This window comes from Esox lucius, chromosome 17 (assembly GCF_011004845.1).
Source record: "Esox lucius isolate fEsoLuc1 chromosome 17, fEsoLuc1.pri, whole genome shotgun sequence".
Lineage (NCBI taxonomy): Eukaryota > Metazoa > Chordata > Actinopteri > Esociformes > Esocidae > Esox > Esox lucius.
Window position 1 is genome coordinate 5744906 of NC_047585.1, and position 72089 is coordinate 5816994.

The window sequence follows — 72089 nt, forward strand, 5'->3', positions numbered from 1 at the left end:
CGTATTTTCATCACGGCTTTTGCTCTGAGATGCAACTAAGAAAATGTCAGGAAAGTTTATTTGTGATTAATAAGAGTCACTTAAAATGATGGCAGGTGTGTAATGACTTCTATTTAAAATGAGTTTCAATGTGATTGGTTAATTGTGAACACAGCCACATCCGCAGTTATAAGAGGGTGTGCACACTTATGCAACCAGGTTATTGTAAGGTTTTTATTTTTCATTTTTCCACCTTGAAGATTTCTGTTTGTTTTTCAAATGAATTGTTCACATTATAGGTCACATTAAAAGTGGAAAAAGTTCTCACGTGATTTATCTTTGTCTTGTTCTTTTACATCACAAAAACCTGGGATTTTAACAGGGGTGTGTAAACTTTTTATATCCACTGTATATATTTACAAATCGGTTGGTATTAGTTCTGAATGCTGATTGGCTGTAATTTCTGGTATATGAGACATCACATCACCTTTAATATTCCACAGCTGAGCAATGTGTCTAGACACTGTGTGAAACATAGTGCCTAAAAACAGCTCTTAGCTGTGGTATATTTGCCATATACCACAGCTATATTTAATAAATACATAAATATATGAAATTCTGTAATTGGGATATACCAAAACAGTCAAATTGGTGATATAAACATACAAGTACTAATCAAAAGTTTGGATACACCTACTCATTCAAGGGTATTCTTTATTTTTACAAATTTCCACATTGCAGAATAATATATGGAGAACCAAAGGAGTCAAAATTGAATAATTAAATATAGAAATAACTAAATAATAAATTAAATATATTATTTTAAGTGGCACATTATTATAACATATTTTTATAATGTCCCTTTTAAAATAATGATATAATATGTCATTATAATACATTGTATTTCCAAATGTTTTTCATCAAAAGTATTTCATAAAATCATAGCCTTTTTCATAATATCATGACCTATTTCATAATTACAAGGATATTTCATAATTAAATGCCATATTTCGTTGCATATTTCATGATCACGGAGGATATTTCAATCAATGCAAGCGGGTGTTGGTTAGCCAGTAACACTAGCTTCACGAACAGTTGCTCGTTTGAGGGCATTTAAACTGTTCAAGCGAAAGCGTGCACAACCTATATAATCAGAAAGTGTAACTATGTTCAGATTTAACCTAAATTAAAATCATTTGCAATGGTAAACTACCATCACATCATTTGAAGTGATTTAGATTTTCTCTGAATAATATAAACTGCATGGAGATAGACATGTTTCACAAGGAGCACACCAAAGACCTATGAGATCCTATTGTTGAAAGGTACAGATCATAAATAGCACTACACGTATCATGGAACACTATGAACAACTTCTTATGAAGTGGCGGCAAGATCGTCCAATCAAGACATTGCATAGATCAGGATATCCCTGCGAAATTGATCAAAGAGCTACTAGAACACTCATCAGGGTGGCTAGAAGCCGATGCCAACCTTAAAGATGCTGCAGCGATTTTTGGAAAAACCTGGCACTCTCAACATCTTAGAACCATTGTGCGTATTCACCACAAATTTCAGCAATGTGGTCTAGGATGGAAAGACATTTCTCACACAAAAATATGATCCCAGCCAGCAACAATTTTCAAATCTCCCAAAACCATGTGGGAAAATGTGCTATGGTTTGATGAAACCAAGGAAGAACATCACCTTGCACACAGCCGCTGATTTCAGAATCGCTCTACGCAACTTCCTGGAACAGCATGGGGCCTCAGGAAAGGAAGGTTATAGTCATAATCTGAGATTCCCTTTTGGTGAGTCACTTTTGGTGAGGTTCCCTTTTTGATGCCACTATGGGGGCTTTCACAGTGCCGCTAAGCCATGGACAAATCATCAAACTTTATCAAATTGTATTTATAAAGCACATTTCTCACAAAATGCATTTCAAGTTTTTTTGTACCAAACTACTTTTGTGGACTATGTAGGGAATAGGGCTTTATTTGAAACACGGCCTGAGGCATTTTGCTCTCCTCTTATTACCATCTATGGGCTCTTAGTGGTGGTTCTGCTTGAACTAGGTTTCCTTTTCTTTCCAATGTTCATTAATACTTAACACTTTACATTAAACTGAAATGAGAGGGTAAGCTACAGCATCTATACTAGTAACAATTGTTGCTAAGTGGTTTTCTTCTCTTTTAGGAGAGTTTTTTATTCATCTGAATGCGTGTGGAATACTGACACTCTAGGCTGAAGCCAGGGCCAAAAATAATGGTTTCTATAAGATTAAACTATCAGACATTATACAACCGTGAAAGGCTTCTACGGGGCCACTCACAGTGTGTTGAGCTCCACCAGAAATCCTACAACAATTCACACATGGCATGCCGAGAGGGTTGCAATAGTGGGAAAAGAACATCCCTGCCCCAGAACACTTGTAGGAAAGCCAACACATCTGTAACCGAGCTATAGAGTGCAGGAACCTGCCCCAGCACCAAGTGTCAAAGGCCTGCAACTCATACTCTTAGTGAGACCTCAATCTTGTAACCAAGGTAGCTGACTGCTGTGTAGAAACTAATAGGGGAATTCTGGGCACCAGGATTACAAACAAGGGCCAGGCATCAATTGAGAGTAATGGCAACTCAGGTGTGGGCCACAGCATCTCAGTCCCAGGCCCAGAGATGCAGACAATTGGACGTTAGACTGGTAACGAGGCCTTGCTCAAGAAGCCAGAACCACAGGTGTAAATATTTGGGCCCAGAAGGCACACTCTGGCAACTGCAGCTTCATGGGCCAGTTGGGAACAACAAGAAGGATGGACAGATCTCCAAGTGAAGGAGAGTCTGCAGCAACTGGTGTGCGAATGCGTCCACACTGAGGATTGTTCACATCTTCCATAAAGAAACAACAGTAATGAACATTTCCCTGCAAGGCAAAGAAGTTGACGCGAGCCCTGATGAACCACTCCCATATCTGCACAATTACATTGTATTCCAAAAAGGAAGGGGTAACACTCAAGATGAGATCTGCACTTAGGTTGAGAAACCCAGTGAGGTAAAGGTCACGCAGGGACATGTCGGTGGTGATGGCTCCAAACACACAACAAAGGTGCAGCCCTTCCACCATTATGACACGAGACTCCACAATGAAGCACCTGGATGGCCCAAGCAGTTTGGAGCATGTTGAAATATCCTGTGCATGCTGATTCCAGTCCACCAGGAACGGCCACCTTCATCAGCCAAAAAGATGCTCTGGGGTGCATGTAATCACCAACACTGGACAACTGTGTCGTTGAAAAACCTTGCCTGGTCCAACTAATCCCTGTTCAGTCTACTTAAGTGTTCTAAACAGCCCCAGCCCAATAGAGTATTTATAGGATAAGATGAAATGTGCTGTTCACAACACGAAAGTACCGCTCTCCGATCTACAACTGCTGATGACATTGCATCAGCATAGACCATTAGTCCCGTAGAACTTTTGAGACAATCCTTGCCTGAATTCTGGCTGTTCTGGAGGCAAATAGGTCCTACCAGATACAAGATGGGGGAATCTAATAAATTGTCCACTGAGTGTATGTACGTGCGTCTTCAATCATGAGGGTAAAAAAGCTGAGCTCGACCATGCTCTAAAACCCCCGAGTTAAGCAATTAGAAGAAGACATTCAAAATCTACAACAACCGTCGATTTCAAAATGTATCAATTACGTTTTTTATGGTTACCTTGGTTGGTCCAGTGTGAGCCGCTGCCTCCTGTGCCTTGTAAGGCTGCAGCGTAGGTTCGAATCCAGCTGGCGGCTCTTTACGACACTTTCATGTCCAATGAAGCATAACAAATGGAGCAAAAAATATCCCTTTAAATAATTGCTTTTTTTGCAGTGGAACACCATCTCCTTAATGGCCGATTCCAACCCCTCCCCAGTTCCTAATACTCCCTTAACACCCGCCATTTGCCCCTATTCCTAAAATCCAAAATCCAAACCCCAAAACAAAAATAGAAAATAAAACTGAAACAGCTTTTTGGAAAGGCTGTTAAGTACTTAACAAAATCTCTAATTATAGCTGTTGGATTGCCGTTTGAAGAGAACTGCAAATGGGAACCCGGCAGAGATTTCAGATGAATAAAAAACTCTCATAAAAGTGAAGAAAACCACTTAGCAACACTTGTTACTAGTATAGATGCTGTAGCTTACCCTCTCATTTCACTTTAATGTAAAGTGTTAAGTATTAATGAACATTGGAAAGAAAAAGAAACCTATAAGCTCAAGCAGAAACACCACTAAGAGCCCATAGATGGTAATAAGAGGAGAGCAAAATGCCTCAGGCCGTGTTTCAAATAAAGCCCTATTCCCTACATAGTCCACTAAAGTCGTTTTGAACACCAAGGCCCGTGCAACGCTTAAGGACATGCCAATTGGGACACAGGCAAAAAGTGTCAGGAGTTTGTTGCCACGTATGATGGATATATGCTGTGTTTGTAAGTATTAATTCAATGAAATATGCATGAGAATTCCTCTCACATTTTTTCAAGCCTATACTTAGACTCCAGTTTATTTTCATTTGTGGCAAGGTAATGTTATTTATGACGCAGTTCATATTACTTGTGGGCAACGACTGGACTGAGAATTTGTATCATTTAATTGATGCTTCAAACTGTAATTCCCGAGATGTACATAGTACCTTTTTAAGCAAATTCATACTTGCGTGTGCTTTTGGTGATTGTGTGTTCATACAGAGTACACTGTCCCACCGGTCCCTATGCTCTGCTTCTGGTTGGTATAATAAAATAACGAGTGAAGGTCAGTCGGTGAGCAGACTGCTAAACTTAGTGGTGTGTTCATGTGAGGGCTAGACTCTCCAGAAGACAAGCCATCCCCTGACCATGCCTTGTAATTGAGGAGAAAATAAGGACTTAAATTATATGTTTATTTTTGACAACAATTTTATTCTTCTGTCCTCTCTTTTTGAGAAAAGAGACACCCCACAAGGATGCTTGAAATCAAGACTAGCTTATAGAAGACTATTGAAGCCATGGCAACTGTTTATTTATTCAACCAATGTATAGACTAATCAATTCATCTTAGGAGGCATTCTGGAAATACTATATAATAAAATTTTAAATAACAAGAGAGTTGATTCTCTGAAGTTGCAGTAGGTCTGTACAGCTTTGTGAGAATAGTGACAGGAGGTATTTACTTTTCACTTACATGTCCTTAAGCCTAATATCTACTATGTTGAATCACAATTCAAGTGTGGCATGGTGTTTTGCCCATCACAAAAAAAGATTTAACCTCTATGTAGGCTACTTATCTTGATAATGTAATATCAAGATACTGAAAAGGTAAAACACTTTTTTGAATATGGATTCAATATTTTTTTCTGGAACATCAGAAGTCAGTGTTCCCATTTGATCAAAACAGTCAGTAAGTGAATATCCCAGCCAATCACAATACTGGCATAATACTAAGAAACACCATCATTCCACTATATTGCACACAAACGTTGCACAATTACAATGCTATAAAAAAAAAGATTGTACAAGAGAGGGTGTGGTAAGCTACCTTTTCATTATGGCTGTGCTGCAGTCATAGGAAGTCATTTTTAACAAAAGATTTAGCGTAGAATTGCTTTTTTACAACAGGTTTAAAACAACATTGATAAATGTATTTATACGATTTCATCATCCCCATAGGAAATAGTTCCTACACAAAATGTATGTTGTTACTCAAACCAACTTGTTGTTTGTTCTAGTTGCACTGTTATTGTTCAGGCTGGTCATTTATTCGAGTTGCTAAGGGCATTGGGCAGTCAGCCAGGCTGTTGTCAGCGATAGCACTGTCTGTAGTCATACATATAGAACATCATCTGGCTCAACAAGCAAGCAGATTCACACAATAAGCTGTAACCTATGTGCCAGAACCTTCTACACCAAAGGAGAACGATTTTAATCATAACACTGATACTTTACTAGACAATGCTAAACAAGCTCTTTCACCTTGCCTTTCTAATGTTACCCAGATATGCAGCTAAAGCCTGTCACTTTGAAGTTTAAACTGAAACAAGATAGGTGGTACAGTAGACCTGCTTCATTTAATTTAACCAGTTATGCATACTTTATATGTCCATAAACATGATGCTGTTGCATCCACCAATGTAAAACCGCTGCCTCATCCTGAAACCATTATGAGCTGGTCCAACGGAGATCACGGTTTCAACATCACAGAGGCACACAGCTACATCTTCACAAACATCCGTTGTTACCATGCATCTGCAATAAACCACACATTGGAAAATAATGTCCTGGCTAAATGTATTCCTTCCGAAAATAATTTTAATACATTTTTAATTAATCAAATCTTGTCATAGATTTATACATTTTTCTTTTCTATTTACAGCATCCTAGAAAGTGTTTTAACCAATCACAATGCTTATTTGATCAACAAGTTTTACAGTACCTTAATGGCAGGAACAAGTAGAGTATACTATTAGGCTATCCATGGAACATCTAGCGTGCTCTTTAAATCCTGCTAAATTGGGTAAAGCAGCCAAAAGATCAGGTTAATTGCAGTAAGTCAGTCAATTAAAATAATAAAATGCTACAGAATAACTGCATCTGCATTAAACAGATCTTGAAACACCAAAAGAGTGTTTTTGGTGTTCAGACTTTTGCAGCAATGCTACCAGCTACTCAGGTGTTATGGGATGTTTCAAAACATCACATAACGCTTTGTTTCCGTACTTCAGGGAACAAAGGGATACCTCTGATTTGTTCCCAACTTGTGAAAGTGAGTTGAAGTACAGCAACAGTGCATTCAGTGAACTATGGCATGTTTTACATTCACTTTTCAATGACAATGTACAAAAGCTATTTGGATGCATAAAAAAGTTATTTGCATGACAAAATGATTCCCTACAGTATGCAGGTTCTCACTTGAACAGGAATTGATTGAACTGTTTTATCATTCACTTGCCACCATCTGCCATTTCTCATTTGAGGAGAGATACTTGCTTGTCTTTGTGACGCTTTTTTAATTTGAAAAAGGAGCAGGTGTATGGACCAACATAAATTCTGTATTCAAGAATGAGCTGTTTGTATGTACCCAAAATACTGTATTTCTGTATAATAAAAATATAAATGTTGTGAAACATTGTCAGATCTTTATTAATGCAGATACACAATGTATGTTTTCTTATTTTAACATTATATTAACATATTCTACATAATTTCCCATTAAGGTTTAAAAACCTTCAAGTTGGTGGTAGCTCACATGCCACTAGTTTAAGTGATTTCAGAAAATATGTGTTTCAAAATATGAAACTTTGGCATTTAGCAGACCCTGGAGGGGGGGGGGGGGCGATGATAACATAATGGAAACATCTAAAAATATATTGAGATGAAGGATCTAATATGGAGTTGGACCCCCCTTTGCCTTTAGAAAAAAACTCCAGTGCTTATTAGAATGCTGTCATAATACAAATCCTGAACTGTGTGTCATGGGATATTGCACCATTCTTCAAGAAGAAAAGCCTGCAGTTCTGGGATAAAAGAGGTGGAAATCTACACTGCGCTAGGCACTCCAGAACTTCCCAGAATGGTTTAAATAGGTTCAGAAATGGTCATTGTGGAGGCCATGGAAGGTGTTATCCTGGTGTTTATTAAACCACTCTTGAATTTGTTTAGTGTGTTTGAAGGCCTTATCATCCTGGAATATTGGAAAATCATGACGAAACAGTGTATGCACTGCAGTCTTGTAAATGACTCCCATGAGATGGCTGCCCATACCATTACGGATACCCCACTGTTTTTAACAGTTGGCAGAACACATTGTGGGCTGAAAGCATTCTTTGGCTTTCTCCAAACGTAAACCCCACTGGACGTAGGAAATAGGCTGAAAGATGAGTCATCAGATCATAGAACTTTTTTGATCGCTTAGGAGTCCAGGTTCTAGTGCTCCTTACAACAAGTTCTGTGTCTTTGTGTGTCGGCCTTGGACTCACATAAGTTTTCCAACATAACATAAGTTCCAGATGTGTGAGCTCATAATGTAAAGTTTTTGTTGAGACTGGGTTACAGAGGTGCTGAATTAATTCTGAGGTAATTTTTTTGAGGCTGTGCATTAAGCACTGATTCATTCCTGTTAAGTGATTCCTTTTAAGTGTTCATCTATCCCTGTCCAAAAGCTTTGACTTGCGAATATTGTTCCTCATTGCCTCTGCAATTTTTCTATGTTCTGCGTATGCTGGCATGATTTTTGAGACTGTTCCCCTTACTTGACACAACAATTAAGCAGTTTTTGTGACCAATGCACCTGCAATTTGAGCAACTACTTAGTCTCTTTAGAACTCTGTTGGTTGCCTGATGTTGCTTTGAAATCTTAAACATCAAAGTGCCAATTTTCAGAATTGTAGAATGCATAGCAGCATAATAAAATAATTTATATCGGACTATAAGTTATAGGTACATATACAATTATACAATTATAAGTTATAGGCACGTATACTGAGAGAACAGGCTAGGCTATTTAACCTGAATTCAGTAATGCAGTCACATTGATGCCAGCAGTGTGTAAATTACCTGACGATTAATATCAATTCATTATTAACAGCCTTTAAGCCAATCTCTGAAATTGGGGAGGTGGGATGTCTTCTCTTCTCCACCAATGGCCTCCATCCCCTTTCCTTCGCTCTCTGTTTTACTGACTCTCAGCGAATCTTCAAAGCACGCAGACCCTGTAATTAAGGGGCGGGCTCTCTGTCTCTCCAAAGACGTCTGTGCGCGCCTGCCGTAGTTCTTCCAAACTGTCCCGTGAACACGAGCAGAGAAGAGAACCGTCGATCCGACTTCCCTCTCGACTCTTGGGATTTTGTTTCTCAGGGATGGCCGCATCTATTCTGGAGGTATGGAACATACTTGTATGTGTTTTTATTTAGTCTACTACTTAATGTAATGTTACAGTTACTCCTCGACAATACTGCTGTGTTTTTGGTGCACTGAATGTGGAGGTACATTTTATAAGCATTACGCACCTTGATGGAGCACTCTTTTCCGACGACAATTTGGTTCAGTTAATATAGGAGAAAAGTTCCCCATTAGACAATATACACTTTCATAGGATAGGACAAAAGATTGTGATGGAAGAAAAACGCATAAATATGACTGTCATTGGCATTGTCATAGTTTAATCGAATATTCTGCCTAAAAAACCTTTGCCATAGCCTATGCTGCCAAAATTAGGCCAATCCCAATTTAGTTTGAGTGCCACCAACAGCACAAAAGTTTGTTATTAACTGACATTCATGTCATGAATGTAAGAATAGTCAATCACATGCCACTGCTATTTAGTTTTTTTAGGCCTATCCAAACAGATTGCTACCTTTACGCACGTTGTTTCAAATAGCAGACAGAAAGACACGGCAAACATTCAATTCTGAATGAGAGAAGAATGGTTAGCATCAAATATAATTATTTCTGAAAAGTTTGGTTAGGCCTACTGATTGGCATACAGACTGAAGGAAACGGTATATGCCTGACAAATCAGTCAACAGAAAATCAACACGCAAAGCAATGTATCTCAATTCAGCCTTCCAAATAATAAGCAGACGTAAACGGGACTGTACGAACTTGATTCCATAACAATTACAGTATTTCTAAGCTAAAGCAGCAGGGACATGACGTTCCAACTTAGACGGGGAGGTGATTGAACATTTTGAAAATACGCATTACTACCGCAGTAAATTTGGCTCCGTGATTGGCTGCAATTAACCTGGAAACAGGAGCTAAAGGCAACAGGATACGTAAAATCGACCGCAGGCGCATCGAAGGGAGACGGGGGAAATCCACCCTCAACCCCCGCGTGATTAGGGAGTTTGTTGCTTCTGTTAAGAGACGAGAGGCCTTAAGTGGAATAACTGGCCTTAAGTGGAATAACTTGTGTCGGTTGAGATAAACGCTTAACAAGAAGTTAACAGCATAGGGTAAACTGTCCCATTGGCAAACATGCACCAGCAACAGAAAATATCTATCCAAATCTAAACTAGTTGGCTATAGGCCTTGGCCTGCACACCATATAATGAAATGTAAGCCTAAACATTTTGGATGTTTCTTGAGCATCTGGCATAATCTGGAGTCTCTGGCACTTCTGTTGAGATGAGGCGAGAAATTCGATATTTAAAATCTGCTGAAATCTGTCAATTTGACCTATACTTTTCTTCAGGCAGAATGTATCTACTGTCTTTTAAAAGTCGTTAGGACATTCGTTGGAATAATGTAATTTTTTTTCTTATTGACATATCCCAATAAACAATGTTTTGACAAAAAAAATAGAGAGAATGTGGGTGAAAAAATAACTTTTGATTGGAGCCTATTGTTGCTGGGCATAATCCTAACCATGTTTCCAAAGCGACCATTGGAGAACATGCAGGGCAAGATTTCTGTAATAGACAGTAAAACCGTAACTGCAGCAATTACTGGGTCTAAAAGCAACATTGATAAACATTATTCAGTCACTATTATATAATGTTCAATAACTATTTTCTATTTTCTTTCATTTGTTAGTCTCTTCGCAAAACCCAAAAGATATATGCATATAACCAAACGATAATTCAATTTATATTCAGCTGAAATCAAATAAGATTTGCTCAACTCTGTTATACTTTTAGATGGTAAAGCAGAGGAAATGGCCTGCCTAACTGTTTTGATTAGAGCTGACACCCACAGAAGCTGCAGTACTACTAGCCATTTCCTGTATGTAATCCCTCCTGTCTCCTCTCCTCTTCAGGAGGAAGCTCGTTACGGGTCCAGTCCTCTTGCTATGCTAACCGCTACCTGCAACAAGTTTGGTAACACTAGCCCCGTAAGGGATTCAGCCACGCCAGGCAAGGCCGGTCCAGGCAGCACCGTTCCTGGCAAGAAGCAGTACGCCATGACCTCGGAACTCCAGGGACAGAAGAATGGCAGAGGAGGTGGGGAGAACATGGAGAACACCTACACCGGGTCTTTCGGCTCCGGAGGTGGGCTGCTCACGCCCACTGGGAGCCCACCGCCATCTTCCGGCGGGTACACTTCTGAGTACAACCCCTTCTCCCACTCCTTCCAGACCTCCGTGTCCCAAGGCCAGGACCAGTCCCTGCTGGTGTCCAAAGCCCATGCCACGGCCGACTGCCTGACCAGCGTCTACACATCCCTGGACATGACCCATCCCTATGGCTCCTGGTACAAGGCTGGCATCCACCCTGGCATCACCACTGCTCCCTCCAATGCCACGTCGTCCTGGTGGGATGTCCACCCAAACTCCAACTGGCTGAGTGCTGCCCAGCCTCAGTCGGATGGTCTCCAGGGCTCCCTCCAGCCCGTCCCACCCCAGGCCTCTCTCAGCCCTCAGCTGCCCAGCTATACCTCCGACTTCACCTCCTTGAACCCAGCTCAGTATCCATCCGTGGGCCTGGGCTCTTCAACGCACCTACTCCAGTCCTCCCAGCACATGCTGCCTCAGGACATGTACAAGCCGAAGCCGGTGTCCGGCGCGGGGCTCATGGAGAGTCCAATGGGCCTGAAGCCCACCGGTGGGTCTCGAGGGTACGGAGGAAGCACTCCTGGAAGGTCATCCTGTGACTGTCCCAACTGCCAGGAGTTGGAGCGGCTGGGGGCTTCGGCTGCTTCCCTGAGGAAGAAGCCGGTCCACAGCTGTCATATCCCGGGCTGTGGTAAGGTCTATGGGAAGGCGTCGCACCTCAAGGCCCACCTCCGCTGGCACACTGGTGAGAGGCCCTTTGTATGCAACTGGCTGTTCTGCGGGAAGCGCTTCACTCGCTCCGACGAACTGGAGAGGCATGTGCGCACACACACGCGGGAGAAGAAGTTCACCTGCCTGTTATGCAACAAGAGGTTCACCCGCAGTGACCACCTCAGCAAGCACCAGAAGACGCACGCCGAGTCTGCCCTGCAGCAGGGAAAGAGTGCCGAGGGCGAAGCCCAGGACGCCAGGAACGAGGAGACTGCCGACCCCAATAACCGCAACACAGCTGGCCAAAATAACGGAGGAGTCTCTGTCGACCTTGCCAACACCGCAGAGGAGAAAACCGGCTCAGGCAACGGAGTGGAGTCAAGCAGCGGACTGTTGAAGATTTAGCTTCATGGCATGCGTTGTCTTGTAGGGTTCTTTGAGGCCCCCGTTGAAGTGGTTCAGTGTTTTACTATGTATCCCAAAAGAAAGCATTCATTTTGTCAAAGGACCCATTTCATATAGATAAAACTAACCGGACAGGTCGGTTGGAAATGTAAAATCTGTCCAACATGCACACACACACACACACACACTCACACTCTTTCTTTTAATTATGACAAACCACTGGTGAAATTCAATCTGCAAGAGCAGAAGTAAAAGGACTAGGAAGCCCAAAACAAAATGAGTGTAGTTAATGTAAGGGAGTTTAAGGGATATTGCGCCTCCTGAACGTTTTTTTATTGTACTTTAGACAAATAGTTTAATCAGATACTGCTAATGTTTTGTTTTTGGGTTTGCAAATGTATGCTTCGACGTTTTATTTAATTTTATATTTACACAAATAATCTAATTTATGTCTTAAATTATAAGCAATAAAGATTATCTTGCATTTTTCAGGCAGTTTTTATTTCCTAATAAATGGCTAGATAGTTTAAGCTAGCCATTGGTGATAATTTAGTAAATTAAGATTTTTTGTTTCCTTTTATTTATTGATTATAATTCAGATAATGTTGGTGCTACCGTGTTTGAAGATGTATTTATAGATCTTGAAGTTAGTTGTTTCTGAAAACTACTATCAACTTAACCTTTCTATTTTGAAGTCTGCACAAACTGCCAAGTTAATAGTTGATGAAGGCTTTGAGTGTATATATTGTGCTTGGCTGATTCTAGAGCTGTAATGTACGGTGTGTTATTTTTCTACCACTATCTGTTTTGTTGATAAACCTCTTTAGAACTAACTCTCATGAAAATGACAAAACAATAATATCTCTCAGAAGGTAAAGTAAGATAGCGATCAGGTATATGTTCATGTGCAAAGTTTATCACTTCAATGATTTGAGATATTTTGAAGAATACATTTTTTGTGTCATTAAAAATACGTTCTGACTGTAATGATGTAGGATCTTAGTTTGAGACATTTTGCAACTGCAGGAAAATAATCCTGCATTAACAAGAAATTTGAACTCTTTAAATATACAATTAATTGCAATTATTCAGCAACAGGTTTATCGAATCAAGGTCCTTCATCTGATCATGTGAAATGAGCATAGTAATGAAATAATGTATTTAGCAATTCAGCATGAACTCGGTAGATGAATATGAATGAGTGACATGTTTTGAAAGTCATAATATGGATTGTTGCTTTAGTAAAAAACTATGCAATTGACTTAACTTGTTGGTGTTATTTTAAGTCTCATATCAATGTTTTCACTGTATATTATATAAGTAACAGATCCCAAGTCTTATGGTCAAATGTTACTTCAGACACATTACATGCATTTGTTTCTCTACCCTGGACATCCATCCTCCTTAACCTCTCCATCCCTCTATTCTCTCCATCCCTCTCTCCACCCCCTCCGTCTTGCCTAAATCTTACAGTAATCCCCCTCCACCTATTCCGCCTCTTAACCAAAACACACTCATTATATTCTTGCGGGCGCCACAAACAAAGCGGTCGACCGAGATGAACTCTGTCGACACAATGACCTCTTTGACAGCAGCACTGTAGTTACCCTGGAGACAATCAGGCCTCTCTCCAGCCTCACAGAGTTAATTAGACATAGCGATGGTCCACTTTAATTGAGGCAAGGTAGAGATGAAGGGAGGCTAGAAAGAAGGAAGTAATTGCATTGTTTATTGAAGGAGGTACTCACACCAAAACTGCTCCAATTAAAGGTATGAGATGAAGAAAAACACAGGGATGTGTAGTGGAGGGAAACTGCTTATGCACTGGACCTCCAAGGTTGTTCTATGAAATGCATGTCTTCAGCGTTCCTTTGATATTTTAAAGGTAGACTCAGTGAAATGATGCAGGAAGTTAACAGCATAGTGGGTCAATTTCCTCAACAACTACTTTAAACCACTATACACAACTGTTGTGGCCCTTCGGTTAACTCACTGGAACAGCGTGAAGGGAACCCATGCTCAGAAGCTCTGTGTTTGGGAGAGAACATCTCCATAGCTGCGGTGGATCTCGTGTCGACTTCTTTTCCCGGAGCCTACAGTTAAAACAAATGCACAAAAATTGAATTTAAAACCCTGTTTTCTGAAGTGCCGTTTCAATTTGGAAGTAAGAGTTGAATGAGATTTTAATCCACTTAATCAAAATGCTAATCATTGTAAAATATGTTTTTTATTTTACTTTTGATATTTTTATTAGTGATTAGTGATTCATTTAACATAATTCTAGGGGAACCCGGCAACATGAATTGAACGCTATATTTTTTGACAAAACTTTCTCCAAAAAGAAATGTTAAACATGGTACAGTAACATTATTTTGTAAAGATAGGTGAGTTGATTAAAAAAAAATTACATTTGCTGTGTTTAGTCGTGAAAACGACACAAAACATACACCGATGTGTACCTTCATTCACAATGTCACGAGGGGATTTATTGCTGATTTTAGATGAAAACTATTGTTACAGTCTATTTCTTTCCTCTTTCCTTATTGGTCACTTAATCAGCCCTTAAATGTAGTATTTTTTAGTGGGGTAAATTTTGTTTTTATAATGTCAAATGTGCTGGTTATGGCAAAATTTTACACTTTTTCTTGACTTACTCTTTTATACTTTTCTATACTCAAAAGGCACTGGTGGAAAACCCACCTGCCTGGAGGCATGGATCTCAGAGGTTTACTTAGTAGAAATCTGATAGTGTCTTTAGAATTAAGAGAAGTCAGGCCATGCACAGCAGGTGTTGAGAGGACGGGAGAGCAATAATGTTGTCAATAACAACATCCTAAATTCCTTTGTGAATGAAATGGAAGGGTTGGTGGACGTAAGGAGGCACAAAGCAAATGTTTATGGGATTCCCCTTTTAAATTGCTTCTTCAAAATATTTTCCTACTCATTCAGAATGATACATTAAATCTCACATTTTAGAGCACCAAGCCCAGATTAGTAAGGAAACTAGGTTTTCACCGTGTGACAAGGGCAAACATTTAAATTTTTTAAAGATATATTAGACAGGGAAGATAGAGGATACAGTTGAGTTCTTGCTGAAAGAATGGAGGGACGTATTTCAACCAATGCTGGACCACCCTAGGTCACCAGTGAAACGCTCTCAGCACCACAGCCAAGCTGCCCATTGACTCTCCTCATCCATTTACATGTCCTTCGCCTCATGGTTCCAATTTAACTCTTCTAATGAGCTGTAGTCAAGGTCCATTTACATAAAACATCTCCAGACCCCGTCTGTCATCAGGGACTGACATGTTTATGGTGGTCTGAAGTGGGCGCTGCTCACACTGCCCTGCTCCCCGTGGTCCAGTCCACAACATAAGAGACCTGTTGTGGGGGACGAGGTGGGTGGGTTTGGGGTGCGTGTTGGTTAGAGGAGGGTCAGTGGCTTTTAAGTCACAGCTCGTATTTGGATTCCTGTTTTATTTAGCACCCCCATCCAGTGGTGTTAGTGGTAACTGGAAACATTTATTTGTACTCTTTTTAATTTAGTAAGCTTTAAACAGGTTCATGAAAATGTATTCTATGACTTGCAGCAGGTGAAGTAAAACAAGAGAGTTTGGGCAACCTGTACCACGTGTCTCTATCTATCATGCTTATCCCAGACTCACCAACCATATAAAATGTGTGTGCTTGTTTATTTCCTGTTTCAAAGCTACTGGGTGCCTGAAAAATCCAAAGGAATCCCAACGAGAAGTTCAAACCATCTATTCCTCCACCCATGTCATTTCAAGGCCTCACGGCAAACATTCAATCTAATAATGTTTCGTTTTGGATATAAAAAGCTAGAGCTGTTACCTAGGGTGGTCTAGCATTCTTAGCCACTGCCTCTGGTTCACATATACCGCTTCAGCCAGGATTTGAATACAGCCTACCTACTGCTATTTCAGCACAGTAAATGCAGAAAATGACAAAAAGGTATCTTTAAAAATAAGATGGCACATGGAAGAATAATATGTACTGAGTTGCTGTTTAAATAACCTATAGCAGCAATATCAACCATCTTGAACACTCAGATCTATAAAATCTGTCACTGTGTTTTCCTCGAAAGTACAATGGTAGAATGGTCCAAGAAAATGTAAATGAGCTTCCTACTTCTACCGTAGCGTGGCTGAATAGCTCCTGGAACAATGTAGTTGACTGACAAAAGCTGAGAGTTTGTGGAGCAGAGCAGAGCTTCCTTCAGCCCCCGGGTGTAGGAGGGCTAGGGGGTATTAAATTCAGGACAAAGGCACAGGTGTCTACAGGTGTGACTAGGGTCTATCAACCAGGCTGGAGGCTGGGAAGAAGCGTGGGGGATAGGGGGTTGGAGAATGTGGACCTTACGTCCAGGGGCTCAGCAACTGGGAACTGACCTCCAAACCACAACGAGACTGCAAGGTCAGAGAGGTCAGGAGGATAGAGAGAATAAAACGGAGAAGACTGGGAAAAGCAAGAAATCCCTTCGTTTACAAGGAGAAGATCCGTTTTTTCAGGGACACAATAACATATTAATTAAACTGGTTTATTTCCTTACAGACACATTTGTTCTGTTTAGAAGTAAGTCTGTGCCAACACTCAGTTACTCCCATAAAAATCTTTAAGAACTTGCTTAATACTTGCTTAAATATTCTTTAAACACAACCTACTATATGCAAACTGGCTAAATCAGGATGGTTTGTATGAGGCTACTAGTTCGTAGCCTAACCATTTAAAACTGTCTTTAGGCTAAGACCACGGCCCTGAGGCAGAGTTATACAGGCTTGTGCTAAAGAGATGCAGCAAATGCACCACTAAATGAGCCCATTTTGTTTATAGAAACTGTGGGCAGGTTGTGGGTGACTCTGAGACCCTTTAAAAAGATAATGTGCTTCCCGTTTAATGTCGTCCGGATGACAAATTACTTCCAAGGGATAAACGACGTTAAGAAAATGACATGTGACACTTAAAAAGACATACACCCGCAACTTAATTATTTTGCATTCATAATTTAGTTAGGCACTGAACTAATATAAGAACGGGCCAACAGCCAAGACCTTTGAATATTTATTTTCCCATTATAGTCATCACTTTAAAACTATGTTGCCAGTTGTCCATGGTTTTAAATGTCTGCCAATGCACCCTGGGTTTATTTACTTTTACGTTACTTTCTTTGAATTTCTATACCTGCAGATGACAGTATGTATTTTATTTTATTTAAATAGATACAATACCTTTAAATCTTTATCCAAAAAGCCTATTATCACACACACACACACACACACACACCCACGTCATTGACAATAACAGTGGATAGATGAGGATACATGTATCCAAATTACACATATTGAACAGTGCCTAGACAAAAACAACACTCCTAAGTGTTATATCAGGCAAATATACAGAACGCTCATAAACTGTCTTTCCTTCTGAAAATGCTTACTATATACAGTATTAAATGGTATTCTGACTGACATGAAGCCCAAACCATCTTTTTTTTTATTTTTTCAACACAAGCCACTAAATACTTCCTTGGAACATTTAAAGGGAAGGGATTTGAGAGGAGGGAGAATGGTGAGAGGAAACAGCAAATCCTCTGAAAAAAAGGTGGAGAGAAAACACAACAAGAAAACCATGCCTTTAAAAGTACACAATGTCAAAGAGGCAAGCAAAGGAAAAACAAAATGGATTATAATATTTAAAAAATTTGAGAAAATAAAATGAAAATATGGAGAAGAGGAGGATGACGAGAGAAAGAGAGACGCCAGAGCAAACAAAGACTAGAAGAGGGAATTGAAGAAAGAAAGAGAAAAAGAGAGGGAGAGAGATAGAGGGGAGAGAGAATGAGAGGAGAAATTAGTGATTTGGGTTGGAAGCAGGAGCTGGGGTTGGCAGGGCTTTGGTGAAGGGAGGAGTGTGGTGGTTCAGAAGTCCTCCAGCGCGAGGCGCCAGTGTGTCCGGCTGGGGCCCTGACCATGAGCAGCCTCACCCCCCCAAAGCCACGGCCACAAACCCCCACTGGCAGGCAGGCAATGCTGGAGCTGCAGTCACTGCATGTTTATTTAATATCCTCAAGAAATTGAAATATCTTTGTGGCTTAACGCACACAAATGCGCACACACAGACTGGCAAACATACACCGCCACATATAAATAAAATAAAAAATAATCATAATATTCTCTTGATCTACAGCCAAGAACAGAGAGGAGACCTCTCTTTTTTCACAGAGGGTTTCAACATCAGCGTAGTAGGAGGAGTAAATGCCTGACGCTGCATATATCTGACTCATTCAGTGGACTGAGGCTGTTGACGTAGCTTGGGGATGCAGGGATCCATTCAGCAAAACACCTCACACATGACACTTATATGTCTTCATGACCAAAGAGTGTGTTTCCAAGTTAAAATGCTGGACCCACATCTTGGTAGAGAGGAAAAGTGGATCAATAACAATGACATTTTAGTCATTTAGATTTTATCCAGAGCGACTTACAAAAAGTGCACTCCTCTTAAGGTGTCTTGGAAAACCAACATATGACATAATAATAAGTACACTCCTTAACCGAAACATTTGAGATGTTCATTCATCTTGGGTCAGTAATGAATGAGTCTGGGGTTACCCTTCTGTAACAGAATGTTGGTCTAGAGGTTTTATACTTTGTGTCCAAAGATATTTTTTTCAAGAAAAAACAAACAACTAATTAAATAAATGTTCCGACTGCATCTTTCTACATTTTCCTTTTTTGGAACCACTTCAATTTAGCTTAAAGCATGATACATTCCCTTGGTGCGGCTGTTTAATGTTACATTTAAACATAAGTTAGGTGAATGAGTGTAATTCATGACAAATCCATTAATGTTTAACTAATAAAAATGAGATTTATAATCTTATCCATTTCTGTTTTAGTAATTTAGTTGACCAGAGGGATAAAAAACAGTGATGCAATGTATGTATAGTGGAAGGAGCAGGAAAGGAAGATAGGAATGATTAGCCTTGAAGATGCGTGTTAACACCCCAACTCTTACAATAATTGCAATGCGATTCTTTAGTGACCAGAGAGAGTTTGAAAACCTGTTTAACATCCCATCAAAAAGACAACACTCTACGGAAGGCAATGTTCACCTTTACTGCCCTGAGATTTCTTTTTTACACCAGAGTGACCCCTACTGGTTCTTCAACACCAATTTCAACAACATCTGGTTTCCAATCCAGGGACTAACCAGGACTGACCTGCTTAGCTTCAGAGGCAAGCCAGCACATGCAGTGTGCAATACACTGTGGCCTACGCTGCAACGGCCCAGTGTAGCTCACCAAATGTCCCACAGATCTGAAATGTTTTTTCATGTTCCTTTTCAATTTCAAAGAGTGCAATCATGAAATACCCAATAAATTGGTATATAATTAGAAAATATTTGATCAGTTATCAAATTATGATGCATATGCACATCATTCTAAAATATTGCAACTTAACAACCTTTAAACGTTGCACTAAAAACCACAATGTATTAATTGTGCTTATGTTTAATCACTACAATGATGTAATCTCATTTGCATAGCCAGGTAAAAGAAGAGGGGATTCAATAACTTAAAGCAGCAGATTTACTGAGGTATTTTAACATAATTTAGAGTAAAAAACTATCCATTTTGATAGATGTTCTTATTTTTTAGGTTACGGCAAATAAAATCTAAAGTCTATAGTAGCCGAGCTAGATTATTGTGATAAAAAATTTACTTAAGATAGTTAGCTAGGTTACTTATTACAGACTTAGATGCTTTGTTATTTGCGGATGTTTCCTAGCTAGTTTTTAAATACATTTCTAACCAGCTGGTGTATGTTAAATTAATGAAATTGTTTCTTTCATTAAGCAATTTCAAGTAGGATCAAATGGTCTTTGTTTACTCTTCAAGCTGCTACTCTAGGGTATTCTGCATCAAAATGCATTTATCGGTATTCAGTAAGTTCTAATATCAATTAGCTCAAGCCACAATATTTTTAGATCTGTAGGTGAGGTGAACAAAACATTTGGAAAGTATAACTCTAGAAATACCAGTAGCCTAATAATTCAAATATAAACAACTATTTATCATTAGGCCATTTGACTTTCAAGATCGGCTTTACGACCTCAACATGTGGGCATGTGCCTTTTAAGATCTACTTCATAAATATTCAGTATTGCTTTCATTTTGATCTAATAGATGATCAATCTTTGCTTGCAAAATTCTAAGAATTTGAGTTTCATTTTCGGCTGCTGCAGTCCATAGATGTTAACCAAAAAATGTTTGAATTACAGATTGGTCATGTTACACCTGGTATCTTACCATGTCATATGAAACGGTATGCATTCCTAAACACTTCCAGTTACGTTCATATATTATTCTCCCCACTGAAACAAAACAGTGATATTATTAATCTATGACAAATTTATTTGCTATGTTTTTGTGTTTACATTTTAAATAAGGACAGATCCCAAATCAGTCTTTCCAAATGAGAAGCATAATATGGGTTTAAATAAAGAATTCATTTGCATTTACATTGCATTTGGTCCATGGTAGTAGTCACTGTGGGTCAAGTAGGAGAGAAACAACAATGGGGAGGTGGACACGTGAATCCCTGTCAAGCCCACTGTTTGCTTTGTCAATCAGTTTGCAATAGCATCAGCAGATAGAAAACAAGACAACTATCAGCTTGTGCAACATGTTTAATTGTGCAGACAGTAATTCATCCTACAGTCCCGTATACAAGGCTGGGAATGTGGCCAGTAAAGAGGGCTGATTAGCCAAAGATGGGTAAGATCCCACCTTTGAAACCGAGACGACCCAAGACAGGCACAGCCATGCATCTGGCCACATTATGTATACATTACCATTCAAAAGTTTGGGGTCACTTGGAAATGTCTTTGTTGTCCGTGACAACATACATTAAATAAGTTTGAATCACAAATACAGCTAAATGAATAGGAAATATAGTTATTAACAAGGTGAGAAATAATAGTATTAATAGAAATAATAATTGTATCCTTCAAACTGCTTTCGTTAAAGAATCCTCCATTTGCAGAAATTACGGCCTTGCAGACCTTTAGCATTCTAGTTGTCAAATTGTTAAGGTAATCTGAAGAGATTTCACCCCATGCTTCCTGAAGCACCTCCCACAAATTGGATTGGCTTGATGGGCACTTCTTATGTACCATACAGTCAAGCTGCTCCCACAACAGTTCAATAGGGTTGAGATTCGGTGACTGTGCTGGCCACTCCATTATAGACTAGACCAGCTGACTGCTTCTTCCCTAAATAGTTCTTGCATAGTTAGGAGCTGTGCTTTGGGTCATTGTTCGGCTCTAGGAGGAAGTGCAAGGTAGGGCATGCCATTGCAAAATGGAGTGTTACCCTTCCTTCTTCCAAATCCCTTTTTACTCTGTACAAATCTCCCACTTTAACACCACCAAAGCACCCCCAGACCATCACATTGCCTCCACCATGCTTGACAGATGGTGTCAAGCACTTTTCCAGCATCTTTTCATTTGGTCTGTGTCTCACGAATATTTGTGATCTGAACACCTAAGACTGAGATTTGTCTGTCAACAACACTTTTTTCCTAACTTCCTCTGTCTAGTGTCTGTGTTCTTTTGTCCATCTTCGTCAAATCAACTAGTCTCATTTACTTATTGCTTCTTAAATCAGCACAAAAGATGTCAGCTGTGAAAACATAATCGCAAAAGGGTTTTCTAACAATCAATTAGCCTTTTAAAATTATGAACTTGGATAAACAAACACAATATGCCATTGGAACACAGGAGTGATTATTGCTGATAATGAACCTCTGTACGCCTATGTAAATATTCCATTAATAATCAGCCATTTCCAGCTATAATAGTCATTTTCAAAATTAAGAATGTCCAAGGTGTTTCTGATCAATTTGACAAACATTTGACAAAAATGTGACTTCCTTTAAAGAAAATTTTGAAGTGACTCCAAACGTTTGAACACTAGTGTATATGTACTTAGGTACGCACACACAAGTGTGATGATTAAAGAAGATAATATTTTTTAACATATTAATCAGGTGGAATTATGGTCAAGCTTGTTTTTGCAGACTTATGTTCCCCCTTGAATCTGTCTAACCACTGATTGACAGCCGGATATATTTGTCCCGGGTTGTGGGGTCCAGAGCCTACAGTGGATCACGATGCTGTGGTCAGCATAGATTTAAAAAATTATAATAATAATACTAATAATTTTCATTTCTCATTAGATATTAATCTAAAATAGTCTCTGAAATATGTAGAGATATGCAGAGAAAATTATAAATATAGAAATCGCTAGTGGTTGTATAGCTAAACATGAGATATGTACATATATATTTAATTAAACATAGCCTTTAAGATTACAAACTGTAATTTACTAATTTACAAGACCTACTGTGTGTGAATATAGAAACTATGTTTGAATGTAAATCAATTATCTTAATTTTTCATTCATCCTTGATGACCGTTTGACAATAACCCTAAAGTAGCCTGAAAATGGGCATTCTTTTTATAAATGAAACAAGCGTGCATGTGCAAGTCTTATCCTGTGTGTGTTTGGCCATAATGACTCTTGATCATTGCAGAGCAATTCCTACAGACAGAAATCCTTTAAACAGCCTTGGGTTTGGACTCTATGCTCTCCCCTCTCTGTCTCCTCTCTCCTCAAGAGCCACCAACCACTCCTGCCGCCAAAAATAACACTGGAGCGCCACTCCAACCCGCGCCCCACCACAGAGCGGCCCGGCCGCGAGAGAGAGGGATCAAAACATACAAAAAGAAACACATCGTATTGGGAATAGGGGGAAAATAATCATATAACGATACTAGTTAAAAGATATCTTGAATGTGCTGATGACTTTGGCCAAGACAGTAGCCACACATTCTAATAGGTTAGTTGGGGCCAAGTTCAGAGACGTTAGGGCTGTGTATGTGTATGTTTGTGTGTGTGTGTGTGTGCGTGCGTGCGTATGTGTGAGGAAATGAGAGTGAGAAAGAGGGAGAGATAGTGTACTGTACTGTTCAATTCGAATTGATTGTTGTCGGGGCAGTCTGTATCCATTCCAGGTCAAAGTTCAAGAACATTCATTATGACATTTCATGTCATAACATGAACAGAAGATCTACAGCAAATTAGTGAGTTTCCAATGGTTAGGGACTAAATGAAAAAAAGAGATTTCATTGTTTGAATATGTAGTCTACTAACAGTCAACAAGGGAGCTGGTTTGTCAGTAAAGGTTTCTCGAAGAGTTTGAAAGCAATTTTTAGTCCAGAACTGAATTTATCACTGGGAAATTAGGATGTGATCTATAAATGTGTCCAAACGAACGACATTGATGTTCACCAACGACATTGATGTACATAGCTGGTTATTTTAGCATGCTTGAAGGGGACATTTATAATGTTTGAAGTAAATGCATCATATATAGACATTGTATTCTTTAATTCTTTATAGAAACAAAAAAGTACTGCTCCTATTACTAAAAAACACAATACTCATTTACATTTTGGTAGACCTGCCAGGAAAAAAACTGGTCCTTTAATTACCCTATTTATTGCTGATTGGCATGCTCACTTTGCTCAGGAGTATGATATCCTACTGTTTTATAAAGGCTTGTTTGAGATATAAGTTTTGAGATGTTTTTCTTTTGTGTTGATATCTCAAATCTGTATGCTTTGGAAACTTATACCATTTCAAGACAAGTAATCATTATTATTTTGCTAATAGTTAACCGAATAAATTGATATTTTCACTGGGCACTTCCACAAACGGGATGAATCCTACAGGCGACACTATGTTTCCATTCAAGTCTTTCTGACGTATCTGCCTCATCTCTGTCTCTGAGAGAAAAAACATTGTCTGGTGTGGTCAGCAGCAAAGCTAGCAAATAGTTGATGAATAAAGTAATACATGACAAATAGATGAGGAAAGGTTAAAAAACCTCAAAAGAAATCCTGTCAGATTCAGTATGAATGAATGGATCGGCTAAAATCCCCAGTTAGTCAGCCAGTGCTCACGGACGCCCATGTGGCAGTGAGGCCAGGCAGTACAGCGCAGCGTGCTCTGCTCTGGTGATAAAACATTGTATGGTTGAGGGGATGCCCAGGAATGGAGCCTAAATATGCGCTTGTCTTGTGGAAAGAGGATCTACAAGGGTAGCGGGTCTGGAATGTAGGTCAAACCAGAGGAAACAGAAAGGAAAACGGAATATGTATTTGAAATATATGGAAACGTTGATATTTAATTCTAGATGAATGTACAGTTTTTCATGAGAGGAATTACTACAAGTGGAATTAACGACAATTTTGACTGGATACAAAATCACATACATTTGTGTGTGCGCTCCTGTTTTAGTATTGTAGTTAAGACCAATTGTTAAACAAGGAAAATCATGAGGATTTTTGGCCACTACTCACTTTGAAAATATGTTTTATCAGACTTGGCCTTAAGTTTAGGGGTAGGTTAGAATTAAAATGAGGTTTAAATGTTTGCATTACAGGTTATGTTTAAGATTCAGTATTAGGTTTAGTTTAAGAGTATGGTTTAAGGAAACCAACAAGTGTGTGTAATCTTACGTAATCATACTCCATACTCTCTCGTACCTCCTATGGGGTATAATGCATACTCTGCTTTTCCATCTGCAATGCTTGCTCTTTTGTGAAAGTTAGGGTATCTGTAAAGGTCCTTGCTATTGTGTGAAAAGGGCTTCATAAAATACATTTCCATGATCAATTGTTCTAGTTGGAGCTACTGCTATTATATGGCTACCTTTGCTGCCTACTGTTGTATGGGTCAAGGCTGTACACTTCTGCTGAAATGTGCAGTCAAATCCAAGCAGCAGCCATAGCTTGGTGACCCAAAATAATCCAACGTCTTCCTTTTTAATGAGTGGAACCCCAGAACCCAGGAGTCACATTGCGAAGTCATTACCAGCACCATAGCTAAGGTCCAGTTCCTGTGTCTGTTTGCATCCAGTAGGGATAACAGGGACATATCATATCACACAGGGCACTGTCTGTCTGTTAACATTGTAGTATGATCTGTTTGATGACCAAAACTCAGACACATGGAAAAATTGACTTTACCAAGAGCAACCAGGGATGGAGTGGGATCTAAAATCCACCCTCCCATTTCTAACCCAATAAAAAATAATTGGTGGCTGGCATTATTAGTCCAAAAATGATAATTTAACGTAAAAAACTGAAGTTAGATGGGCCCAATGGACTTAAAATTGACTGATTTACTGGGATCTATGTGAACGCCAGACAGTCTGTCTGTTATCATGAAGTTGTACATGTTCAGTCATTGAGCCTTTGAGGAGTCATCCAAACCTATTGAGGTCATCTCCATTTTGAAGTAGTACATGTTCTTCTTCTACTACTTCTCTGAGTTTGCAAACAAACTTAAAAAGGTGCATACTGCCACCTGGAGTGTGTTGTTGGAAGCTGTATAAAGCCAAGGTTGGCAATTTATTCTATGGAATTAAAGAATGTTCTCACAGAAGTATAATTAGATTCTACCTGGTAGTTAAATACACTCACTTTGTTTCTGAGGTCTGAATTAGTCCATGCAAGACTGGGATGGGGCAGTACTACAGTACCTGACAGGCTACTACCGTATATTGAAGCAGAACAGAAGCAACTGCCTTCATCCATAAGATAATGTTGCCATCTAGTGGTTATATTTAATAGAACAACAACAGATGTGAAAGAACGTTTCCTGGTGTTCCTGGTGACTGCTTGAAGAGTACAGGTTTTTGTGTAGCACATCCGCAGAAATACAGTAAGCACATTTCCGTCACTACCGAGTGAGTCACGATTTTCGGGGGGGGAAATCTTCTGATGAAGGTAGTAAATTGTCATCTTCCCAAGGTATTTATTTGTTAGATTTGGACATGCTGTGCCGCCCATAGAGCCTAGCAGGCACTGAACCAAGTGATATCATCACAATTGAAATTCATGTTGCAAAACACATGCTGCTTAAGAAATTCTACAGAGAGGGAGATCTTTTAACAGTGTGTACACATACAAACATACAGGGGTAAAAGGAAGCATCAGAGGTGTAAAAAGTACAAAGTAAAAGTACTCAACTCTTTGGCTGTGTTCACCACTTTAGGGAAGTATCTAAATAACCAGGTAAAGGGAGTTCAAAACTAACCAGTGATCAATAAAATAAAAAGGAAGAGTGTAAATGAATTAAGGTCACTGGTTAGTTCTCTTTATCTGGTCACGTTGCTCTTTCTTAGGAACTTCCTAAAACTGGGGGACACAGGCGAGTTCATTTACTTTGTAGCCTACTTTTTACACCTCTGGGAAGTATTTCCTTCTCTGTGTAAAAGTGGTGTATATTGCCTCTGCGTTGTGTTTACGGCATACAGATGACCTAAGGATCAAGGTTGGTCTAATTGTGTATTATTCTATCTGATAAAAGAAACGACAACATCTATACATGTCCTTCCCTAATTATGCCAACTTCTCTATTCCACATGTAGATTAGAAAGGCCAAGGACAAATATAATCTTGTGTCAATAAAATAATGTGATTTACAGCACCAACACAAAACAGTGCCTATATGCCTATGCTAGCCCACCCCCCGACTCACAGACAGGCATGAAGTAAAGAGATGTACACTTGCAAACGGTCATAATACATTTCAACATCACTCAAGCAAAACTCACTACATACCTGATAAATGAAGCAACAACATCCATAAATGAAATGGTGTCCTCCCCTAATTATGCGAACTTCTCTGTAAAATATAAATTTACAACACAAAATGAAGGGACTTGAATAATCTGGCTAGCCCAATGATGACGTATACTGTAGTTTGTGCAGTCGCTAGCTAGCATGTAGGCTACAGTATTACCAAATAAAGAAATATGAAGTTCATAAATGTCAAATGTAAATTCATATGTCAATAGAATTGTGTGAAACAATGGTACTGCATTATTTCTGGCCATATAAACTTTATATAAATCTTTTAACATTTATGAGTTATCAAGGGCGAAAATCTGTTATCAACTTTGGATGGGACAATTACATGAAATCTGCTCAAGACCAAAAGTAGTGCTGTAATACAGTTTTAGTTTGCGCCATTGGTTTGCTCGCTACTGTAGCTCTGCAAATTCAGCTAGTATTGTCAATCAATCAAATGTATTTATAAATCCCTTTTTACAACAGCAGTTGTCACAAAGTGCTTTTACAGACACCCGGCCTTAAACCCCAAGGAGCAAACAACAGTAGTGTTGAATTTTATTGTGTGTGAAACCTATCAACATAAAACATTTTACTGGATTAAGCTCACGTTGGCTACGTGCATTGAGTGCCTTTCAGATGGTAGACACGAACACTGTCACATTGCTAGCTAAGGAACACTACATACATTGCATTTCAAGATTCTCTCATTGACTCAAATTTAAACCGCTGCAAACACTGGTTGGTGTTACTATAGCTTGCTAGCAAACAACAGGTAACCCCTAGCTAACATAAAATGTGACCTGTAATTCAATGCAGCGAAAATGAAGGCTGGTGGTGATTTGTTTTATTGTGTTGCATGGTAGAAGTAACAACATTTCTAACATATCCTTTGAAGTACTTACCGAAAGTCAGCCACCAATGACAGACTGTCAGATTCCCACACATGCACTTAACCTGCCGGCACGATTAGTGACCGGTGGTTCGCGAAGGATTCGTTCTTTCTAAATGAATCCTTCTGGTGAATAATGATTAATCCCGTTCGGATCTTTGAATCTCGTTGAGCGGAAGGACTGATGAACGAAATAAACGATGATCCATGGATCTTCTAATCTTGTTCACCAGAAGGAACGATTAACAAAACAAACGATGATCCATGGATCTTCGAATCTTGTTCACCGTAAGGAACGATGAACGAAATAAACGATGATCCATGGATCTTTAGGCACTAGGGATCACGTGAGAACGGAAGGCTAACGACTAATGAGGAAATAAGTATTTCAATCTTTCTGATCTTCAAGTATCTCGTATTATCATCCTTAATGTTCCAGATTAAGAAACGTTAGTTAAAATAAATATTAGGACAGTTGGCTGTTATTCAGCTGTCAGGTGAGTATGAACATGTCTATTGGTCATAGTCCACTGTAACTGTCAGGACTCCATTAAACTGATCAGATTCATTAATAACAATTTTCTCATGGTCCTTTTCATCCCGCAATCTTTTGAAACTTAAAAAACGCGCTATTCATGAAACTGTAGCACCTGGTCGAAATGAGCGTAGATGTCATTGCAGATCGATAAAATCGCCGTGTACGCGAGAATGCGCTGCATCTGTCCTTTTTTATATATGACACACCCATAATTTATGCGTGTGTGGCGATCAGCAACCTATGAATTGACAGATTTCAACATATATTATAGCCTGAAACAGCTAATTAACCATTCTTCATTCCATAATAAGAAATCAATGCATTTAAGGAATACTTTAGGGTCTCAGCCAGAGCCGAAGTCCTTAAAGTGCCCATATTATGACTGCTTTTCAACAAGTTAAAATAGGTCTATAAGTTCCATAAAACATGTTTCTGAAGTTGTTTGCTGGAAATAGCTTGTAGGAAAAGATTATTACCTCCCTCTATTACCCTCTGTTTCAGTCCCTTTCAAAGTGTTCTGTTTTCTGCTGCTCATTGCATATTCATTAGCTGCTGCTCCTTTACCCACGCCCACTCTAACTGTTACCATGGTAGCGGGGAGAGCGTAGTAGTAACGGTCTAACAGTCTAAACAACGCTAACATATTCCCGTTTGTAAATATAATATTATAATAGCTAGAAGCTAGCGGTTAGCGTTACCTTGTACTATGTGGCAAAACACTAGCTAGCTAAAATGTTAGTTTGCCAATCCACTTCTTGGTTAGTTCGTGTAGAACTAACCAAGAAATAAAGACAGCTAATTGTATAGAACTACTTACATGTCCCTTGTCTGCAGGTATTCCACGCAAAGTTGGAATTGCGCACTCTTTTAGCAAAAGTTTCTTGGCTAATCCTGCCTTGTACTGACTGAAGTTGGAGAAACAGCCCGTCTCAAAGTGGTTAGCACAAACCGACAATTATTTTGCCAACTGTAGCAGGGACATTGCCTTCAAAAATTCATTCAAGCCATGCCGCTCTTCTGTCCTCTGCAGCTGGGACGCGATGGAGTGTTTTGTGCTCCTCTTTACAGCCAACAACAACACAGTTTAAGTGGTGCTTCAACATGGTGCTTCTGAATCAGTAACAACATGGAGGATATCAGAGAAGAAGTTACTGCTGTACCTGGTGGGTGGAGCCTATAGACGGTGGAGACATAGGTATGCTCTGTTGGGAGGGGTGGAGGGTGGGAATATTCAAATTTTTCGGACTGTGGCGTCACAGTCCGAGGAGTTTTCGAACAGCTCACCCAGAAACTGAAGACAGAGGACATTCAGAAATCCATATCTCACTTGAAACAGCATGGATGGTTTTTTTTCAAAGTTTGTATGCGTGTGGAAGCACCAGAGACACAAAAGAACACCCCAAAACCCAGAAAAAGTGATTTTTTCATAATATGGGCACTTTAAAAAGACCAATCTGTGCCATCATTAGGGTAACTGCTCGACCTAAAACCTCTAGTTTCTTTATCCTCTCAATAGTCAATTTAAGTCTTGTTACTGTAGCTAATCAAGATATGCCAGCCACCGAAATTATAACAAGTATTGATCTCCAAGCATGTCGATACCGCCTGAGTGACTGAGTGAAAATCAAGGCAAAGCAAGTTTGTTTGTCTAGCGCATTACATACACAAAGGCATCTCAAACCTTACAAACGCACGAACAACAGAAGTAAGTGAAATTAATAAATAATACAATAATAGCCTACGGTAGGATGTAATATTGTGGTATGTTTGTAGGCTAGGTGTCATCTTATTTTATATGACCTATTATTATAATTATGGTTGTTGTTACTGAGGCTGTTACAATTGTTGTTTTTCGTGATAATTATGGTCTTATTCGAATCAAGCATTATTTTATTTTTTGAAGTCGGTTTACACGGTCTCCGACCAGACGTGAGTTTGATCGTATGGATAAGACAAAGATAATATTGATGAATACCAGCTCTGTGAAATGGAATGCACACTAAAATCACACATGGGAACCATTATGATTTTGTGTAATAAAATAAAATGTTAACACTAGTTACATCTGCATAGACTTCATGTTTGCTTTAGATAATGGGGTATCTTCAGCATCTGATGGGAGTATCTTGCTCTACTTGGTCACCGGTGCAAACCCCCTTCCATCTCACTAAACTGTATGATGTATAAAAATAATATGGTGATTTTGGCTGACGAGAAGTCAATAGCAAATGGCCCTGATATGGATACATTTGTTAGTGGCTTTGCCAAAAGAAACCAAATAATGGTGCTATGAAATAGTTGCAGCTTTTTTCAACAGGATTTGTTTATAATACAGTATGCAAAGAGATAAAATATGACAGACTTTTGAGAATATAAGAAATGTAGAGAAGTAAGAAGTAAGCCCAAACTGTCAGCCCCTTGTGAATGTCAAGGCAACTGTTGAGTATGTTTATAAAATGCCTAAAGGAGAATCACACAATTTATGAAAAAATATTTTTAAGAAAATATGTCCTCTTAAGTGGGGTGGTGGCAGGTAGAAATACTGAAAAGGCTCTAAAATGTATTGAATAAAAATGGTTAAACGTAAATAAATTCTGATTAGTTTAGTAATTTATTTGAATGACCCAAATCTGTAGGCCTGATTTATCAAATATCTAAAGCAATTAAGATTGGATCACAGAGAATAAATGGCCACAACATTAAAATTGCTGTTCTAAGAAAGGAGGTGGACATGGGTTCAGAAAAAAGAGAACATATATTCATTCTAAACAGTTAAAATATAATTTTTTAAAGATCAGAAAACATTAATTTCCATTTAAGATTCAACTAGATCACAGTGTGAAATTGGGCATCATAGCAAAATTGTGGTCCTTACTAGGATGGGTAAAATGTAAGATATTTATTTTAATTTTTTATAAACAGTAGAGAGGACCTGCAGGAATGCCTGAGAAGATTCCTATTAGCCCTATCTTGTACAGCACATACTATATAATGGAAAGAAAAGAATCCTGTCCAACCAACACTTCGTAGCTCCCACTTCCAGCAATCCAAAACAGCCACACACCCAACCAGAGACAGATTGACACACACACATAAACTGCAGTTACAGAAACACCTTGTATCATTAGCTTATCACATTTGCTCATGGACAGACATTATGTCATCCTGCAAATATCCTGTGGGAGCTGCTAAGTGTCACTACAGTATGTTTCTGTAAATGGTTTCTGTTAACCTGGATGTTAGTCTGTTTCTCCATAGAAAGGTAATGATTATAAAATGACCTTGTTTACCTTGTTAACTCAAAGAGATCTGGGAGCAGTCAGCTCAAACAGATCTGGGAGCAGTCTAGAAACAAGCCCACAACAGCCATTGCAAAACTACTCTAAAACATCACATTTAGTAATCACGTAACAACCAGATGTTATTTGTATGAGTTGGTTGACATTGTATTTTAGCGCATGTTACCGCATCTATGTTGTATTTCTGGTGAACCGTTTGAATGAATCGTATTGCCTCGAAATGCTGCCTCAAATGTCTGTTTTGGATTCTTGCCTGTATTTTCCGTTTTCATGTGGTGGACAAAAAAAATAAAATCTAATGGTTATAATGCACTGGACTGGGTAACATGCTATTACAATCATATAATACCGTGGTCACTGGACAGGCGAAGCGTCCTTATAAACTGGCGCCGTTTCCGAGTTGTATAGGTCGACTGAATTGGTTCAACTGATTCAGCGCATTCCATTTTGATTGGCTTAGAATGCGGTCTATTCTTTTTTGGCCAATGATTCGTTCATTTTTTAAAGAGTTTTCTTGCCCAAACCCCTCCCGGAGTCGCAGCACTACAGACCCCCTCCCTCTCCTCCTTCCCGCTGTGACACCAGCTATCGGACAGACTAGACGGCGTGTTTGAGTCGACCTAAAAACGGGATGCAAATATTTGCTGTAGATAGGAGGGACATAATCCGTATGCGAATAGAAAATGTATATTGGTAATTCCGGTTCCCCTAACATTCTAATGCAAGAAAAGGTTAAACGAATTGCGCCGTAATAACTAGGCTGCTCTTATCGGATTAATATTGTTGTTAGCTTGAATAGCTAGCTAGAGCAACGCCGTGAATAAATTTAATAGCGCATACATTTAGTATGCGATATTTAAACACCAGATGTTAAGTGGACATTACATTGATGTTGGAGCGTCTAAATGAATGTCGCTTTGCCAGCTGCTGAATTCAATATTGAAAAGAGAGAAAATGTATTCCGAGACAACCATACCGGCAGAGTAATCTGAATCAACATAATCTGCTGGCCGCAAAGGGACATATGATGATGGCTTCGTGGCGAAGGACAACTCTACACTGTTTACTATGGGGTGAGGTGGTTCTAAGTAAATAGCTCATCTGTCCTACGACTTTCATACACAATGCTCTGAAAACCGTGTTCATCCGTTTTTTGGGTTAGGCTATTGTATTGTATAAGGAGAAGTTATTGTCCGAGAATTCTCTTGTCTGCATTGATTTTTACGGTCGTCTTACGGTTAGTGGCTCAATAAGAACCTATGGACATTTACTACTGGTCGGACTCGGTGCAATGAGTTAGCGTCTACTTCTACGTAAAGGCGACAGGCATACTTTTTCTCTACACGGAATCACAATGTTCTGACTGGGCAAAGGGGCTTCTCGCACAAATACAACGTCGTCACTTGAAGATTGTTAAAGCTGTTATCCAGCCTGGTCAGACTGAGAACAGACACACTGTTTAAAATATTACGAAGACAGCGCTGAGCATAGTGACTCACCCACTAGCTATGCTACTACCCATGTTGAATTTACTGCCTTAATTTAAATTGGCTGCAGACAGGACAGTAACTGTTGCATGCATCTCCCGAACCTTATCCTCTTAAGTATGCCCGTGTCTCGGCTCATTGGCTTGCTATTTAATTGACGCCATTGTTATGTCTACTTGCGGCTTGCGTAGAGACTTCTAATACTTTGGCAGGTTTGTACAGGCCTGTGTTAAAACGACTCCAGTATTTCCAGTTCTTCTAGTAAATAGATTATATGGGTTTCGCACGCGAAGGGTGTGTTTTGTGAACCATCACCCAGCTAACAAGGTTCTTTCTGTTATTGTTCCATGTTTGCTTTATCGTCACATTTGGAAGATTTGTATGTCATCACAGTGAGGTTCCTGTCCTAGCGTGTGCGTGTGTGTGAGTGAGAGAGAGATTGTCATAACTTATGTTAAGTTTTGTCCCTGCTACAATGCTTCATTTGTTTAGGGCAGAAGTAGTGGTACAGAACTTCAGACATTGTTAATGTTAGAATGAGAAGTTTCAGTAACCTCAAGTTCTCTGTACAGAATTATAAAACAAGTTTTATCAGACCTTTAAACTATTATTGACATGTGCGAGGCAGTTTGTTTTTATGACAGACATAATATGGGACCTCTATAATGTGCATTGAATTGTATGCAATGAACTAAGTTATCCCAGTAAATGACTAACCCAAATCATCTGTGGGAGCATGTTGTTGTCTGAAACCCGTCCACACTCCAGGCTTTCATTATATACCAGGTTACTGATGCATCGACCTCCTGTACAATAGCCTACATGTCAGGCCCAGTTTGTCAGTTTATTGACTGGTGGCATGCCACTGCATGTATATGAAACCAGACGGTGACCTACACAGCATGTGTGCAAATGACAGATTCCCATCACTGTCTGTCTTGCCACCCCCCGCCCCCAATAAAGGGATGGGAAATGCATTTATCTGCTAGGGGATTACTGGGATTCTCTGCACATTAGATGACAATGGGGACCTGCTCTTTTTAAACGTCTGAAGCGCTGCTATGTAGAGATGATGGTTTCATAGCCGTTGGTTTACCTGAACTACAGACTTATTGGGATGTGAAAGGTTTTCTAAACCACCCCCTTTATCCCACTCCTCACCAGTGGTCCGGTACGTCATGTGTCGCGAGGTAATGGTTCCACCTGGCCCGTTGTACCGTGTGGCAGGGTTCTCCATGTCCATTCCCTGTGCTGTAACGGGCTACGAGGGGTCCAGGACTCAGGACTTTGAATGGTACCTCTACAGGGATGACTCTCAGGGAAGACAGATGGGAGTGATCTCCACCCGGGACTCAGGGTTTGCCTATGCCCCTTTCCAGGTACTATGTTTTTTTTTATTTTATTTTTTTTAAACAACGTTTTTAAATGCATACACCTCAGTCACACCCTTAACCAAATGCTTGGCGATATTTAGAATACAAAATAATTGTGTACATTTTAAGAGCACTGAAAATGTATCTCTTAAATTAGCTATTTTAAAGTGCATTGAACACTACTTGTGCACCCATCCAGCCGCGAGTGAGGTCCGAAGAGGTGAGGGTGGAGAGGGATTCGGGGGACAGTGTTCGTCTGGTGTTCCAGAGGCTGCGCGCAGATGACCAGGGTCGGTACGAGTGTTACACCCCCAGCACTGACTCCAAATACCAGGGGAACTACAGCGCCTCTGTGGCAGTCAAAGGTAGACCAGAGCAGGTGGAAGACTCTCACAAACACACACAGCACAAGTCTGCTCCTGTATTCATAATGTTGGTCTAGAATCACTTTCCATTTTAAGGTCATACTCAACATTATTATATTTGTACAGGAGGACGCTTATCCTATTAAAACACTCCTTCTCTTCTTACTTCCTGGTTGCCTCAAGGCTGTATATTTAGATATCTCCATGTTCTGAAATGGACTCTGGTCTCTCTGCCATACTGTACAGGAATATGTCCAGCCTTGTTGGCTGGCTTGGGAGCACAGATTTATTTTTTAACTCTTGACCCTATAGGCTCATGGTATTTAAAAAGAAATGTAATGCAAACCACATTTACAGAGTTTTCCTGGCTCAAGATTAGGCAATGGTGGTACCCCAATCCCTGCTTCCCTGCGCTTTACCGGATGTCCATCTGATATACTTTATATAATATGTGGAAATATCACTTAGAGGCTGAAAAATGAAACCTACCCGGAAGTATCAAAGACAGCAATTCATCGAATGGCCACTTGATGCTGGTTGCAAAAGGGAGCAATCTCCATAGATCTCTATGGCAATGAATGTTAGTTTACATTGCTGGCCAAAAATAGAATTTGCATTTTTATGGGTTGTGTACAGTGCCTTTGGAAAGGGTTTCTAAACCATTGCTTCTACTTCAATATGATTGGGCTACATCTCTACATTACATGCTAAAGGTCTGTCAGATATTTAGTCATTCCAATTAATCCAATAACCCCTGATTTTACAGAATCTGAATTTTTATCTGAACATAACCCAAAATCTAATGATGCATAAGCCTGTTTTGTTATGTTTTATTCATGTTTTTAATTGCTTAAAATCATTGTTGAAAAATAAATGGCAATTACTAGAAAAGTGTTTTGACATTGTGGTATACAGAAATTAAGATATCTGTAGCTTTTCGCGGATAAACTAAATCTGCAGTGGTTGGATGTTTTGCCCCCAAACCAACAACATTGTCAACAGACACGTTGCTAGGATCACAATAACATTCATTAGCCCACACTCCTGTCCCGCCTGGTCAAAAAGTACAGGGTTTTGAATGTACATGCGTCGATGTACACGCTAGCGGCCAACACGTCTACATTAGCATAATGTGCGATCGTAATTATAGATGAATAGATCAGGGTCTATTTTTTTATTATTATTATTATTCTTGTTCCATTTGAGATCAGGGGCTATAGCTGATTGTCAAAATGTTGCAGAAACCACAGGCACTCGAATGCACGTTTGCAATAGTCAACACCCGCATAGATCGTGAACACCCGCCACCAGTGATGGATTTTCAAAACGCAAATAAATAAAGAAACTGTGATTATAAACCTGCACTCTTAGCTTAAATTAAATAAGGTCAGCAGCCAATGATAACCAATTAACAAAATGTTCAGAGATGCAAAGCAAGCAGAATCACATGGCCTACCTGTATGGACTGAGTTGGTGTGGCTGCATTAAATGCAAATATTCATCCTTTGTCAGATTTTTTTTCTCCTCACATGTAGTGGTAAATTCCATATAATGGTTCATCTTGAAGGCAGCGCCATGTTACAGCTATCTAAATAGTTGCCTAATCTATTAAACAATTCCTGTCAGAGTTCTTCGGTGCAACTCGTCCTGGCTGTGCTTGGTGCATTTGACAAATAAACCTTGAAACTTAAAAAAATATTTAACACCAGGTAGGGCTATCATTGTTATGAGAAAGATGCGTAGAGTAGATAACTAAATAACATTTTATATAGCTTGGGTAATATTATAGTAGATATACTCTGTTTTTACCAGCCATCCAACCAACCAAAACCGGAGTTAAAAAAACTAGCGCTTAATCCGTCATTAATCTGGTTAGGCGAGCGAACTACCTTTGTGCGCATGATAATCACACACAACTGAGGCGCGCAATTATTAGTTTGGTTCAAATAACGATGTTTTTAAAACATTAAATAATAAACTCAAACATGCAACGTGTCATAAATATTTCGAGGACCTATTCGTTTTTCATTGAAGTAATACAAAAGTAATATACATTTCGGTAAATATCAGTAATCCGATGTACAATATTTTTGTTGGTAACGTAAATGGTTACAGTTACTGTTTTTTTTTGTAATCCGTGACTCCCCAACTCTGCTGACAAGTAATTTTATAATCAAGTGACATCCAAATAAACGACTCGTAACCATACAGTATATGCTCATAACTAAAGTTATGTGAAAATCTAATATCTAATCTGAAGTCTCGAATTATTTTTAATAGTCTATCGTCTCGACAAAATCTTGAGTTGCAAAATTACCACATTTATATATTTAAAAAGAAGATGAAGCATTTTAGGCATACGTTTTGTTGCATAGTTTCAGGTTACTTACCTCAATTGTAAACTTGTAACGTTACGGTGACTGGCTACCAATCGCCCGCTAGCAACCACTAGCAACGCAGAGTAACATACTGGTACCATTTAGCCTAGCTTCTTAGCTTTTTCTAACTTGGTAATGTCGCGCTAGGTGGGTATTGTTTTAGCATATGTATAGGAGATATTAGATTTATGTGAAAGGTTCAGTATAGTATAATCTATCATCTCTGTACTTGCTCTTTTAAATTTTTTTTGCTTTCCCTCTATTTCATATCTCTTTTTTTGTCATTCTCCTTTCCTCCTATTTCTTATTTTAGTGATCCCTGACACTCTCCTGATCAGCTACACCCGCTCTCTGATTGGGCAGCTGTTTCTGGAGGGGGCGGAGCTAACTCTCACCTGTTCTGCTGCTGTCAAGTCAAAAGAGCACACTCACCTGTCCATCACGTTCGGTGTTCGGGCTGCCATGACCGGATCAGGGTCATCGACAGGGACAGAGAGAGACATCATAGCTATAGATAAAGAACTGGGTTTGAGGCCCGGCCGGGGGGACTCCTACCAGAAGAGGTATGACGATGGAGAACTGACACTGATGAAAAAGAGCGGCGTTGGAGGGATGGATGTGTATGTGATGAGGATGAGTGCAGTGGCCCCGGAGGACTCAGGGGCGTACTTCTGCGAGGCATCACAGTGGATCCTGGATCCTAACGGAACGTGGCAAAAAATTGCTCAGAGGAGCCTGGAGATTGGGAACCTCACCGTGCAGCCACTAGGTACTGTTCGGCGTGTGCTCACTTAGTTTGTTTTTGAGGCTATGTTTTTGCAGACCAGTTAACAGGTTTTACACTTTGAAATTGCATGTTGCACTCCCATAGTCACATTTATTTTATAACCCTTTTTACATCAGCAGATATAACAAAATGTTTAGGCATATAACCTAGCCTAAAACCCCAAAGAGCAAGAATTGAATTACAGTGTCTACGAAAAACTCACTAGAAAGATCGGAAACTAGGAAGAAACCTACAAAGTAAACCAGCTCTGGGAAGGGGCCAGTCCTCTTTTGACTTAAGGCCATGTTATACATTCTTGTAGTGTGGAAAGGTATTCTACTTTTATACTTAGCTCTTTCTTCTTTGTATGGCAGTAATTTTACTCAGTCATGCCCCAAACACATTAAGACCCCAGTGGAGTAATGCATTAAACAAGGCAAAATGCAAGACCTGGAGAACTTTTCAGTGAATAGGCATTGGCTTAATCTACCAACCAATCATCTCCTACAACACCTTGCCTCTAACCCTCCGCATTCATGTCTCCCAAATTGGGAGCCACACCTCTGTCATGTGATTTGCTAACTTTGCTAATTTAATATTGACCACTATCCTACTCATTAGGTCCCTTACTTGGAAATCTATGTTGACTCCCACTAAAGCTAAATTTGAATGGTTTATATCGAAGCTGTTTATGTGCTTTTGAGGTTAGTATGGATGTGGTGGTTACAAAGAGCACTATCCTCAGGCTTTCTGCCTCTGTATCTGGACAGTCATGCTGTCACTAACTTGGCCACTGATACCATGTGCTCCTATCAGATACAATATGCAGTATTGTGTGAGTGATAACTAAAGGACAGAATTACATTTATACCTTCCCAGTTTGGAAATTTGAACTAGCAGCCTATTGGTTAATGGTCAGATGCTGTAACTGCTAGGTCTTTTTTTCTATAGTAGCAGTTTAACACTAATTCTTGTATTATTATTGTGGCAGTGTTGTAAAAGTCGAACTATAGCAGATACCAGTTGTAAGATCCATAATTGCATTTCACAGAGCATCAGCCAGACACTGCTCTTTTATATTATTATAATGGGTTGAATTGTTTGTGAAAGACAATAGACTGGAGCTTCTCCTTTTGTCTAATGTAGTGGTTCCCAACCATGGGTACTATGTCACTGGGGGTACTTGACCTATCAACTGTGGGTCTTTGAGCAACCCCATCAGACTATTGGCTTATAGGGTAGAATGCATACATTTTTTCACTGATTGTAAAATTATTAAGCTCAGCGTATGCAGTTCATTAAATAATTTAAATAATACTTTTTTTGCAAGGGCAAGAGAAGTACATATTGTTCTTTATTAATGGTGTCAAATTAAGTAAATTTGGATGCAGAGCAGTTTTTTTTCAATTATGCTTAATAATTTATTGGAACTACAGTATATGGCATTTTGCATGACAGTAAATGGGTTTGTTTTCAAATATATTTGTTTATATCAATACATTCATCAAAACCATATTATACCATCAACTAGACAATTACAATCATCAACTAGACAATTACAATCATATAAGAAACTAAGAACATTTATTTATTTCCAATCTGAGCAGGCCAAACAGAAAGTCAGTCTGTCTCTATTTTTCTTCTCAGTCACCAATCCATGCCATGTTCTTCATAATTCAACAATAAGTCATTAAGGACATTACTCTGCTTTTATCAATATTTCACCAAACTGTTTATAATTCTTGATTAATTGCTATCAATCCAATGCAATTCCATATAAAGGATGGTTTGCTCATAGGTTGGGAAAACAAGTCGGCAGACATAAGGAAAGGTGAATGCAATGGAGGAGTAAACCTAAGAAGTCTGAAATAATCAGTGTGTGATAATCCTGACCTTACACTGACAAGATGTACTCAATAATAAAAATGCAGAGGCAGGGTAAGCCAAAACAGAACACAGACATTTGAAGTGGATCTAAAAATCCACTACGGAAGAAATTAATGGTGGAATAACAACAATTGCTGCAGTCATATTTTGCTGCTGTAATTATGCTTTTAAGGGGATTATGACCAATACTAATTCAGTCCATACATGACTCTGAATGTGCCAATTAATGCCTCTTCTGTAATGGAAGTTCACAAAATTGTAAGTTTACCTAACCCAATTTGGCAACATTTCTTGCTTTAGACTTGTTACGATTCATGGCCTTAATTACGAGTTGAACATCACAGACTCACAGAAAAAATTTCAGTTCTCAATCTACTTCCCTATAACTGTAATTCTTTAGCTGAACCAGAAACTGTGTTTCTCTCTTCCCCATTTCATTGTCTTCAGCTGACTCCCTGAGGGTGACATCCACACCACGTGGTGAGGTGACTGTCCAGTTAGGCTCTCCTCTCACACTGACCTGTGAGGTGTCTGGTTTGGCCTCTGGGGGCCGGTCAGGCCTGCTGGTCAAGTGGATACGGACAAGGGCAGTGAGCAGCGAGGACCGGGTTGTTACTGGGGAAGTGGGTGAGGTTAGTATTGTTTTTATTGACAATTCTTTTGGCAACATATTTCCAATATAATGTGCTATACCTTCTGGTAAAAAAAAGTGATGTGGTTTCCAATGGCATATTGTCATCAGTATGCCTTATAAACGCTCTACTTTGCTATTAATACAATTTACATGATTGTTTACCTAAGACAAATGGGAACCTAAGACCTTTGCCTAATCACAACTAAATGTTTTGCACCCTTTGACAAAAATTAATGAACATGGCTGTATGTTAATAACACAGGTTGTTAGCTATTCTGTAATTGTCCAAAATGTGGAATATATTTTAGTTTGTTAATTATTCAAGGGAATCAAAATTAAACATTTCTTAAGATAACATGGATGGAAATATCTTTCAATCTTTGGGCAGATGTTTGGTGCAAAAAGAGAGAAATTTCAATTCCATTGACCATAGCAAATCACAACTCAATTCACTTAGGCCCGATGCATGATACATTTCAGTTTTTCTTTTCAAATCAATTGGTCTGAATTCTTTGTGCAGACACTGTGTATCATGGAACCTCGGCAACGTTTGATTGCAGGGTTTTTTTCTGAATCAAAAAGGGGCTTAGGTGGTGGGCTTGGTCAGGGGCGTAGCTAGGTGCACAGCGATAGGTGACGTTGGCCCCCTCACCCCACAAAATGTCATAATTTTAAAAGATTTCTTGAAATTCAACAAATTCTTCAAGGATGTGTTTGTAAATTTAAAGGTAATTTCTTGAAATTCAAAAAAAAAATCCCATGAAGCTGAGGACAATGGCACTGGAAAGATATTCTATATAATTATTGTTCTGAGAATTTCATGTATTTAGACATTCATATCCTATCATATGAACATAAATAAATAGATGAGTTGACTTCCAGCATATATGCCTGAAATATACTGATCCCAAAAAATCTATGAAAATAGGGCTTATGTGGTAACATTTTGTTCGTATATATAAGGACAGTGAGGTGAATTTTTAAAGGTATGAATTATATTGAGTGTTGCTGACTTTAATCATAAACTGTAAAATAAAAAAATACTGTCTCATACTACAACTCAGTTTCCAAAATGCTGTCAAACTGGGTAAAATGCAAATATAAACAGAATGCATTGATGTGCATTTATCCCTGTATTTAATTGAACATAGTACAAAGAGAACATATCAAAAGTTGAAACTGAGAAATGTTATTGTTTTTGGAAAGATGTTATGCCAGCAACACTTCAAAAAGGTTGAGACAGAGGCTGCAATAGACTGGAAGAGTTGTGTAAAGCAAAAAAAACTAAACCTGGTGGAATATTGCACAACTAAATTGGTCAGTAACATGATTGGGTATTAAAAGATAATTCCAGAGTGGATGGGTCTGTCAGAAGTGAGGATGGGGAGGGGTTCACCACTCTGTGAAATACTGCGTGGGCAAATAGTGCAACAGTTTAAAACTAGAACCGCCAGGCCTTTTTGAACCCCAGTAACCGCCAGAGCGGTTTGGCGTCATTAGCATACGAATCGTCCCTATGAGCATGGACATTGTCCTCCGCAGCATCACAATCCAGCCAGAGCATCAGTTCATATACTGGGTCGTTATGAAACTATATAAAAGACAAAAAAATTATAAATTACAAGTACAAGAATGTGTTTATTTTGAAGGTCTCATAATGTGAAAAAAAACGAAATGAATAGGCTGTGAACAGCGTGTATTTGCACATCTCTCCCGAGGGTAGTAGTTGGGCAATCAAGTTGATTTCAATGCCAATGCATAGCTCTGGTCTCCTAGATTACTGGCATATAAGATCTTTCTATAGGTGACATGAATAAGTTATCAAAAACGAGAGGGGTTATTAGAAAAAGACATTGTTGGAATTTCATTTTCTGAATAAATATTTAGCCTAATACATTTGTAGAATATTAATCTTCTGTAAAATAAGCCATGAAAATTCAAAAAGAGATTATGTGTGCGCGATTTAGTTTCTTTCCCTCCTAAAATAATGTAGATTTACATTTTCGATTTAAATTGGATGAATTAGCCTACACAATAAGCTGAATCTCCTATTGAAAAACGCTAACCTGTGTGATAAGTAGCCTATATCATTTGTATTATGTTTCAATAATAGCCTAATGAAGTTTTCATTCATCTTTAAGTATTGCACATTCATCCATTGACGTCATGTATTCAGTGAGGGGTGATTAGCGCCTGGGTACCATTTCGATACCAATGCTAAGTGGCGTGGGCTGTTGGCAGATTAAGTCTGAAAACTGGGTAAAAAAACAGTTTAACAGTCTCTAAATTTTTCCAAAAACAATAACATTTCTCAGTTTCAACATTTGATATGTTGTCCTTGTACAATTTACAAATAAATACAGGGATAAATCATTTGCACCTCATTGCATTCTGTTTTGGCTACACAGCCTGTAGCCAAAATAACAGCAATTAAGCTCTTCATATAGCTGTGGATAAGCTTTCTGCCCCTTATGGATGCAGTTTTGTCCACTCTTCTTGTGCAAACTGCTCCAGTTCTCACAGATTTGAAGTGTGCCTCCAAACTGTGGTTTTCTGATATCACCACAGGTTTAATTTGAGATTTACATCTGTACTTAATGCTGGCCAATTCAGTGTTTTGTCTTGAACTGGGTCCTTTTTGAGGTGTTTGGCGTCATTGTGCTGCTGGAAGACTCATAATGTTTTCTGACACTGGGTTTGACATTGCACTCCAAGATGCCTTGTTATTCTCCTGACATTACTTTACCTCCTTTGTATTTGATTGTGGGGAAAGAGTTATTTTCTTTGAAGGCTTTATTTTGTTTTCTGTAAACATAGTGTCACTTATCAGAAACCTCTATTTTGGTCTCATCTGTCTCCAAGAGGTTGTGGTATGTTCAGGTGTGTGTTGGCGAATTGCAGACAGGCTTTCTTATGTCTCACTCTTAGCAGTAGGTCTCTAACCATACAACCCCCTTTCATTGAATTGGCGATGGAAGTTGCAACTTGAAACTGTTGTACTTTGTGTCTAGTGGTTAGCTTGAATCTGTGTGGTATTTCATGTAGTTGCTTACTCTATCATTCAAACAATCATTCACTGCAATCTTCTCTCTTCCTACCACATAGAGAGAGGTTGACCACAGTAGAATGGGCTTTCTTGATAACATTACATACAATAAAAAAAGGAACATCAAAGTCTCTTGATATGGACATACATAATGTTTTCTTTTTTTTCCGATTTTTGCGGTACATTCAGTGACACAAAACAGGAGACGTTTCTTTATTCAGTCTGGTTTAATAAGTCCTTTTCACATAGTAGGCACCTGCAATTCACCAAATGTAAGTTCAGTTTCAAATCAAATTATTTCAAACTACTTCTAGATGGTGCCAAGGATATTGTCTAGGCCATTTGAGGATTCCTTCTTGGAATAAGCTGTGATTTAATAAATGATTCAGTTTTCAGTGTTTTCTTCAATTGCAAACTGAAGATATGCACTACCATTCAAAGATTTGGGGTCACTTAGAAATGTCCATGTATTTAAAAATAAAATAAATAAAAAAACATTAAAATAACATCAAATTGATTAGAAACACAGTGTAGACATTGTTAATGTTGGAAATGACTATTGTAGCTGGAAATGGCAGATTTTTTATGGAATATCTACACAAGCGGCCCATTTTTAGCAACCATCACACCTGTGTTCCAATGGCATGTTGTTTGCTAGTCCAACTTTTAAAAGGCAAATTGATAATTAGAAAACACTTTTGCAATTAAGTTCGCAAAGCTGAAAACTGTTTTGCTGATTAAAGAAGCATTAAAACTAGACTTTCTTTGACTAGTTGAGTATCTGAAGTATCAACAATTGTGGGTCCGATTACTGGCTCAAAATGTCCAGAAACAAATAACTTTCAGAAAAAACGTATCTGTCTATTCTTGTTCTGAGAAACAATGGCTATTCCGTGAATGAAACAACGCTGTGTACTACTCCATTCACAGAACAGCACAAACTGTCTCTAACCCGAATCAAAAGAGCAGTGGGAGGCCCTGATGCAAATACATTAGTGTCTAGTTTGAGAAACAGACACCTCACAGGTCCTCAACTTGCAGCTTCATTAAATAGTACCTGCACAACACCAACTGTGAAGAGGCAACTCCGGGATGATGGCCTTCTAGACAGAGTTGCAAAGAAAAACACATCTCAGATGGGCCAGTAAAAATAAAACATTAGAACACACACACTGGACAGAGGAGGATTGGAAAAAAGTTATTGACAGACAAATCAAGTCTGAGGTGTTCAGATCATAAAGAAAAACTTTAGTGAGATGCAGATCCAATGAAAACATGCTGGAGGAGTGCTTGATGGTGCTTTGGTAATGGTAAAGTGGGAGATTTGTACAGTGTAAAAAGGAACTTGAAGAAGGAAGGCTATCATTTTGCAACATCATGCCATACCCTGTGGACGGTGCTCGGTTAGAGACAATTTCCTCATACAATAGGACAATGATCCAAACTATGCAAGGAACTATTTAGGGAAGAAGCAGTCAGCTGGTATTATGCCTATACAGGAGTGGGCAGCAGTCACCGGATCTCAAGCCTGTTGATTTGATGTGTGAGCCATTTGACCATATGGTACGTAAGAAGTGCCAATCAAGCCAATCCAACTTGTCGGAGGTGCTTAAAGGAAAGTTTTTTTTAACCTGGGGCCTATTTACAGATATTCTGTCATGATTGTTCTAGTTCATATAGACATTTTTGTTTGTGAATTATTTCATTTTTGAGTTTTTCAGATGTATATGATACATTCGGTTTTCCGTAATGAGAAGACCACGGTTTATTGGTATAGGTCTCTGTATGTTCTCCTGAAAGAATTGTGCCAAAATGAGCATTGTATCAAGGGTTATGTTCTGCGTGAAGCCGAATATTTTTTTTCCGTAAACAATGCACTACCTCACAACATCTGTAAACTTCCGCACTCAAGCTAACAGCTCGGTGCTGTTTCATAACAGCTGAACTCACTGCTGACGTCATTGGAGTTTACTAGCTAGCAACAAGTACAATTTACATTTATCTAAATGTTTCGAGAATGTGCAGTCCCCTATTGCGTTAATGAAATTAAATCTAGCTTATTGTCTATTTATGCGTGTAATATATAGGAATGTAATATAGCTATTACATGCCTACTTACAGAATTGAGAGTTGTCTGTTTGGTCACCCTAGCTCCTACCTCTTCCAGTTTCTTTGGTGACGTGGAAGGCTTCCAAAACAGCCCGGTTGATAAGAGCTTAAGAGGTGTCTTAATTTTAACCCTTCTGTTCCTCCCTCAAAACCTTCCTTTCCAACCTTCTTTACATTTTTTCAGGAGCTGTATTTGCCTTAATTGCACATTTAGTATTGCCATTTGTGCTGCATTTTCCTTCTTTGCACATCTACACATTCCACTTGTAATATACATATGCTTAATACTTGTAAAAACATTCTGCCCTATATTTGCACTTCTGGTTAGATTCTAACAGCCTTTCGTTGTACTGTACTTTATCCTAATCTAATACAGTTCCTCAAAGGGGTAATCCAACAAAAAACACACATTTCTATGATGCTTTGTTAAATAGGGTAAATATTAAACAAATATACATATTGTGACATTTTTCAGCAGTTCCTAATTTTAATAAGCAACATGTGAAATCTGTTGATGGCTATTGTGACTCATGTCATGTGCAAAACCCACACTGCAATGCTGTCAGCATGTCAGATTTGGTATATTATTAGTTCAGGGGCTTCGGTAGCTAGTAGATGTTTTTACACAATAAAAACTAAGTCAATATCAGCATGTGAAGTAGTTACATAGTTGTAAAATTCCGGCTCCGGCTAACTAAGCATTCACGATGTTTTAACACATTAGCGTAAATTTGGTCAGTTCTATATTCCTCCACAAAAGAAATGATTCATTTAAATGCATTACAGTTTGCATTAACATTTAGTGTCATTCAAGTCTCTCAACCAGAATCATGCAGTACCCTGGAATGCTTTTCTAACAGTCTTGCATGTCTTTATTTGTTTTGTAACTACTGCCTACAGTTGTATTAATGACCACTGGCATAAGTCATGGCAAAATGTGCAGGATAAAACGCCCAAAATGTCTCCACCCAATGGCAACATGGGTAGAAATACAGAAATTAGGCAGAATGTGCAGATTTGCAGAGAAACATGTTTTTAAAGTGCAAAGCTTTCTCTATGCCCCATGGTCAAATTAGTAGAATTGCAGGAACTTAATTTTAGAACTCTCTGGCGTCAACCGTGGTACCACTTAAATGAATCTGGCTTAGGGCCCTCCACCCTGCCACCTGTACTGCCAACAAAGGCAAAATATGTATTCATCACCCATCACTCTCTCTCACTCCTAGGAGGAAGTTGCCCGTTACAGCCCAAATGGTGTAGTGACCTGGAGGGATGACTCCAGCCGTGGTGGAGGGGGTTCCATGGAGAAAGAGACAGAGGGGAGGTACACTCTCAGGCTGTTCTCAGCCCACCCGGCAGACTCCGGGGTCTACCGCTGCGCTGTGAGTGTCTTTGCTGGGAAACGTATCCCAGGACCCTCTGAGACAGCCACTGTTACTCAGAGATCTGAGGGTGTCACTGTTAACCTCAAGACCAAAGGTAAGATTGATCAATCAAATTCCTCAACAGTTAGTGCTTTTAAACTAAGAGACCCAAACATCTGCACTCCCATTTCTCCATCCTCGCTCACAGCCCTTAGAATTTTCATTTCAATTTAGGGAACACTGAAATCACACATTGGGTCTAGATTAACAAAATATATTAACAGTCAAAATCTTTACAGTACATTGTGTAATTTTTTTGCACTAAATGACATAACGGTCAATGGAAACCAAACTCACCAACCGATTTCAGGGCTGGATTCAAACTCCGAAAACCGAAAATCTAAGTAAACAATTGAAATCACAGGCTGTTCCAACTTGGGTGAATTTAATCATGGCAACTCATAATGTGACTCAGTAGTGTGTATGGTCCCCACGTGCCTGTATGCACTTCTGACAATGTCTGGGTATGCTTCTGATGAGATGGTGGATGGTGTCTTGCGGAATCTCCTCACAGACCTGGATCATGGCATCAATGATCTTCTGGACAGTATGTGGCGCTACTTGGCAGCATTGGATGCGCCGATACATGACGTCCCAAAGGTTCACAGTTGGATTCAGGTCTGGGGAACCTTAAGGCCAGTCAATAGCATCAATGCCTTCGTCATCCAGGAACTGCCTTCACATTCTGGCCACATGAGGCCGTGCATCGTCCTGCACCAGGAGGAACCCATGGCCCACTGCACCAGCGTAAGGTCTGACGATGGATCTAAGGATTTCAACCCGGTACCTAACAGCAGTCAGGGTACCGTTGGATAGCACGCAGAGGTCTGTGCGACCCTCCAAGGATATTCCTCCCAAGACCATCACTGACCCAGCGCCAAACCGGTCAGGTTTGATGTTGCAGGCAGCATAACTTTCACCACGGCGTCTTAAGACTCTTTTACATGTGAAGAGAATAGGGCGCCAATGGTGGACCTGCCAATTCTGGTGTTCTTTGGCGAATGCCAATCAAGGCTCTGTCCAGGTCTCCTCGTGTAACAGCCTGTCACCTGGTATCTCCTACATGCTCTGGAGACTGTACTGGGAGACACAGCAAACCTTCTTGCGACGGCACATATGGATGTGCCATCCTGGAGGAGCTGTACTTCCTTGTGCAACCTGAATGGGCTACAGGTACCACCTCATGCTACCAGCAGTGACATGGACACTAGCAAAACATGAAACTAAAGAATCAGTCTGGAAGAATAAGGAGATAGCAAATGTCTGTGGTCACCACCTGCAAAACCATTCCCTTTTTGGGGGTTGTCTTGCTGTTGCCTTTCCAGTGCACTTGTCGTCATTTGCACAAAACAGATGACACTGATTCACAATCACTAATGCTTCCTAACTGGACAGATTGATATCCCTGAAGTTTAATTGACTTGGTGTTATACTGTAATGATTGTGTTCCCTTGATTTATTTGAGCAGTGTATATGACATTAGCTAGGAATTACAGGCTTTCAGGGACCACATGGCTAATGAAGCCAGTAGCTTCAGACTTCCGTTGTTTATTAGTAAAGCTGAAAGATTAACCCTTTGACTTTGAAATGATCTGTTTAATTGAATTAACAACCTAATACCTAAACAGAGTTGATCCTAATTGAATTCTTAGTATGAATCTGTGTGCCTGTTTCCTGGCAGAGGTCAAGGTGTCTGCTCTTGCCCAACTTCCCCGTGGGCCTCTTCTCAAAAGAGGGGACACCGTCACTCTTCTCTGCAATGTGTCCGTGGTAACCACCGGCCCTGCCCAGGTTGAGGTCCAATGGCTGCAAAAAGTGTTTCTTCCTGTCCAGGAGGGTGGAACTAAAGGCGGTTTGGACAGAGAAGGTGTAGAGGAGAAGGGGCGGGTATTAGCCTCGTTGACCCACGAAGGCCTTTCCAGGCTTTATACTAACAACAGCTCTGAGGTAATTTTTGTAATTTATTAGATATCTAAATTAAAAAAAATACAGAATGTTAATATTTAAAAAATGTTTTCTCAGGAATTTCATGCTTCATTGACAGAGACAATGGGGAAAGATAGAGCTTTTTGCTGAAAGGGCTGTGGGCTGGATTAGATGCCATGCTGCAGCAGAACATGTGCACAAGGGGCTGTGGCCACATCAACTGCCTTACTTGAATGCAGTGAAAAATGCTCTGAATGAGAGGGTTCTGTCCATTGACTAAAATAAGTGTCTGTTTTCTTTCCACTATCCTTTTGGCGTAAAGGTCAGCGTAGATCGGGTGTCTCCAGTGACCTACAGGCTGAGGATCTTCTCAGCTCAGTCTGAGGACCAGGGCCTGTTTGTCTGCCAGGCAGAGGTGTGGGGGCAGGACCCCCAGGGAGTCTGGTACAACACCGGAGCCAAAGCTCAGTCAGAGAATGTCAGGGTTTACCTGTACGCTCGAGGTGAGTCGCATTGGTGTCTCATTGTGGTGCTTGATTCCCATGGGGGATGCCAGCATGAAAATGTATGCACTAACTAATGTAAAACGTAATCTAGAGGATTGTGTTATTTATACTAGGTCTGCTAAACTAAATAATACAAGAATTACTTCAAAATGTATTACATTTTTTTTGCAAATCAATCAACACACAAACCCCTATAATGAAAAAACTAAATCCTGGTCTTAGAAATATCGCATGTAAAAGGTATTGAGACCATTGGTCATGACACTCCAATTTGAGCTCAGGTGCATCCTGTCCTTTGATCATTCTTGATGTCTTTAGAACTTAATTGGAGTAATCAGTTACCTGAAATTCTGAAAAGATGTCCCATGAAGCTGACAAGGTTACTAATAGGTAAACTAGTATAATAAACTAGCATAATAAATTGCTTGTGCTATAATTTGAAAATATTGAGTATGTACCTTTTATAAAGCCCTATCTATTAAAGGCTTTATTACTACTATTAAGACTGTATACTGTATATGCTCATTGGTCAGGATTTTATTCCTATAATACCTTAATCCAAAACCTTGCTCACCGCTGTAACTCTATATTGGTTCAGTCACTGTCTCATTACTCTCTGGGCCACTCTGTTCCAACTCCTTCCGGCTGTCCCTCAGCCTGCTCCTCCTCCAGCACCTCTACCCCCCTAGCTTCAGTCACTGGCTCTCTAGTTTATTTTCCCTCCAAAAAACTGAATTGTATAAAGCAGTTATAGGGGGTTATTGAAAGGAATGAGATATTATTACTTTATATTTAACTTTTTAGTGAAATGTTTAGGCTTTGTGGTGACCTTGCAAATGTAGCTTCCATTCGTGGCCTCACTCTGACAGGTAAATAATTACATTATTTTTCCTTTTTCCATGGTTTCACAGGCAAAATATATTATCTAGCTACCTGTCTAACTCTTCACAAAACTAAAACGCAGACGGTAGCATTACCATAGCTAACTTTTAAACTTATAGACAACATATCTGATAGACATGGTAGAATCTTCAGTCTGGGTGGTTACTCTCGCTTCAAAGTATCTTTACCGTGTCACTGTCAGTGCAGAAATAATTATCTTACTACAGCGCTAGTAGCTGGCAGACACTTTTGTAGCTACCAAACACTTCTGCTGAAGATGCAAATAACTAGTTTAAGAGTGGACAGACAACTTTGCTTCTTAGTACTATATTCCTTTAAAAAATGCATGCATATATTCTTACTGAAGTGATAGATTGATTTCAATGTCTTTTCGGCATTTTCTTTTTGGACAGGCCGAAACAACCGTTCAAGCGGCCCGCCCAATGGTTTCTATAACAGAACAATCCCTGATCTGTATTTCAACCTGTCCCTGAAGTAATACTGTTCACTTCTAATTTTGGGTCTTCGACTAGTGTTTCATAGTGGGGAAAGACAGCGTCAAATCCCACATGGTGACATATGATGGCTGATTTAGTTGCAGTTTAAGTCTTCTTAATGAGTAGGATTAAAATTTAGAGTGATCGGCTGAGTCATCAATTGTAGATATTTAAGGTGCTCTGAATCACTGCTTATCCCCACACAGTGAGTGAAGGCACATATTCCTTATGATTCAGCTAATGCTTGTTTTGACAGCTAAATACAGTATTCTTAATGATTAAGCTAATGCTTGTTTTGACAGTTACCATACATTTCTAAAAGTATGTGGATACCTAGGCTTGTCAAACATCTTCCAAAATCATGGGCAGTAATAGAGTTGGTCTGGCCTTTCTCTGCTATAGCAGGCTCCACTCTTCTGGGAAGGCTTTTCACTAAATATTGCTTTAGGGATTTGCTTTCATTCAGCCCCAAGAACATTAATGAGATTGGACACTGATGTGAGGCAATCAGGCCTGGCTTGCAGTGGGCATTCTAGTACATCCCAAAGGTGTTTGAAGGGGCACTAGTGGTGTGGTAGCCTAGTCGGAAAGGCACAATATGTACTGGTATCAAGTGGATGATAGGAAAGATGGAATACATTAACGGAATTAGAAGTTACCGACAAATGGTTTAGTGACAAAGAGCTATGCAAAGATAGGTTGTTGAATTTAAAGGTGGTTAGGAAGTGTAAAACATTTTTGCACAATTGTTTTAGTTTCCCTTCAGTTCAATAAACAATGATCCTAAAGTATCATTAAGCTGTTATGTTTTTTTTCTCAATTATACTCGTCAATATATATGTTAAAAAGGCTTTGGTGAAGCTCGAATCTTTCCTCAAAACACACTAACCGAAACATCCGTCTCAGCAAATATTAATAAGTATTCAGTGACTCCACTGCTAAAATGTATTACGACGATGCCAAGACAATGATTTGTCAATGTTAAAATAGAAATTGACTTAGGTTATGCATGTGATTTTACGTTATGCATGTGATCACCCTTGATCCCAACGATCTCTGAAACCTTCCATATATACAATTTTTTAGAATTCTATCTCTGCATGAAGCCAGAGAAGCATCATAAATAATGGGGAAACCAGATACCGCAATTATAAGTTTCTCTCGTCAATTTATTTAAGCTAGCGAGTTCGGCGACTACCAATGGCAGGGCAGATGTTATCCGCCTCTTGATGTCCCTTTTCTTTTCTACTTGCTAGCTAAAAACCTCACATGCTAGCTAAAAAACATTGAGACAAACTTAATGATGCTTCTCTGGCTTCATACAGATATATAATTCTAAAAATGTGTTCATTGTTTTAGAGATTGTTGGGATCACGGGTGAATGATACATTCATTACGTAAAACAAAGTTCATTTCAATTTGAAGATTGACACATCATTGACTTGGCATAGTCGTAATACGTTTTTAGTAGTGGAGTCATGCAAATACTAAATAATTGTTATTGCCTGTAGAGACTGATGTTTCCCCGATACTGGTTGACTATATTTGTAGCTGGCATGAATTAGGGAGATACGCCCTGCCCGAGCAGGCATTGTGCACGCTAGGGAAGGCTCAGCAACAGCTCGCCAGAGCTATTTGTGCACGTAGCATTAGCGCTTGCTGCTGGAACTCTGTGACCATTCGTGTTAGAACTGCATCGGTCTTCAGCATAGAACTCTTTGTATAATCCATTTGTGTTATATATTTTAAAAGCACTAGCGTCCACATAATTTTGGCCATGTAGTGTAGTAATCTTCCAAACATAACAAACTCATCCTTTTGCTCTCTATACCTCCCTACTTTCTCTACAATGTTTTGTTTTACCTCTCTACCCTCTCCCCCATTTCTCCTAATCTCTGTCTTCCTCCGCAGCGGCCGACTTGCTCCTCATCCCTTTGGTGGTGGGCGTATCCTCTGCCCTGTTTGTTGGTGTGGTCATCATCGCCACAGTGACCTGTTGCTTCATGAAGAGGTTAGCCAGACAGCGCTCCCCAAAATAAGGAGTTCACCAATACAACAAAGAAGTTTACCACAGGGTCATCGTCAGGATGAAGACAATAAGAAGAAAAGGAAGGAACCATTGAAAAGTTTGAAAAGAAGAAAGTGGAACTCTTCATGTTGCGGAGGCAGATTGCATGATTTTCACAATATTTTTCCTAGTGCATCAAATGAATAAGGGACACTTTTTTTGAGAACACCCAAACAAAGGGCAAGGTTATGCAAGGTTAAGGCAGCAGTGTACTTCACTTAGTAATCGTTGTTGGCAAGACGGTAGGATACTTTATGTTGGTTATGTTTTTTGTTTTTGAACTTACCAAAACCATTGACTTAATCAGTCTAATTTGAAGTCCCCAAAAATAGGTTTAAAATATACGTTTGTCTGTAAATGTCACATTTTACATGAAATCCGTAATACCTTATCTTATCGTAGATGTAGAAAATTATTTAGGGAAAATTAAGCAAACCCCCTATCTTTACAGCAATTAATGTCATGGGACAATGAGCTGCATGTAGCATAGAGGTTAGAGCAGCACTCGATTGGGTGTTGTATGCCAACTAACAAATAACCCCATTGCCTTCCAGGGAACAAAACTAATGGTACTTTTTCTACAGACAAGTGTTTTGTATTCTGTATGGTACCAATAATTTATTCAGTTTCTCCGAATATGTTGCATCCAGCCTGTTTGTTGAATATGGTATGAATCTTTTCTGAATGTTTATAGTATGTTGCATCCAGCTTGTTTGTGTCCTTTAAACCACAGTAAATACTGCCTGAAGTTGAAAATGTTTACCTTTCCAATGTGGTCCCACAATTAAACTGAGTTGTCTCTGATTATTTAAAATGCAACACATGTCCACACCTCTACTAAAACTGGCACTGCCTTGTTAAACCCATCTCAGTGAGACCACCAGTACTAGAGTTGTTTTTCCTCACTGGTGCATTGTCGAGTGACGTATTTTAAGGGTACCGGTGCATTTTCAACACAACCACATCGTCTCCGTCTTTTAACTAGCAATTCTGTTCAATTGAACATTCCACTAAGCTTTACGTACTGGTAACACCCATGTAAACCACCACATTGTTTGAATATACAGAGGAGCCTGGTCCCAGATCAGATGGTACTGTTTTGACATCTTCTATTGCTGTCTCTCGTCACGCCAAACCTAGGACATGTCAAGACAACACAGATCAATAACCAGCCAAGGATTCTACTACTAGGGTGTGTGAAGTAGAATAAATCAGTTTAGACTAACCTGCATTTCAGACATTCTGCCAATTTAAACTATATTTTTCTGTATATACTTGAAGAGAGATAATGTTAGATAATAGGCACAGTTCAGTAGATAGACTAATAGTTCAAATGTATGGCAAGTAAGGGAAAGGACACCGGTTTGAATCCATGATCTGACACGGTTTTGCTAGACTCCTAACTCTAATTGAGCAACCCTAAAGTCCCTGTGGATAAGAGCTACTGCCTAAATGTAAGATAGTTAGCATTCATGCACTGAGCTGAAATGTGTTGTACGGAATAGAATATTCCATCAAAATAGTTTTTATTTTTCCTACTAAAAATGGATGACAAGACTACTTGAAATGCTGTTTCACACTGGTTGGGGCAGATTACTTAAAGGTTCAATCAATATTTGTTTTGAAGCTCTTATGTATCGCTTGGTGGTTTTATTAGAGTGGCGGTGGGGAAAAAAGATAATACCAAATTGTTTCCTCTGGAACCATTTGTATCTATTGAGTAGTTACTGGCTATTGTGTCACTGTGAAGTCATGTGCTGTTCTGTTTTTTAGGATAGTCAATTTAAATGGTTAATGATTGTTTCCAGATTGATTCAGTGTGTTTTTACATGTTTGTATGGTGGTTAGATGAAAACTGTTAATATTTCCTTTTTTTATGCCATGTAGGCCTGCTTCAAATAGGAATACGGTTGCCATTTGTTATTTTTCTCAAATGAAACAGCTGTGCCCTTGGGCAGTGGGGTTAAGAGGTGCTCTTCCCTCGGCAGCATGTAGGTCAGTTGACTGGCTTGTGTATGGGCACTGTCACAACACTGGCCTATTATGCTAAGTGCGATTCCACCATGTTGAAAACTACAAATGTTACACATAAACCTGGCAGTGCATGGTGTTTTCTCACATTGTCGGGGCATGTCTTCAGTCTGTGTCCAAACTTACCATCCTGTGACAGACAGAAGGACACTAATATTGAGTCCCATTGTCCACTACGCCTAGCAAAAATGTATCTTACCACATTTCCAAACATGCAATTATGAAATGTAAGCAGGTATTTTGATTACATAATATAAATTATAGTAATGAATGTTTAGTACACAATAACAGGAGTTACAAACTGTCATAAAGCCGATGTACAGTGCAGTCCAGAATTATTTGGACAGTGACATGCGTTTTGTTTTGGCTCTATATTCCAGCACAATGGATTTGAAATGAAACAATGATTAAGATGTTAAACTGCAGACTGTCAGCCTTAATGTCAGGGTATGTACAACCATAAATTGTGAACATTTAGGAATTAAAGCCCCCCCATTGTGATGGACCAAAACTCATTTCTTGAAGTTATCATATTTACTACAAAAATACAAAACAAATGTGTGATCTGTGATGTTCTGGAATGTGATCTACTTACTTTTAGAGATCAATTTGTGAAAAGCTGGTTTATCCTACAGCTGTCGAACCTCAAACGGTGCTCCTGGCCTGCTCCATCACTGTGTGATCACATCATCATAGCTTTGAATGATGGAATAAGAGAGAAAACAGACAGATATGATTTGGAATTGGAATCAACTTTAATTGCTCACTAAATGAACACAATGGTCATTTAACTTGGTGTAATTACAGAGTGAGAGAACAGACAAGGAAGGAGTTAAAGTGATGGTGCGGCGGAGAGTGCTGCACTGACAGAATGTTTGTGTTGAATATGCTGTTAGTGCTCTGCTCCTTCCTTAATCCCTGTGTTTATAGCTCAGCCCTCTGTAAACCCTCCCCCACCATGCTATCACTGTGTATTATCACTTTGACATTTGGTTTATCTAATGACGTGGTACTGCCCAGCTAGGTCTGGCTGTGAACATGTTGAATAGGAAGCTTCCAGAACTACGCTCATTTCTTGAAATGTGACTTTGTGTCTTTATAATGGCAACCAATGTCGTTTCTTTACTCTGACCAGAGCCCAACAGCAGAAAAATAAAACACAAAATAATTATGAGAATAACAATGGAATTTTTTTAGGGGTTGATACATTTTTGGTGAAAATGGTCTGAAATATCAACCATTATATTGCAAAGTGTTAAGCCTTTTTTAGCTGCTCTTAACATCTGTAGCTAAAGTATGAAGCTGTCAATCAAAAAAGCAGTTTTCTGTTTACATATAATCTCTGTTTTTTTTTGGAGCATTTTGTAAACTTAAAAAAAAATAGTACATAAAGTTGTATTTAATGTTGAGTTTTGTTATGGTGCTTTTTATGGTTATACTGCCATCAATAAACCAGCCCTGATATACTGTACACATTTATAAATTAATGTATGATTATTTTGATGCCTAACAACATTTGTATAGACCTTATGTAAAGATAACGGTTGTCTTTTACTATGCTAATTTGGTTGGCAATTAATATTGATTTATCTTGTGACATTGTGCCTGCATTTCTTAGCCAGGGTCTACTGTGCACCTTTGTGTCAATGATGGCCCAGAGATGGCCAGAGCCATGACTGACAGTGACTGAATTTACTCATTAAATGTAGTAATTAAATGCTGTGCTTTGAGAGTCAAGGATATATCGTTGAGTCTCCCTTTACAGAAAAGTCCTGCAGGAAAGATCCTACAGGAATCATGCTGTATATATAGTACAGTATATCCTTCAGGATTAGGAAGTACTATATTAGTATCCTGTGAGAATCCTGCATGTAGTCCTTCGGGAAATAAATCCTGCAGGAATCCTGCAAATAATCTTCACAATATCCTGTAGGATAGTACTGAAAAAAATCAGCAGGATTCCTACAAAAATGTTCTTACAGCAAAATACAGTATAACGAAGATAACAGATTATATGGCAATTTTATTATTGAATGCAGCATTAGTGGATGAGTTTGATTATAATTCCTAGGAGAATTGACACTATGGCTGTCCTGTGTCTGTAGGCTTAAGTCTTTGGGGAGATAAGAGAGATGAGTGGCAGAGTTCATAGGATTTAACAACAGGAACTCAGTGTGTTACCTCCATTTCATGTCCTTTTGTGGTAGTCACTGCTGTACAAAGGCTCTGTCTAAAGTGGGGAAGAGGTGAGAGGGACAGAGCACTGTTACAGACAGATTTTTCACCATTGCTGTGTGGTGAAGACACCTCTATCCAGAGGTGTGGACTCATGTCACATGACTTAGACTTGAGTATGACACAAGTCACCTATTGTGACTTGACTTGGTAAAAAGAGAAAACTTGCAACCCGACTTGATTCATGATTTATGACTTAACTTGGACTTGAGAGACTCCCATCCCCTCTCACTTCAGTCTGCTGACGCTGCCCCATGCTCACAGACCAAGGGCCTAGCTCAAAAAAATTATTGCATGTATTTTGCATGCAGCGTACACTCACCTGAAGGATTATTAGTAACACCTGTTCAATTTCTCATTAATGCAATTATCTAATCAACCAATCACATGGCAGTTGCTTCAATGCATTTAGGGGTGTGGTCATGGTCAAGACATTCTCCTGAACTCCAAACTGAATGTCAGAATGGGAAAGAAAGGTGATTTAAGCAATTTTGAGCGTGGCATGGTTGTTGGTGCCAGACGGGCCAGTCTGAGTATTTCACAATCTGTTACTGGGATTTTCACGCACAACCATTTCTAGGGTTTACAAAGAATGGTGTGAAAAGGGAAAAACATCCAGTATGTGGCAGTTCTGTGGGCGAAAATGGAGAATGGGCCGACTGATTCAAGACGATAGAAGAGCAACTTTGACTGAAATAACCACTCGTTACACACGAGCTATGCAGCAAAGCATTTGTGAAGCCACAACATGCACAACCTTGAGGCGGATGGGCTACAACAGCAGAAGACCACATCAGGTACCACTCATCTCCACTACAAATAGAAAAAAAAGGCTACAATTTGCACGAGCTCACCAAAATTGGACAGTTGAAGACTGGAAGAATGTTGCCTGGTCTGATGAGTCTCGATTTCTGTTGAGACATTCAGATGGTAGAGTCACAATTTGGCGTAAACAGAATGAGAACATGGATCCATCATGCCTTGTTACCACTGTGCAGGCTGGTGGTGGTGTAATGGTGTGGGGGATGTTTTCTTGGCACACTTTAGGCCCCTTAGTGCCAATTGGGCATTGTTTAAATGCCACGGCCTACCTGAGCATTGTTTCTGACCATGTCCATCTCTTTATGACCACCATGTACCCATCCTCTGATGGCTACTTCCAGCAGGATAATGCACCATGTCACAAAGCTCGAATCATTTCAAATTGGTTTCTTGAACATGACAATGAGTTCACTGTACTGAAATGGCCCCCACAGTCACCAGATCTCAAGCCAATAGAGCATCTTTGGGATGTGGTGGAACGGGAGCTTCGTGCCCTGGATGTGCATCCCACAAATCTCCATCAACTGCAAGATGCTATCCTATCAATATGGGCCAACATTTCTAAAGAATGCTTTCAGTACCTTGTTGAATCAATGCCACGTAGAATTAAGACAGTTCTGAAGGCGAAAGGGGGTCAAACATAGTATTAGTATGGTGTTCCTAATAATCCTTTAGGTGAGTGTATATACAGGTGCTGGTCATAAAATTACAATATCATAAAAAAGTTTATTTATTTCAGTAATTCCATTAAAAAAGTGAAACTTGTATATCATATTCATTCATTACACACAGACTGATATATTTCAAATGTTTATTTCTTTTAATTGTGATGACTATAATGGACAACTAATGAAAATCCCAAATTCAGTATCTCAGAAAATTTGAATATTACTTAAGACCAATACAAAAAAAATATTTTTAGAAATGTTGGCCAACTGAAAAGTATGAACATGAAAAGTATGAGCATGTACAGCACTCATACTTAGTTGGGGCTCCTTTCTCCTGAATTACTGCAGCAATGCGGCGTGGCATGGAGTCAATCAGTCTGTGGTACTGCTCAGGTGTTATGAGAGCCCAGGTTGCTCTGATAGTGGCCTTCAGCTCTTCTGCATTGTTGGGTCTGGCGTATCGCATCTTCTTCTTCACAATACCCTATAGATTTTCTATAGGGTTAAGGTCAGGCAAGTTTGCTGGCCAATTAAGAACAGGGATACCATGGTCCTTAAACCAGGTACTGGTAGCTTTGGCACTGTGTGCAGGTGCCAAGTCCTGTTGGAAAATGAAATCTGCATCTCCATAAAGTTGGTCAGCAGCAGGAAGCATGAAGTGTTCGAAAACATCCTGGTAGATGGCTGCGTTGACCTTGGACCTCAGAAAACACAGTGGACCAACACCAGCAGATGACATGGCACCCCAAACCATCACTGACTGTGGAGACTTTACACTGGACTTCAAGCAACGTGGATTCTGTGCCTTTCCTCTCTTCCTCCAGACTCTGGGACCTTGATTTCCAAAGGAAATGCTAAATTTACTTTCATCAGAGAACATAACTCAGCAGCAGTCCAGTCTTTTTTGTCTTTAGCCCAGGCGAGACGCTTCTGACGCTGTGTCTTGTTCAAGAGTGCCTTGACACAAGGAATGCAACAGCTGAAACCCATGTCTTGCATACATCTGTGCGTGGTGGTTCTTGAAGCACTGACTCCAGCTGCAGTCCACTCTTTGTGAATCTCCCCCACATTTTTGAATGGGTTTTGTTTCACAATCCTCTCCAGGGTGCGGTTATCCCTATTGCTTGTACACTTTTTTCTACCACATCTTTTCCTTCCCTTCGCCTCTCCATTAATGTGCTTGGACACAGAGCTCTGTGAACAGCCGGCCTCTTTAGCAATTACCTTTTGTGTCTTGCCCTCCTTGTGTGTCGTCTTTTAGACAGCTGTCAAGTCAGCAGTCATCCCCATGATTGTTTTGCCTACAGCACTAGACTGAGAGACCATTTAAAGGCCTTTGCATGTGTTTTGGGTTAATTAGCTGATTAGAGTGTGAATGGGCTCTCTCAATTGCTCAAGTACCACTCAGAGTAGCGCGCATTTCACATGGTCCGGGCATGTTCACCCAACACAATTTTTAAAACTCTTGTGTGTTACTTAGCTCGTCGCTTAACCTTAATGTAGTTTACTAAAAACTTTAATAAAAAACTAATAAAACACACAGTTGCAAAATAAAATATATCCGCAAGCAGAAATGGCGGGGTCCTTTCCTTCCAGGACCACCATGGCACCGATTTAATCTTAATTCATTGTCATTCACTCCCCATTAACTCCCATTCTATCCCCACTGACACCCATTTATTCGCCATAGACTCCCATTGAATCACCATTGGCTCCCATTAATTCACCATTGACCTCCATTAATTCCCCATAGACTCCCACTAAATAAACATTGACTCCCATTTATCCTTCATTGACCTCCATTCATTCCCCATTGACCCCAATTCATTCTCCATAGACACCCCTGAGTCCCCATTGACTCCAATTCATCCCTCATTGACCTCCATTCATTCCACATAGATCCCCATTTATTCCCCATTGACTTCTGTGTTCCACGTAGACTCCCATTGAATCACCATTGATTCCTATTCATTCCCCTTTGACCTCCATTCATTCCCCATTGCTCTCCATTCATTCCCAATTGACTTCTAAGCATTCCCCATAGACACCCATTTAATCACCATTGACTCCCATTCATCCCTCATTGACCTCCAATCATTCCCCATTGATCTCCTGTCATTCCCAATTGACTTCCATGCGTTCCCCATAGACCCCCATTTATTCCCCATTGACTTCTATGCGTTCCCCATAGACTCCCATTGAATCACGATTGACTCCCATTCATTCCCCATTGATCTCCATTAATTCCCTCACTGACTTCAATGCGTTCCCCATAGACTTTCTTTGGATCACCACTGACTCCCATTCATTTCCCACTGACCATTCATTCCCAATTGACCTCCATTAATTTGACATTGACTTCTATGCGTTCCCCATAGGCCCCCATTGAATCATCATTGACTCTCATTCATTCCCCTTTGAACTCCATTAATTCCCCATAGACCTCCATTCATACCCCTTTGGCCTTCTTGCATTTACCATAGACTCCCATTGAATCAACATTGACCCCATTAATTCTCCATAGACTTGCATTAATTCCCCATTGACTTCCATTAATTTCCTATAGAGCCCCATGTAAGTTGTTGATTATAGTGCCACCATCAAGCCGATCAGCTTGAAACATTGTGGAGGCTTCCTGCTATAGGCCTGAACCCATACTACTTAGTTTGGTTGCAGTAGGCAAAACCATCTAGCATAAATTAGCATTTGAATTGAGACCACGCCCACAATAATTTTCATTGGCTTATATCAGCCATTGTGTTATGATATCAACCTTATACTGAATCTTTAGATACTTGTCCCAAGATGCTATATACGAAGCGGTGTGAAGATTGGTGCCGCGCTCTAGCTGCAGATAATTTTTTTGGTGTTTTAGACAACTTTCAAAATGGTGGAAATTCCAAGATGGCAGACTTTATGAGTTCTTGAGGCAAATTTGTTCCGTAGGTGAAGAGGGACCTGTGGACCAAATGTCAGACCTCTAGGTAATAAGGGACGGAAATGCAAGTGAGGCTTTTAGAGTGATTTAGATTGCTTATTATATCACCACTTAGGGTTCAATTGGAACCATAGTCCAATAAATGGTATACACCTATGGGCAAAGCGACGTGTATGTAGCGCAGGGGTGGGCAATATTTTTCACTGGGGGGCCACACTGAAAATGCCAGAGAGCATCGTGGGCCACATTACTTTTTTAACCAACATGCCTAGAAAACACACAACATAGCTAACTCTGTTAACTTGCATATTATATTTATGCATATTTATCTTCCACATTTTACCGTTTTCATAATTGAACTTAATTTACTATAACAATGTTCTTTATAATTATTTTCTGTTAACAACTGTTAGTATGGCAGGCAAAGGCCTAAAAAATCCCTTTTTAGGGTTATTACTCAACAGAAATGTTGCAACACTTAACTTTCAACTCTACAGAGTAAGCTACATTACATAAGGTATAGTGTATAACAGTTATATAGGTATAATAGATATTAAGGTAGACATAAGTCTATGAAATCACTTCTGAAGATTTTCACTCAAAGCAAATGTTGGTATAATTGCCGTCATCTAACTTCATACAGTATATTGTTTGTACTACGTGCTTTTAACGACAGCGATTCCAGCAGCCCAGACCCAAGAAATCAACTTTTAGGGCTACTCAATATGAACAGGAGAGCCTCGTATGGGCGTTGACAAGTGAGGTGAAGTCAGGAGTAATTTCTGTTGAAGCAGTGTGCGGTACTGTTGATGCAGTGTGCGGTTCTGTTGAAGCAGTGTACAGTACTGCTGCAAGATGTTTAGCAGTGATGCTGCATCTGCGCTTGTACTTGTTGAATTGTAGCATCGGGTGACAGTTTTTGAATTTCACTGCATGCTTGCCCTGGAAGTGCCTCTGCAAATTGTACTCTTTTAAAACTGTGCAAGTTGCTTTACCTGCGACATCTGCAAATAAATATATTCCTGTCAATAGTTTTTTTTAAATACCCTGCTTTCGTTATCAACTTTTCTTAGGCTCATTTCCAGAGATCGCTAGCCATCAATTGCGTGTAGTAGTACTTCCGCGCGTGGATTGTGGTGCTGGTCCCTACGCATCATAGCAACGTAAATACCTTGTTTCAACTTAAAGGTATTTTAAACAGACAGTATGATACTGTTGTACTTATTACTGGGTGTGCCACGGGACTTTTAAAAGAAATAAATATGCAACAGTAAATAAACTAACGTAATCTGCGGACCTCGTCAGGTATATTTTATTTTCATCATCATCATCTTCTTCCGCTTATCTGGGGCCGGGTCGCGGGGGCAGCAGTCTAAGCAGGGATGCCCAGACTTCCCTCTCCCCAGACACTTCCTCCAGCTCTTCCGGGGGGACACCGAAGAGCGTGTCCTAGGTCTTCCCCGGGGTCTCCACCCGGTGGGACGGGACCGGAACACCTTCCCAGGAAGGCGTTCCGGAGGCATCCGAAACAGATGCCCAAGCCACCTCAGCTGACCCCTCTCGATGTGGAGGAGCAGCGGCTCTACTCTGAGCTCCTCCCGGGTGACCAAGCTTCTCACCCTATCTCTAAGGGATCGCCCAGCCACCCTGCGGAGAAAGCTCATTTCGGCCGCCTGTATCCGGGATCTTGTCCTTTTGGTCATGACCCAAAGCTCATGACCATAGGTGAGAGTAGGAACGTAGATTGACCGGTAAATCGAGAGCTTCGCCTTGCGGCTCAGCTCTTTCTTCACCACGACAGACCGATACATCGACCGCATTACTGCAGAAGCTGCACCGATCCATCTCCCGGTCAATCTCCCGTTACATCCTTCCCTCACTCGTGAACAGGACCCCTAGATACTTAAACTCCTCCACTTGAGGCAGGCACTCTCCACCAACCTGAAGTGGGCAAGCCACCCTTTTCCGACTGATGACCATGGCCTCGAATTTGGAGGTACTGATTTTCATCCCCACCGCTTCACACTTGGCTGCAAACCGTCCCAGTGCATGCTGAAGGTCCTGGCTTGAAGGGGCCAACACGACAACATCTACCGCAAAGAGCAGAGATGAAATCGTGTGGTCTCCAAACCTGACACCCTCTGGCCCCTGGCTGCGCCTAGAAATTCTGTCCATAAAAATTACGAACAGAACCGGTGACAAAGGGCAGCCCTGCCGGAGTCCAACATGCACAGGGATCTCACCCCCCCCGGTCCACCTCTGAGCCCTCATCCTCTGCTTCCTCAATGGAAGACGTGACGGCGGGATTGAGGAGATCCTCGAAGTACTCCTTCCACCGCCCGACGACATCCCCAGGTGAGGTCAACAGCTGCCCACCTCTACTGTAAACAGCGTTGGTAGGGCACTGTTTCCCTATCCTGAGGCGGCGGATGGTTTGCCAGAATCTCTTCGAGGCCAGCCGATAGTCCTTCTCCATGACCTCACCGAACTCCTCCCAGGCCCGAGTTTTTGCCTCCACAACCACCCGGGCTGCAGTTCGCTTGGCCTGTCGGTACCCGTCATCTGCCTCAGGAGTCCCACAAGCCAACCAGGCCTGATTGGACTCCTTCTTCAGCTTGACAACATCCCTTACTTCCGGTGTCCACCACCGGGTTCGGGGATTGCCGCCTCGACAGGCACCGGAGACCTTACGGCCACAGCTCCGAGCGGCCGCTTCGACAATGGCGGTGGAGAACATGGTCCACTCGGACTCAATATCTCCAGCCTCCCTCGGGATCCAGTCGAAGCTCTGCCGGAGGTGGGAGTTAAAGATCTCTCTGACAGGAGACTCGGCCAGACGTTCCCAGCAGACCCTTACAGTACGCTTGGGCCTGCCGAGTCTGCCCAGCTTCCTCCCCCGCCATCGGATCCAACTCACAACCAGGTGGTGATCAGTTGACAGCTCCGCCCCTCTCTTCACCCGAGTGTCCAAGACATACGGCCGCAGGTCAGATGAAATGACAACAAAGTCGATCATCGACCTGCGGCCTAGGGTGTCCTGGTGCCACGCGCACTGATGGACACCCTTATGCTTGAACATGGTGTTCGTTATGGACAAACTGTGACTAGCACAGAAGTCCAATAACTGAACACAGCTCGGGTTCAGATCAGGGAGGCCGTTCCTCCCAATTACGCCCCTCCAGGTGTCACTGTCGTTGCCCATGTGGGCGTTGAAGTCACCCAGTAGAACGATAGAGTCCCCAGTCGGAGCACTTTCCAGCACCCCTCCCAGGGACTCCAAGAAGGTCGGGTACTCTGCACTGCCGTTCGGCCCGTAGGCACAAACAACAGTGAGAGACCTATCCCCGACCCGTAGGCGCAGGGAAACGACCCTCTCGTTCACCGGGGTAAACTCCAACACATGGCGGCAGAGCTGGGGAGCTATAAGCAAACCCACACCAGCCCGCCACCTCTCACCATGGGCAACTCCAGAGTGGTGAAGAGTCCATCCTCTCTCAAGGAGTGTGGTTCCAGAGCCCAAGCCATGCGTAGAGGTGATCCCGACCACCTCTAGTCGGAACCTCTCAACCTCACGCACGATCTCAGGCTCCTTCCCCGCCAGCGAGGTGACGTTCCACGTCCCTAGAGCTAGTTTCCGTGTCCAGGGATCGGGTTGTCTAGGCCCCCGCCTTCGACTGCCGCCCGATCCTCTCTGCACCGGCCCCTTATGGTCCCTCCTGTGGGTGGTGAGCCCCATGTCACTCGTTCTGGCTGGGCCCGGCCGGGCCCCATGGGGAATGGCCCGGCCACCAGGCGCTCGCATACGAGCCCCAACCCCGGGCCTGGCTCCAGGGTGGGGCCCCGGCTGCGCCATGCCGGGCGACGTCACAGAACACAAGTTAGTTTTCATCATTAAGGGGTTTTTGAACCGCTCTTAGTCTGACCCGTCGCCTAGGACCTGTTTGCCTTGGGAGACCCTACCAGGGGCATATAGCCCCAGACAACATAGCTCCTAGGGTCACTCGGGTACTCAAACCCCTCCACCACGTTAAGGTGGCAGTTCAAGGAGGGGATATTTTATTTTGTATTATTTTAAAAGTTTTTGATGTATCGCGGGCCGGATAGAATAACTCGAACGGGCCGGATCCGGACCGGGGGCCTTATCTTGGCCAGGTCTGCTGTAGCGCATGCCATTTAAAGGGGATATGCGTCCAAATAAAGGAATAATAATAATAATAATCCTAACAAAAATAATAGGGCTCCTGAACTCCTTCGGCGCAAGGACCCCAAATGAACAGGTGCATAAGGGAGAGGATAGCATCCCCCAAAAAAGGATGAGCACCCCCAAAACCCTAGTTAAGCTCCCCTAAGCCCCCCAAAACCCTAGTAATTTTGTGATAAAATATTTATGAAAAAAAATATATATATGAAGACTCCGGACTGACTTAAATAGAACAAAACTAAACCAATATGTCATATTTTTCATTTAAAATCCACAGGAAATAGTCCGGTCACTTTTGTATACCATTCCCAATATACTATGGTTTGGGACATATACTACTAATCTTCTGGCATACTAATCTGACATACTATACAGCAGAGGTGGGGGACTCGAGTCACATGACTTGACTCGAGTCTGACTCGAGTCACAATTTTCAGGACTTGTGACTTGCTTGATTAAAGTATGAAAATGACTTGACTTTGACTTGAGAACAAGTTACTTGAGACTTGACTTGACTTGAAGTGTAAGACTCGACAATGACTTGAACTTATAATAAACAAACAGCAATACAATTATTTTATATGTTGTGACATCAGCACCACTAATCAGCGTATGTACCTTTAACGCTGCACAATTCAAACTGCGCCAAACATGGCAGACAGTAACGTTAGTCGAGCTCCGCAAATAGTATCGTTTGAATACAAGGACTTTGAACTGGACCGTGTGAATAAAAAAAGATTTGCCAGATGCAAAATATGCAACAACGTCAAATTTCATTCGTCATTTTAAGAACCACAAGGAAAAGTAAGAAAGTAATCTCTTTATATTCAGTTTCACTAAGATCTATAACGATTAAGTTACTAATGTAATGAATTCATCTTTTGTTTGTCATAATTTGGCCTTGGTTGCATATTATGTTTTTGTTTTTTTCTTGTTAGAAATGTGACCATTATCATTACAGAATACGTCTGGTAAATAGATGTATGGGAATTTGACTATAACAGTGGCATAGCCTGAATTTTAATGTTGATGGGCATCTTAAAATGAGCGGGCATGTATATTATTACACGTAGGCCATAATGTCTGTATTAAATGTGTACATTTTCAAGTGTTTGTGGACTGCGTGTGGAAACTAAAAAGCATTGTGCTTACACCATAACAGTTAACTTTACTGCATGAAAGGCTAACACGAGGCGCCGATGTGATTACTAGCACCTAAACATTTCGAAGAGGTTTTTGTTTTACACACACAGACAAGAATAATTACAGCGTAATTACATATTAGGCAGTTTTTCAGTCACAATAATTAGTTTATAAGGTTGTTATTATTAGCCCTTATTATATGGATTGGCTGAATTCCAGTGCAGAATGCTTGTTATTTCTTGATAACAGACCGTTGCCATGAAAAACAGCGCGTTGCTATGGACGCAGCAGGTTTCTAACCAGAGACGGAACGGACTATTTTCTTTAGAGGAAGCAATACAATCGTTTTTGAATCAATAAATTCCTTTTGAAATCAATATTTTGTGCCAAATTATTGACTTATTTGGTAGGTAGCCATGTAATAAGCGGGATAAGGTATAGCGAGGCGGTTGTTATAGCGAATACAACTCCTTCAGGCTGATTCAAGATCCCTCCGCTTCGTCCCCCCAAAAAATTGTACCGCGGAGGAGAAAAATATTTGATTTTGAAATCGAGCTTCGTACCGAGCGCACGTCAGAAACAGAGGACAGTGTGTATGTGTGTTCATCTCTTTAGTACTGTGACTTGACTTGACTTGAAACTTATAAGGACTCGACTTGACTTGCTTAGGGTGAACCCTTGACTTGACTTGCTTGATTTATCTGAACTGTGACTTGAGACTTGACTCGAGACTTGATGGTTTAGACTTGAGACTTGCTTGGACTTGACCATGTGTGACTTGTCCCCATCTCTGCTATACAGTATAATATGCAATTTGAGATTGAGCCTAGGTCTGACGGAGCCGTCAGGTAAACCTGGGTAGGCCAGTTTGATTTAAAAATGTCGCACAAATAATTCAATATAAATTGAGTTTTATTTTATTACATGAAAAAAAAACGAACGTGAGGCAATAAGCAATTTGGCTTCCGACTGTAAATCACTGCAACAGGTGGTTCTTCTGGTGAGTACAGCAAAACAGTCTTTGTTGATATGCTCGTTTAAATGACTGTTTGCGTAGGTTGATCATACCGTCAGCATTTAACCTATGTGTGTAAGAGTTCAGTGTTTTGGAAGGAGAGGAATGGATTATGTTTTGTAAGAGTACAGAAAGAAAACTATTTGTGGTAAATATGATTTGGATTGTGATTGTTTGTTCGTGTTTGATGTCGGGTAATTTTTGTATGCATTTGGTTTGAGATAATTGTGCTTGCGTTGTTGTATAACGCTAAACATTTAGTAACATGCGTTTCAATTATTTTGCCTATTAGCTTTTTTTCTGTAGTAATATTATTTGTTATTGTTTATTGTATAAAAATTCTTAACACCTGCTGTAAACAATCCAGCCCCTTAGCTCCCCCAAATCACAATTCTCTGTCGCCGTTTGTGGGTTGGGGACTTATGCTACAACTCATCCTTTACACAGCTACGACGCTCCTGCAGGACACCAAAGGAGAAGTAGAGCAGTGGTTCCCAACTCCGGTCCTCGAGTACCCCCAACAGTACACATTTTTGTTGTAGCCCTGGACAAGCACACCCAATTCAACTCAATGAGAGCCTGATAATTAGATGACAAGTTGAATCAGCTGTGCTTGGCTGGGGCTACAATGAAAATGTGTACTGTTGGGGGTACTTGAGGACCGTAGTTGGGAACCACTGAAGTAGAGGAGTAGAGCGACAACTATTGTTATTATATACTCCAGTTTTAGGGGCTTTGCTCCTATTGGTGTAACCCCTCAGCCAATCAGCAGGCACAGACAATTCAGCAGGCAATTGGTTTAGGGCAAAGTGAGCTAGCCCAAAATGCACTCCTTGCCAGTCACCACCATCTCCAAAACAGAGACATGTGCCCAACTGGACAGATCAAGCAGGGAACACAGTCCGCACCACAGATCCACGTCCATCCAGCTCAGCCGCCGGCACAAAGGTATGAGTACTGAAACCTCAGACACTAAACTAATACACACATGGCACCAACCCACCCGACACCTCCACAATCAATAAAAACTGAATCAGAACACTTTGGGCCAGCACAAAAACATGCTGAGTCCTGAACCTGAGACCCAGCACACACCCAGGCATGCATGCTAACCACACATCCACTGCTGCACACAAGCAGCACAGAAGAACACACGCCTAAAGCAACATACCTGCTTGATCCATAGGGGGGTTCCCAGCGCCCTCACACGTCATGGGGAAGTGCACCCCCATTACACACGAAGAGCTGGGGAGCAGCTGGCACCGCAGCCGTTAGTTGCACATACTGTGCCAAAGCCCGCACAGGACACAAACTATGCAGGACTCCCGATTGAAAAAGGGCTATCTGCCCGTACCAGAGACATGAGAGGAAGAATGCACTGGAGAGGGGGGAATGCGTACAGCAGCACTCTCGGCCACAGCCGGTGCGGCAATGCATCCACGCCCAACAGCGGCCTGTCCTGTGCATGCAGAGAAAATCACAGAGGGCAGTGCGGGTCCTCCCAGGACACAAACAGATCCACCTCTCCCAAAACATCTTCAAATCTTGACGACAATGTTGGGATGAAGATGCCACTTGTCGTCTTGAGGACTTCCCAGAGACAAAAAGTCCTCGCCCACATTGAGCTTCCTGGGAATGTGGAGGGATCTCAGCGACCTCAGGTGCACCTGAGCCCATTCCCAGATCTGCTCTGCGAACAGTTGGAGAGACAGAGACCTGACTCCGTTCTGTCTGTGGACGCACACAATTGCCGCGCGATTGTCCGACCACACCAACATGTCCTGACACCATAAGGTCGGCACAAAGTGCTGCATCGTGCCTGATCGTGTTCAACTCCAGCCAGTTGATGTGGCGCTCCGAAGGAGACAACACTCCACTCACTGAGTACAACCGGCATGTTCCACCCTAGCCTGTAAGGGACGCATCTGTAAAGACCGGGACGCACACTGACACTCTGCTCATTGGAACACCATGCAACATATTGCGCGGGTCCCTCCAATACACAAGGTTCACTCTGAGAGACCTTGGAATTACGACCAATCGCCACCGATGATGCACAGAGCCCAATCGGAGATATGCAAACCAGCGCTGTAAGCACCTCATGCGCAACAGCCCCAACGGAGTCGCCTCTCTCCATGCATCAGAGATGCGCGCCCTCATCTACACTGTGGATAACTGGAGACCCTGAAATACCACCGGTTGACTGGGCTAAGGAGCGCTCTTCTTTCACTTCACAGCGAAACTCAAACGAGTGAGCTGAGTCACCAACCTAAATGTGTGAACACGGGCCTGCTCCGAAGAGTGCGCCAACAGGTCGTCCAAGTAGGCCAAAACCCTGACCCCCTGATACCTCAGAAGTCCCAATGCCGTCTCTATGCACTTAAAAGTGCGGGGTGCCAGTGTATAACTGAATGGCAAAACTCAGAAATTTTCTGTGGTGTGGATGAATCAGCACAATAAAGTAAGCGTCCTTCAGATTGATGCTGATGCAAAAATCCCCAGGGTGCATGCACTCCATGAGACGTTTCGTCATAAGCATGTGGAACGGCCTTTTGGACACGCATTTGTTCAAAATGCGCAGATCCAAAATCGGCCTCATTCCTCCCATCTTTTTGGGCACAAAGCCCCTACTCCCTCTGCTCTAACAGGATCAGTGGCACTGCCTCCTTTTCCAGGAGGCCCGCATTCTCCCCTTGGAGGTCAACCTTTCCTCAGTGTTGTCTAACCAGATGTGGGATTCCCTTACCCCACTTCTCCATCCTCTCCTCCACCATAGTGAAGGTGAGGTGAAACCTGACCATCCCTTGCGTCATGAACGGGGCTCCCACGCCTCCTCCGAATATTTCCAGAGGGAGGAGACCTCCGCGAAATCGATGTCTCCCTTCTCCTCAAAGCCCTTCTGCTCCGGCATTGGAATGCGCAAGCATCTGGCAGCAGCGGAGATGGCAGTGAAGAACAACTCCTTCACAGCCAGAGGGTCAGCACATCTCTCCTCCTTGTGGTGCGCCTCCTTCCCATCCCACGAGGATGAGGAGTCGGGACAACTCCACGCTCGCTCAGGCAAGCAGGGGAGAACAGTCCCGGAGGCGATTGGAGCCGTCCTCCTCTGACTCCTCCACAAAGGAGAGGAAAGAACGGACATCAGTGGGAGGGACTGCCTCAGCAAAACAAGCCAGCCAAGTCATCCGCTCTTGAAGAGGGAGGATGGCCCAGCTCGTAAACACAGTCTTGTCCACAGCGCCGTCCCGAGGGAAAACTATGTGGGAAAAATAGAAACAAAACTAAATTACTCTTTCAGTAATATTTTACATAAGGTAAAGAATATTATTATGTGGAGCACATTGAGTTATGTTGTGTTATAATTCCAACCACATTAGATTGTCCCTCCCCACTGTAATGTACAAGTGATCCTTTTGTTGTGGGAAAACCTGAACGAAATACTCCGGAGAGTTTGATAACTATCGCTCCCTCTAGCATTTTATTTAAAAGTGGACAGCATTTTTTACATCATTACATAGGTTTTGGATTACTATTTAAACATATATTTCTATCTAATTAAATTTAAAAAATTTACAACATAAAAATACATGAAGACAACCTATTGCATCATTTTAGGTTCCTTTAGTTTTAGCTAATTTAACAATTCCGTAACAAAAAAAGATTTGTTCATCTTCAGTGTCAATTATCTTAGTTCTGTCCAATGTAAAAACATGAGAAAAGCAAGTCTGAATGGCGTATTCACCAAATGAAGGACTAAATTGTGATGCAATGTTTGTTGTCACCTTCACAGAGAATAACCACAAGCTGTGTAACTCCTCTTACTTAGCTGTTGTAAAATCAGCACAACCTAACACAAGCACATAATAAATTATGAAATTAGGATCTGCCTTAGAGAAAGACGGCGAGAGGAAAAGAGGATGTCATCAAGATGATGTAAGTTAAGATCATTTTGGAATTTGTGGATTGTTTCTCCATAGAAACAGAGAATGTTACACAGGATATGCATTTGTGATTTTCTTTTTTTTTTGTTTGTTTAAACATGTATCTGGTTTACATTTGTTTGTTGTGTGCTGTTGGAATTTGTCCATGAACAAAATCATCAAACCAGAAAGTCAGTCTTTCCAATCACTGCACACAA

The 72089-nt window shown here is 40.6% G+C and overlaps 2 protein-coding genes and 2 long non-coding RNA genes across 5 annotated transcripts; 2 read left to right on the top strand and 2 right to left on the bottom strand.

The window, feature by feature from the left end:
- Nucleotides 1-5728: 5728 nt before the first annotated feature.
- LOC117592911 lies at nt 5729-7675 on the bottom strand. Its single transcript, XR_004574642.1, has 2 exons — nt 6425-7675; nt 5729-6237 (listed from the first exon to the last, which is right to left on the bottom strand). It is a non-coding gene; the product is annotated as an uncharacterized LOC117592911 (long non-coding RNA).
- A 155-nt stretch (nt 7676-7830) lies between these two features.
- sp7 (Sp7 transcription factor) lies at nt 7831-13341 on the top strand. 2 transcript variants are annotated; one of them, XM_020045112.3, is made up of 2 exons: nt 7831-8882; nt 10748-13341. In XM_020045112.3, exons 1-2 carry the CDS (start codon nt 8847-8849, stop codon nt 12095-12097), a joined length of 1386 nt encoding a protein of 461 aa, XP_019900671.1. In that variant the 5' UTR covers nt 7831-8846; the 3' UTR covers nt 12098-13341. The 2 variants fall into 2 exon arrangements, with proteins under 2 accessions (XP_019900671.1, XP_010904145.1); XM_010905843.4 differs by having other exon boundaries at nt 7833-8867.
- Nucleotides 13342-13809: 468 nt separating this feature from the next.
- Nucleotides 13810-28393, bottom strand: LOC109615576. Its single transcript, XR_002196575.2, has 3 exons — nt 27727-28393; nt 26813-26876; nt 13810-14190 (listed from the first exon to the last, which is right to left on the bottom strand). It is a non-coding gene; the product is annotated as an uncharacterized LOC109615576 (long non-coding RNA).
- Nucleotides 28394-32057: 3664 nt separating this feature from the next.
- On the top strand, nt 32058-56400 carry igsf8 (immunoglobulin superfamily, member 8). Its single transcript, XM_010905844.4, has 9 exons — nt 32058-32623; nt 34202-34416; nt 34610-34775; nt 37467-37922; nt 40254-40438; nt 46822-47074; nt 48701-48966; nt 49268-49448; nt 52742-56400. Exons 1-9 carry the CDS (start codon nt 32575-32577, stop codon nt 52867-52869), a joined length of 1899 nt encoding a protein of 632 aa, XP_010904146.2. The 5' UTR covers nt 32058-32574; the 3' UTR covers nt 52870-56400.
- Nucleotides 56401-72089: the final 15689 nt, after the last annotated feature.

What these genes read in the sequence shown, in the direction of transcription:
- sp7 (XM_020045112.3), top strand. Translation starts at nt 8,847, where the DNA reads ATGGCCGCATCTATTCTGGAGGTATGGAACATACTT. An exon ending in TGGAGGTATGGAACATACTT is followed by an intron (nt 8,883 to 10,747) that starts GTATGTGTTTTT and finishes TCTCCTCTTCAG; the next exon opens with GAGGAAGCTCGTTACGGGTC.
- igsf8 (XM_010905844.4), top strand. Translation starts at nt 32,575, where the DNA reads ATGATGATGGCTTCGTGGCGAAGGACAACTCTACACTGTTTACTATGG. An exon ending in CGCCTCTGTGGCAGTCAAAG is followed by an intron (nt 34,776 to 37,466) that starts GTAGACCAGAGC and finishes TTCTTATTTTAG; the next exon opens with TGATCCCTGACACTCTCCTG. An exon ending in CCTCACCGTGCAGCCACTAG is followed by an intron (nt 37,923 to 40,253) that starts GTACTGTTCGGC and finishes CATTGTCTTCAG; the next exon opens with CTGACTCCCTGAGGGTGACA.